The sequence below is a fragment of the Haemaphysalis longicornis genome, unplaced genomic scaffold (assembly GCF_048455015.1).
Source record: "Haemaphysalis longicornis isolate Haplotype H1 unplaced genomic scaffold, Haemaphysalis longicornis Haplotype H1 scaffold_2, whole genome shotgun sequence".
In the NCBI taxonomy this organism is placed as follows: Eukaryota; Metazoa; Arthropoda; class Arachnida; order Ixodida; family Ixodidae; genus Haemaphysalis; species Haemaphysalis longicornis.
The window spans coordinates 102,886,614-102,958,702 of NW_027526295.1; the positions used below are offsets into that span (position 1 = coordinate 102,886,614).

Sequence of the window (72,089 nt, forward strand, 5' to 3'; positions counted from 1 at the left end):
TACTCAAACGTTTACCGTTTAGATTCGGGTGCTGTTGTCGATTTTGGTTGCACGTTATTTTTGGGTGTCTAAAAAAACATTTAAAGAATTGAGGCGAATAGCTCTTGTTACTCCCAGTGCTGCAGATACTCATGTCAGGGTCCACAAGCGAACTAAAGAAAAGTTAAATCAAGTCTATGCGTTCTGCTGATGACTTTGCATGCACTTGGCTTCCGAATGCGCCATGTAAATAACTTTTTCCAAAAAATATGTCCACCTACGTTAGCGAATGTTTGCTTGACTCTAAACATGGTATGTTGGGTGTCTCGAACAATTACCCACAGGACACGCACCGAATTGTGAAAAGAAGCTTGTAACAAACCCGAGAAACTATGCTATGATTTCGTGTTTCAGGCTGCAATGGTTTCTGGCAGTTAAACCAATGACGGTGCATCTAGCTCAGTCATTCGTGCTTATACATACATGCGTGCCCGACACGTAAATTAAAATTGTTTGCCGTGCGTGCCTTGACTGTATATCGTATGTTATGTTATTTATTTGTTTTATTACGCAATAAATATTTCATCTGCACATATTCGTGTCATTGTATCTTCAATCGGCTGCCCTTGCCTGAAGCCCGTTCTACAGGTGCGATTTACCTGCGAAGTCACAGCTGCGGCGCCGCTCATGCGGAAAAACTACCTATTTTCGTAGTTTCGACCGCATCGAAAATATATCGAATTTTGCCGCACGAGCGGCACCGCAACACTGAAATTCGCAAAGGGTTGAACGGGTTTTAGGCGCAACAGATAAACCGCTTAACAACCCCGCGAGCATGGCGCTCAAATAAAGTGACTGGGACCCTCGTATTCGTGATATCGGTGAAGAGCACTATTGAAGCCTAAGTTGCAGGAATGTTCGAGGTAACGTCTAAGTGAGTCTTTTAGTGGTTCTAGACACGGAAGGTTTACCCGATTTGTCCTTTTCAGATGTCGATGCGAGTTATCAGTGTTGTATACTGTCTGTGATGATGAAGAAGAGAAAAAGCTGGAAAATTTTTATTGGAGCACTTGCTTCTACCGCTAGCGTAGAGCTTTGGGGTACTCTCAACGCACGGGAAATGTTTAGGGCAATAGCAGTAACACGTATTTGCCTGCTGTTCACCAACGTCCCTTTTTCGCTGCCTGCAGCCTCTTGCAGCGAGGGCAGGACAACAACAGTGGCAGTGCAGTTAACACTTGTAGAGAGAGAGAGAGAGAGAGAGAGAGAGAGAGAGAGAGAGAGAGAGAGAGAGAGAGAGAGAGAGAGAGAGAGAGAGAGAGAGAGAGAGAGAGAGAGAGAGAGGAATAAACTTTAATTAATCCAGAAAATGCTTGAGAGAGGCGTCCTCATTCCAGGATGCCTTGAGCTCGGGCCGCGTCGACAGCCCTTTCGATCAGGCGCAGCTGATCTTCGAGGCCGGAGCTTCCTGATAAGGAAAGCGTACAAGCAAGCCATGGCTCTCCCGGCAAGCACCTCAACCGAACGACTACTCCGACTTGGCATCCACAACTCGGCCGAGGAGTTAATAGAGGCGCACCTGTCTAGCCAAAGATTGAGGTTAGGAGCAACCGAAACGGGGAGGTTCATCCTCTCACGCCTGGCGCTGTCGGCCCCACTCAGCCACCCACCTCTCCTTACTGGAAACGTACCCCGCTCCGTTAGAAAACACCTCATAGTGCCCGTCTTACCACGCAATATGCACCCTGTGCATCGCGAGGATCGCAGAGAAGCCCGAGCCCGGGCAATATTTAGGTTATACGGAGATGCACCATCTACCGCCTACACAGACGCAGCCTGTTACCCCGGAAGAGAAGCCATGGCAGTCACCGTCGTTTTAATTAACACTTGTAGAGTATGTGTTGCAAGGGCAACTATTACAGCGTATTTTAAGCGGTACAGCTTTGCGCCGGTCCTCACTGTCCTGCGCGCGTAACCTTGCGAACGGAAATTAAACTTGCCAGTCTGATATCTCGGAGTACAGATGAGCTGAATGAATTCTACCAAGTGAAAGTGCGTAGAAACACGATTGCGTCTAACTTTCCAATACAAACATGCCTGCTTACTGCACAGACTGAAAATTTATTCAATTTTAGTCAATTAAGCCAGCGACATCAATAGTTACCACCTCATTTTATGTCCCCTGGGCGCATAACCTTACTGTAGAGGCTGTCTTCACGTACAGGCGGGGACTTAATATTGCAGACCACGCGAGCGCGTGGCAAAAGCAACCGATGCGCACTCTGGAGGCCTGGCGCCTGTTGTCGAGACCGGCGCGGCGCGCATGCGCGTCCTGTTTTACTCGCAGGCACGCTGATTTTTTGCTTCCTGCAGCGGTGCTGCGATGGTCACTGAAGCACCGCAGAGCGACACCTTTGTAGCATTCCGGTCATTCCGATGGCACATTTGGGGCCTAATGTGCCAATGCTTGCGCCGGCTTTGGCGCAAGCGCTCTTCGCGTCCTGGGGCCGAATTCTCTAAAAAACAGGCGTCGCTTTGAAACGACGCGGTAGCGCCATGCAAAAGCATGTGTTCTGGGGTTGGGGCCGTCGCTTTGGGGCGGCGGGCTGGGGCAATCAGCGCAGAAAAGCGCCGTGGCAAGGGCGCGAAGCGACAAGTGAAGCGACGGGGGGGCAGTGGGTGTCACTTCGCGCCCTTGCCACGGCGCTTTTCTGCGCTGATTGCCCCAGCCCGCCGCCCCAAAGCGACGGCCCCAACCCCAGAACACATGCTTTTGCATGGCGCTACCGCGTCGTTTCAAAGCGACGCCCCGTCGTTTTGGAGAATTCGGCCCCTGATAAACACTTGCCGGGAATGTTTTGTTTGATTGTTTTGTGCTTTATCGGTTAAAGCGACAATACTAGCGGCTTAAGAACGGCGTCACCGAATGGAGCGCGTAGGAAGCACCGCCACAGGGTGCCGCGCTAGGGAGACCGAAACGCCACTGATATGAATCGCGAACCTTCGTCATCTTGTTTATGTTGTAAACTATTTGGCCACTGGTCTTATCTTTCAGCTCGCTATCCGCTGCCGGTAAGTAGGCGATTTGCATGTTCTATGAAAGAAATCATTTCGGTTTTAAATGCAGAGCATTTCTTTAACTCACATGTAGCGTCCGCCGTCTGTCCGCAACAGCTCAGCGCGCAGGTGCACCCTCTCCCCCACTCCTCCTCTCCCGCATCACGCTACCCTCCTCGCTCTCAACAACAGGTCCGCACCCCTCCCCCTACACTATATAAACAAAAAATAATAGTTATCGGCGCCTGGTTTCGATCCCACGACCCTGTGGGCGGAACGCGAGGTACATGGTGCTCTTCCCACTGCGCCACAAAAGCGACACAGAATCAAAGGGTACGAACGCGCCTTATATCCTTGGCTCATTCAAACTACGTCAAGAAGCTGCTGATACACGGCAGCAGTTGCATCGATCTCGTCTTCGCCAGTTGCTGCAACGCACGACCACTGCTTAAAGGAGCCATGAAGCGAAAACAAAAGTTTGTTTTATTCGAAAGATTAGGTGTTTCATAGTACCCCAAGCGCTTTCCTGGAAGCAAATGATGCTTTATTCACTGAGAAATAAGGCAATTTAAGTCAAAATTTTAAATCTCCCGCTAAAATTGCACATTTGGTGACGTGAACAATGGCGTCATACGAGCCGGTTCATGAAACAGATACTTAGTATGTCGACTCCATATAGCACCCACACGCGGGAGTCAGACAGGAACCGAAACTCGTGCCGAAACCGGGACGGCGGCCATTTTAAAAATACTAGTAAAACCTAGTGCACCCGTAGCCCGAGTCATGGAATCGCCTGATCCAGAGAACAAAACTGTCGCCGAGGAGCTAGGGCTTGCATTTAACAACCTCACACCACTTGAACGCTCAATGCTTCTAAGTGCACGAGCGGCAGGAGTCGTGGGATACGCGGTGGACGGGAAAGCGACCATTCCGCGATAGCCGCAACAGACGAACGCCCTGCCGTCGGCACCGCTGCCTCGTCAGCTCCGTCGCGACGGACGAATACAGACTGGTACCTATGTGCCGTATTTTTATTACGGTTAATAATAGATCAATTTCAGTAGCAGTATCGCTTATGCCAGTTGGCCGGTGTCGTGTATGGAAAGCCGTTCGCGCGAGCTCTCTGCTCCGACCAGAAAGATACGAGCGGCAATGCGCGGTGTGTACGGCATTTTTTTCCACCAAGGTCAGAGCGCTTTGACGGCGATTTGACGAAGTCCGCGACGAGCGCCAGCATGTCCCAGGAGTGAGCTAACGTAAGGGTCCCTGCCGTAATCACTTCGTCGGAAATGAAGCGAGCACACTCGTAGTTCCTTTAGCTCCCTTTCTCCTCCGTTTGCAAAGTTCACAAAACGTAGCCACTTGCTTCGCCGCGGTTCGTCGTTTGGCAGCACATGAAAGGAGATCTCTTCACCGGCGGGGATGTCGCACTCCCTCGACGATTTCCCCGTACTACATGGGCATTTCAAAACGCAGCAACGAAATTTCATTGTAAAGTACTCGAACAAACTGAAGTTTTCAGTGGTTGTAAACTAGAAACGAGCTCGCAACGACGGCAGCAAGCCAACACCATTCGAAACTTATGCGACGACTGGCACTATCTCATCGCTTCTTGCTGTTCCTTACTCCCCTCGTTTCTATTTTTACCTTTGCTGGTTGGCTATGTGACGGCCAACCTCCTGTCAAGGGATTAAGATACCAAGCAAGGTCGCGGCTGTACGTGCTGGAACGGTTCGTTGGCCCCTAAGAGCCTCGAACCCGAAAATTCGTCTGCGCGACGGCGAGATGTCGAGCTCGGCCGGCGGTAGTTTCGTATGCATTGGCGCACACGCTTGCGTGTTCGTTCGGAGCTTCAACCGTTTACTCCACCGTTCTTTGTCATAAAAAGAATGTGCAGTATGTTTCACGGGCATATAGCTCGCTATGCAAACTGTAAGCCCTGCCTAACATGCGTTTGCTTTTGCCGGCCTCCGCCAATCGCAGAGCATTCTTGAGTGACATCATAGGTTCTGTTGCGGTATATGAGCTGGTGGGTCGCATGGTCATTTCCTTTTTTCCTAATTATGTAGCTTATTTGAGCGAAGTTTGCGTTATAAGTGGTGTCGTTATGGTTCTAACGAGGCAACCTTTCGAATGAACCAAACTTGTGTTTTCTCTTCATGGCTCCTTTAAAGACCCCTTAACAGTACACTTTAGCGACCACGAAACCGTCGTTCTCAGCGTCCAATACAACGACAACAGCAACAAATAAATATATAACGACTTAGAACAACCTACTCCTTGCCTTCACTTTTTGCGTCACAAAAAAAAAAAAAAGAAAAATTGGGCCCATCTCTCCACGAGGGGGGACTCGAGTCGCAAAATCACGAAAGTAATAATATAATAAAGAAATAATATTAATTAATAGTAATAAGCAATAATAGTTAACACATTCACTACCACCCCACCACCACCCCCCAAACACTAAAATTAACGCAATACACCCACCCCCTACGCGACGCATTTACTCGAGTCCCCCCTCGTGGGGAGATGGGCCGAATTTTTTTTGTCTACTTCTTGACTTTAAAATGATAGGAACGCGGACTATACCCATGTTAATTGTCTGTTCGTTCTGCCGGTCGGAATTCGTAAAAATGGCCCTGCGGGTTCCCATTGAAGAATGCCGTAAGATTATTTGCTAGTCTTTAGAATCCATTCCTCAAAGGGACATTTACCGGCTTACCAATAGGCCAAGAGGTGCTGTTAGCCAAGCAGTTAATGCGTACAGGTATAAAGAACATCGGCTTGCATTGATTGATTATGATGTTTTAACGCGCGGACGCTACACCGACGATGAGGCGCGCCGTAGTGGAAAGCGCACGATTAATTTTGGCCACCTGGGAATGTTTAACATGCGCCGAAATCTCGAACACACTTGGGCGTTTTCTCTTTTCGCATCCTCAGAAAAGGGCCGGCTTGCGGATGCCCGGGGAAGCGGAAGGACAAGGTGAACAACGACAGACGACAAGCTGATTGTTCTGCCGTGGTTGAACACCCGTTCCTTTGTGACACAAAACTTCGGAAGGCCCTGAGTAACGATTAATATTACGTCTAAAAGTAGCAAATATTGTTACGGCGTTCTTCAATGGGAACCCGAGGGGCCATGTTCACGAATGCCGACAGGCAGAACGAACAGACAGTTAACATGGATATGGTGCGTGTTTCTATCATTTTTAGGTTAGGAAGTAGACATTAAAAAAAAACCTAAAGGATTTCTTTCATAGAACTTGCAAATCGCCTACTTATCGGCAGTGGATAGCGAGCTGAACGATAAGACCAGTGGCCAAATAGTTTACAACATAAACAAGATGACGAAGGTTCGTGATTCATATCAGTGGCGTTTCGGTCTCCCTAGCGCGGCACCCTGGGATGGTGCTTCCTACGCGCTCCATTCGGTGACGCCGTTCGTAAGCCGCTAGTATCGTCGTCGTTAACCGATAAAGCACAAATAAATCAAACAAAACATTCTGCGCAAGTCTTTATCAGGACGCGAAGAGCGCTTGCGCCAAAGCCGGCGCAAGCATTGGCACATTAGGCCCCAAATGTGCCATCGGAATGACCGGAATGCTACAAAGGCGTCGCTCTGCGGTGCTTCAGTGACCATCGCAGCACCGCTACAGGAAGCAAGAAAATCAGCGTGCCTGCGATTAAAACAGGACGCGCATGCGCGCCGTGCCGGTCTCCACAACAGGCACCGGGCGACCGGGCCTCCAGAGTGCGTATCGGTTGCTTTTGCCACGCGCTCGCGTGGTCTGCAATATTAAGTCCCCGCCTGTACATCTAAGCGCCTAATTAAAAAAACAACTTGTCGACGTTTGATAACCTTGTATAATTACTCAACGCAAATCAAAACAGCGCTAAGCAAACAGGACAAGAAAACAACACACGCGCTGTGTGTTGCCTTTCCTTGTTCCGTTTGTTAGCGCTGTTTTGATTTTGGTTGGATATGCACCAGCTAGCCCAAATCACCGTCTTAAGTTAGTTTATATATTTATCATCCAAGAGCAGGCGTTGCAGCTATGAAAAAGGAATTCTGTGCCCTTCCAAATCGTGAAGGATGACCATGAAGCTGGGCGCAGATCAAGGAGTGCACGAAAAACAAGTAAATTTGTTTGTACTTTATGATTGAGCATAGGTTCTAGCAAATTAACTGTATGAAACTTGGAAGGACTTGAGCTTTATTCTAGCGAACGAACATGGGGCCGTCTGTTTCTATTCCGCGTCGTAGGCATCTTAATCTCTGCGTAACACACCAACCCAAACAATTCCCCCACGGAGGACAGCAGACAGGCCCAGCGACGTTTTGCACCGGGAAGAAAAATTACCATTTCTAGGTTCCAAGATTCCATATTTTTAGCGTTTTCCCCCGCAGGTTTCTCAATAATTTCCTGCAAATTTCCCTGCATGCTCTTTTTGCAGCTGATAGATCTTCACGTGGATTTCTGTTCGGGTTTGGGAGTTAGTCGCGCCGCCTATGTCTACTTTCCGTAGCCTTCCGGACGCAGGCGCCTTCCAGAGAATCAGAGCTTCAGAGTGAACTAAATTTCACTTTATGCTGATGAGCAGCGTTTGACTAACCATTTCACATTTTATACCAAACAGCATGCTTACGTTCCATGCTAATGCTCTTAGTTAAAACTGGCCATGTGAAAAGGAAGAAGACATTGTTGAGTAATTGAGGTTATTTTAGCTCATTTTAGGGACTGCTGGGGCCATCTCTTGTTGGCAGCACGAGGTCTAAGGCGCACCGAAATACGTTGTGTATTACGCAGGAATACATGCGAACAGGCCTAGCCCTTCAGCCGCCGCTGCTTCACGCTTTACTAGCTCTTTCTCATGGAGTGTTCTTTCCTTTATGCTCCCTCTTGTTTTATGAACAGGATTGGAAGTGATCTTGGATGCTTCTGGCAAAATAACAAATGATGAGAGATCCACCTTTTTTCTTTTTACTCCACAGCTCCTAAAATTCGCTGCATCTATTAAAGATTGCTCTTTCCATATTGACCAAAATTGCAGCCGAAAATTCCCCCAAAAAGAGAAAATTCCCCACGCGGAACATCACTAGACCGTTCGCATTGAGCCGTGAGGCATCCACGTTCAAATTTTCCACCAGCACAAATGGCACGCCATAGGTGAGGGCAGGATACGCGTGCATCATGCCCCAACCTATGGCATGCCATTTGTGAGATGAGAGCTTGGGATGTGAAGGAGTTTCTTCTTGTAGGCCTGTGATGTCCTAGATGTCACTGCTTTGTTTGGAATTCGATGGCCGTGTGACATCCCGAGGAAAGTACGTGTATTCGGCAACTGCCCGGAGTAAGAGGCCTCGCTTAGCGCTGTTCAATCCATGCAATGAACCAACTGCCCCGGCTAGAAACCCTCCTGCGGCGTCGGACACTCCGTTACCCTCTATGGACTCGTGCCCCGGGGTCACCAGGATGTACACTTCTAGTAGGTTTTAGCGTGCTTGAAATCCTCGGTTATTATCTGAAGCGCCATTTTGGAAATTAGCTTGTAAGTCCACGAGAACTGTGACATGTTCCGTGTCTTCTGCAGTTGTGGTGATGGCGAGCGCAACTACTGCCTCCTCCACTGAGCCCGTGTCTCCAGTCTTGACAGCTACCGAGGCCGAACATAATTGGAAACCCCTATGAGTGGGATATGATAATTCTGTGTGCTTATTTATTCGCTGATTTAAATATTCAATTGTGTCAACACGTCACGAGCTGTCATCTTTGCTATAGAGTCGGTGGAATGCTTTGGCTATGGCTTCTCGTCGCCCCTTGTGGGTTCATGTTTTTTTGGGTGGTAACTATTTCAAGGCTTGCCCTTAAAGCAATGGGGATGCGTTGTTTTTTTAATTTAGGTTTCAATTAACCCCTCCTTGTTGTGGCTGTGCGGGGTACGGGGGCCCAATCATGTAAGTTGGAGCCGTTCCAGTTGGCTTGACCTGTGCGCTTCTGCTAGCTCATCCCACGTATCACGTACTCTCGGTTAAAAAGGTCTTTCGGTTGAGGTCTTAGCTTGTAGCCGAAATGCTATCTTGTAGGTTTGCTGATCATAATGTTTTGTTTCTTTTCTTTTTTGGCTGTTTTTGGTCGTAGGTTAGTACCTAAAACATTCGGCTCATGAAGTTGCGGGCACAGGGGCTTCTCTCAAAAGGCTGACTGTGGATCATCAAAGCTGTCGTTGGCAGTGGCACGGTGGCTGCTATTACAAATGCTGGGAACATCCGCGCCCACCTTGCTACGAGACCATTTTCTTCTGGCTTAAGGCTTTCGCGAAAAAATGACCAGTGCACTTGCATCCCAGTGATAAAACTGAGGTGCGCATAAAAGCTATTGATGGTGATGTTAAAAATGCTCCTTGCTGGAATCTATCTGAGAAAAAAACGCTACCTTGCCTGAGTAAGCTATTTACCCTTGGCATCCTTTCTGGCGACTGAGTTAGATCAAACTATGTTGACAAGGTGGGACTCGGATTGTAATCACCAATCCAAAAGAGGATAAAGCAATGCATTACAAAAGGCGCCACGAACATCTCGGCAACCTCCACACAGCAAGAATGGTACTTCCTTCCACATATAAATTCATGTAACAAACACACGCTACATATGTTAAACAGGCGCAGAATTGTCCCTCCCCTGTGATCTGTTCCTACACTACATACAGAATTAACCAGGCCGTCCGCCCTGACAGGTGTGCGGTGGCTATCCGGACAATGAACATATGTATTGGCGCTGTGTACGGGCGACCTCGTCTTCCACATTCCTTGCGACCAACCTCTCCCCCCCCTGACACTCCCTACTCGTGGTATAGCTGGGCCGCTCCCCCCGAAAACCTACGGGCAGCACTGTGGTCCATCTTGGCTGCCCAAATTGAAAGTCTGTGCACCTCCGCCAAGCCCACCACCGTCGGAGGACCGTGGAACACCCCCTCCCTCCGAGGATTCATAACTCCGCGGCTCGGACTTAAGCTGCAGAATAAAGTTTGACATGTCTCTCTCTTACTGATATGACATAAAATCAATTGTGCCAGTTGGAAAGTCCATCTTCTGTAAAAAACGCAGCTTCGAGTAAGTGGACGCTCCACCATTCCTGACTGGATGTGCCCAACGCCCCCATCTAGGTGTGTTAAGCTGTCTCGGGTTGCGTTAAGCTGTCCCCATGTAACGAACGTCTCCTCCAGTGGCGAGCACTTGCTCATGCGGATCCCTGCTCTCTGTCTGAGAAATTAGGGGAGATTAATTTGGAAAAATATATATTAAGGCGAAAGCCTTAGATGTGTCATCAAACGCAAAAAGCGACCCCTCGTCATCGTCGTCCGTCAACACGACCGGTAACAAAATGGCCGCCCTGCAAACAGATAACAAATAAAAGAACACCTTTGAGTTCTTCTGGGAGTTGAACCTCTGTCATGAGAGCACGACCCAACTTTCTTGCCGCTGTGTTTTCGACGTTTTCCGGTGTCCGCGCTGTTCGGGAGGACTCGCTGTCTTTCTGCCCTTTGACAGGCCAACCGGTCATTCCTACAGAGATGATGGCCACTTCGATATGTTGTGAAGGCGTAAGACTGCAGAACCTACCGCCATGACATCTGCGTACCCGTAGCCATTAACAGAGGTTGAAAAAGCTGGAGAGAGAGAAAGAAAGAGCTCTTCAGAGCTGGGTGCAAAGAAAGCCTAACCTGCACGGCTGGAAAACAAAATGGGGTGCAATATGCACCACACGTGTTGTTGCTCTGGCCGACTTGGTGGTGTTGCTTCCTTACTGCTACTTACTGCCCCTTTTCGCCAAGAAAATTAAGCATGGATACCAAGGCCTTTTCAGTCTTAAACAGCATCTTCCTTCCCCTTTCGCCTCATACTGCAAGGGCCGAGCCTATCGTCATTGGCGCCGGAGCCCGCAATGTACACAATCGTGAATTTTATTTCCTTAAAATTTGTATGCGAACGAATCCGCCGTTTTCTGGCATTTCTTGCTGCTTCGCTACTAACCACTTTCTTTGCGCTTTGTTATGGCTTTTGACACCAATGGAATGACGAGTACGCTTGCGTGAGCTGCTCGCTACTTTGTTTTTAATAACTTACCCCGAATTGGTTTTCTTTACCTGTGTTATTGGGATTTCAATTTGCGTTTTGGTGCGTTTATTAGAAATATGTATAAACACAACATTCATTTAGTGGTGAAGACAGTCTATATGATCGCCTCACTTGCTGTGCCCATGTTTGTGTAATGGATCGAGATAATGATGATGATAATCACGGATTTTAATGGTGCAATTCCACCTAATAATTAAGAGCGCCGAAAGAATTCAGGGAGAGAACTGCCCCTGCAGCTTGCCCACACGTTGTCTTATATACGAGAGGAAAAAAAATGGCCGCGTATGTGCTCACTTCGTTGCAAATGTCGACGAAAGACGACAGTCATCCGGCGCTCCTGCCAAGTAAATGCCTTCCTTCTCTTTCCCACTCACCTCTCATGCTGTTCCTCTTCCGTCTCGCTCCTCCCAAGATAAACCAGCTAGCGGGTTGCTCAAGTCAGTTTAAATTTACCGCGTTCCACGGCTCCACGCCGTATGCCTCGATGCCAGTGCTGCCGTTCGGCGGAGACGCACATAAATTGAGGCACCCTAGTTCACGTGCGTTCCAAGCGGGACATGAAAACTATCTACTAGAATCTTTAATTACTGGTGAACAACTTGGCATGCCGCCAGGAGCTATAGTGGCGCGGGCGACACCAGGCGACCGTGTGATACAGCGGATGTAGTATTTCATTTGCTATCGCAAAAATTGAGCATCCATCTATATTAAATAAAGGACACTGCAAATATTACTATTATGTGCCGCAGATCTGCGTAATATTTTGTTTTGGCTCAAGAATGTTGACAAGTATGAACATGGCCACTGGACGTGGCGGTTTCGATTTGGCAGTGGGTGTATAAACCGATTGTGCAGCATGTGTTTCACTTTGGCCAACCGGGTGAATCGAGGGACCTACATCGAGGGACCTACAGGCAGGCAGACCGAAATTTTCGCATTCAAGTAGCCAAAGAAAGACTATCGTATTTAAAAACAAACACAAGGAGGAGAAAGAGAAAGGGTAGAACCATGTTCATTGAACAGTACGTGCAATTACAAGATCACCACACCCATCATAAAGGTCATAACGGGAAGCAATTGGTTTGAGTACAAAACGTTTATTGCTGCATTACTCGCGGGCAATAAATAACGACACACCTATTTACAAGGACACACAATACAACACAAAAAACAATGAAGGAAAAAATAAACAAGGCGACCGCATGCATAGCAGCGGACGGTGGGATTAAGACAGTATTTGTGACGTCACTGAGGACAGGAAATGCTTGAAAGGTTCCAGCACAGCTGGTTCTGAGCGCAAGAAAAAGAAAACAGGTAAAAGTGGCCGCGATTTCGATGGGAACACAGTGATCGTTTGCCTACGTTTCAAATACGAACAGGAAGTTCAGGCATTGTTCCCTCTACTTGTATATGGAGTGTAAATCACGGGAATATGCTGAAGATCAATGGAGTGGCGCTACAAAGCAATGTCGGAAATCGAGCTGCTGAATTCCTGCGCAAAAGGTCAACTTTTACGGTAGCAGAGAAATTTGAACTATGCTAATTGTTCTTTCACCACACTCACCTCAAAAGGTTTTTAATAATCGTTGTGAGGGCAACGTATGCGGCGAATTCTTTCATTTACGGTGAGTGAAGGCGATATATTAAAATGTACGCACCCAGTGACGCAAACAGACCAGAAGCCGAACGCAATTTCAAAAGTGAGACCACATGGGCACGCAATCTATTTTGTCACGTGCCTGCTTTGGAACTAATAAGTTAAAACCTTTGCGGCGACACACGGCGGCAAGCGGAAAAAGTTCTAATCGCGACCAGGCTGTCTACACAATTCTTTTGTAAAACCAGGTACCAGCTGGCCAGGTTCATTAACCTCTTCCGTCTTTTTTTCCTGAGATAATACTTGGGCGAACACTATGAACGCATAAGAACAGGCTGAAGCGGGTGAACAAGCGCCATAAATAGAGCTACGTGGTTTGCAAACTTTGTCGATGCTCTGCTCCTACAGCGGCCAGCGGTTCGGAAACGTCACAACCACCATGTTAACCACAAACGTCTGGCATTGTGAATTGACAGCATACTTTCGAGCACTGATCCCTCCTACATGTCGCCTTTCAGTTGCGATGCGTGAAAGCTACATAGAGAAATGGGTACAGGCCCTTCAGCCCTGAAGACGAGCACATTTCACGCTTGATGCAAAGTTTAGCCTTGATCTCTTGTTCTTTTTGAACTGTGACAGCACCATGACAAAAACTATGCGCAGAAAAAGAAAACAGACAATATGCGCCCTATACTGTCTTCCATTCCTCTTGTTTTTGTCGGGTCCCTACCACCTCTACCGTACGTTGCCCGAAGGCTCCCCCACTCCCACTGAAGCTATAGCACTGCTAGTCAACACAAATGAATCACGCCATAACATGCACTCCTTTTCGCCCACGGATATTCGCCGAGGTGGCGTGACGTAAAAATGCCCTGTGTTCTTCCTGCAAGCATGCTTTTTGACATTCGTCTTTCTCGCTGGTGAATCCACGCCGCCTGCGCGTGGAACCCTTATGAATTCAATTGAAACGCTACTTTCGGGAGGATCGCCCGGTCTCTCGGAATCCCCCAGGGCCGCACCAGGCTCAGCCCTGCTGGCTCAGGGGTTTGGGAGCGGTGGGGGACGAGGCGGCAGCGGCGGCCTTGTAGATCTGCTGCTGGTGGTACAGGGGGTACCTCTGGTTGGTGGTCGTGTGGTACGCGTGGTGCTGCGGCTGTTGTTGCTACAAGAGGGAGGTGACGGGAGAGGAAACGAAAAACAAACGGGGAAGAGTTGAGTAGGGGGTACATCAAGGGCACCTGCTACCCTGCAAAACCAGTCTAACCAAGTTGATTATAGAGACAATAGATTCAGGTCAGCAAAGCACAGAACAGCGAAAAATAGGCAACGACGTTTCTCGCTGTTGGAAGACTTGCCCTTGAAATATAAAACGTAGTAAAAATTGGGTTTGTTGAACACATACTTAAGTGCGTTTGTTGAAAATGAAATTTTATGGTACAAAAACATCGCAAACAGTGATTGCTTGCCAAGTCAAGAAAAGACAAATTTTTGTTTTTGTTTAACTACACTTCCGGATATGTTGGAATAAAAACGGTAGTATCTACACAGTAGCAGTGCAGTAAACATGCGCCGGCATCTCGACAACCATGTCGAGTGAGGATTGAGTAGTTATACATCTGTTAACGAGTCCCCATCCATACAGAGGATGTGGCTACGCCACTTTTGCTGACTGGACAAGGAGGCTTCCGCTATACTCTCCGGCATGCCACACAACCCCATACGCTTCAGTGGACAGCAGCAGAACGGGCGGCGCAGCGTATTGCGCTAGCCGCGACACCCGCCTTACGCTCGTCGTTTCTCCGCGGCGTGCATCCTCTGTGGCGGCGGTTGGCGCGCTGATAGAGCGGAAATCGTCGCTCGGCCGACTTCCGATGCTGAAGCCATTGAACTGGCAGGAAACAGTACGTATTTAAATTTAGCGCGAGATCTCCCCTTTGCGCGGTGCTGCTTCTGCCGCTCCTCATCAACCGTCGCCAGCCTCATAATGTGAATATTCACCTTCATAGGGTACTGCGCATTTACTGAAGTACGTATCTACATATAGAGCAAAATGGCTCCCTTTCCCTAAATCGCAAGCCACGTGAGCCGTTTTGGCAAATTATGTATTTAATTCCACTTGTTACGTAGTGCTTCTTTATTTTTCTCCCACTTAGTGGGCCACCCTCATAGTGTATTGGGCATGCGCGGAACTGTGGAGTTAAATTTAGCGCCTAAAAAGCCCCGTCCCCTCCACAGTGGCTTCTCCCCTCACTAGTCATACTTTTCCCCCTCCTTGTGGAAGTCACCTACGCTTTTTCCGCAGAATTGATTACGCATTCAATTCCATGCCAAATTGTTTGAAGAATTGGCTGATATGTCCTAAATAATACGAACGAAAGTAATAATACTGTTTTCAACATTGATGCTGAAAGTGTGCGCAGCCTCGTTAAGGAAGCAGGACGTGAAAGGAGATAGGGTTTGCTGTTGAGACCAATGCGCTTGAAGTGAAAAGAGTGCGGTAGCTATCAGAATACATACAAGAGTGGAAAGCAGAACATTTCGCCCTGTCCGCAACCTGACAGCAAATCGAGGCAAATCAAACTGATGGCAATGTTTTTTCGTCCCAACAGCAGCTGTGATTGGCGGGTTGCCGCCACCTTAACCTTCTTTTTCCTGGAAGGGATAACTGCCGCGTACTTGTTGTGCGAAGTCACTCACGGTCCAGTTCCTAGCTAGGCAGCCTGGTCACGCGTTCCATCCACACCGACCTTGGAATTGCAGGAAGGCTTCTGCCAGCAGTGATACACCTTCGGCCGCCGTTCAGCGTGGGCGAATACGCTCTGGCGGTCAAGGGGGACGCTGCTCGCTCGCAACAGCGGCCATTAGTTATGGTCGGGCGCATCGCTCTTCCGTCTTTGTTCTTGCAGAGGTATCGAGGCCCCCGAAGTCACGCTCGGTCGCTTTCTCGTAACTCGTTTACGCGAACGTCTAGCATTCAGACAGCACTTGTCTGCGACGACGAAGGGAGAGACGGCTTTAATTCGTGCTATTACGGTGCATCCCGAGTCTTCTACACACCGGTAGTGTCTGCGGGCCCAAAATTCTTCAATCTATGCAAAGTCCGCACTAAGGAACTGGCTTTAACTTGCGTCAGCGTCCGTACAGAAAAGTGGGTGAGGGCAATACCCCCGAATATGATGTAGAGCCTGCAGATAGCCATGTAGTAAAATGAAGAAGAATGGACAGTCGAGCGAGTTGGCGGTCTAAAATGGTGGCGGAACAGCGAGGCTAAACAAATACACAAGTGGGGTGGAAGGAAACATACGGGATGAGCGCTCACTATCCACTCATATTCATCAAAAGAAGACATGTTTTCACAAAAATATGTGAATGCTGCACATGCGTGCACATTATATCGATATTGTCACAAATTCAAACAAAAATATTGGGGCATCTTGCACTAGTGGTGCCAGCTGGAGAAACACCAGAGCTGGCGGCCCCTCTCCCTTCCTCCCACGCGCAAGCCTGGACGCAGCCGAGCCTTTATACCATGTGTTGCGCAGTGACGTCACGGCTTGACGGGCGCCGGTGAGGGTCAGCGGAGCAAGCGCAAAGGTAGGCGCAGCTGCCTCAGGGGTTGCTAGGCAACGCGAGGTGACGTCATCGCTCCGCGAGGTTTTTTGGTGTGACGGAGGGATAACTCTCGGCTTAAACAGCTCTGCTGCTAACAATAGAAAGAAACGAGGTTCGTGCTATACTTTCAATCAAGATAGGCGAACTCTATTTCGTGTAAGCATGCCTGACTGACGCAGTCATTGCCAAGCCTTTTGAAGTTCACGAGCTACACCGAAAGTTGATAGAGGCTGTATGCGGGAGGGACACCCAGCATCTTCGGATAGTAATGAGAAAACTTTACCTAGCCCCCTCTCGAGTGCACTGCAGCCCCTCACACCTCCTCCTGCATCCGTACATTTTCAATACAAAAGTCAGACATGCTGCGCACTCACCACGTCGTACTTGATGTTTGCCCCGTCGAGCATCTGCATGATCTCGAGCACCTCCCGGGGAAGCTCGGTGTAGCCGTGGCGCTTGGCGAAGCCGAACACGTTGGGGATCTGCGAGACCACAGAGGGCACCATGCGCACCAGGCTGACCACTCCTGTGGCCACGAGGAAAGGCACGACCATGTTGGAGATGAGCGGCTCGAATCGGGACAGCATGCCGCCCGTGCGTCCTGAGATCAGCTGGCCGTCATCGCCGCGCTTTTCGATGACCAGGCTGCGCGCCTCGATGCTCAGCAGGAGCGGGATCAGCGACAGCCCGCACAGGCAGAGCAGCGTCTGGGCCTTCATCTCCACACGCACGCACAGCTGCCCAGAGAGAGAGAGAGGGGGGAAAGGAACAGTCACTACGCTGAGCATTGAGATTTTGAACTGGGCAAGTTGATGGTACGTGGTAATTCAAAGGTAAAGAATGAACTAGCGCTTCGCAAAACAGGAGTGGTTATAGGAACATGGGAGAGGCCTTAGTCTTGAGGTGGACGCGAACGGGCTGGTGATGATGATGGGGATTAAGTTGTGGAAGATTCTGTGCGATAATGCACGCGGGCGGGAAGGTTGAAGGAAGAAGCATCTTTCTTTTGCGTCCGCGTACTCGTCATTGTAGTGTCGCGTCGCGACGGCCCCGAGGGGCCCGGCAGAGAGACGTGCTCTCGTTGAAGGGTAAATACCAAAGGGGCTTTATTTAAAACGGCGTCGCCTTTTATAACCTCGTCACTTCCACCTGGTGGTAGGTCACCGAAGCGCTGAGATCCAAAAACCCAAATACTACAGTCATGAACCGCTTTCAAGGATCGGGATATTCTATCAACGCAGACGATAAGGCGATAACAATGACGCTCTTATTAAGAAGCCTACTCGACCATTCGTTATTTTAATGCTTGGGGGTCTCGCGATTTCAAAATATTTCTTAGGCCATCCAGGGGGAGCTCTCACCCACGGGATTGGGCCGAAAATGGCGTCACAAAAAATATTTGGCGGGAACACGCGAAACACAATTGATGGAACAAATGAACAGAGCTAAAATGCGTGATGACCAGAGATAGCTAGAGCCCTGAGAAAAGGAAGTGCGTGAGGAGGAAAAACTTGTTGAAAAATGCACAAGAACAACTCTACGAGAGCAAGTCCTCCAATTAACAAAGAAACGGGTCTTGTGTCCGCCACTCTCAGCTGAGTTCGTAGTAGCCATAATTCCTTAAATTTCTTCGAAGAAAAGCACAGCCAGTGGACCTTGTATGATGTGTGGGAGCCACTGTAATTGCGACGGAAAATTGGTGGTCTTTGATAGTAAAGTTTCGATTTTTATACAGGCTATCGTCGATTGAGCACCGACTTAAACGTTCAAATCAACGTGGAAATGAACACTTTCCTTGAGGTGATTTATGTATGCTATCTCTACAAGATAGGCGCAAGTATATTTGCAGAGTTATGGTAAATCGTCTCCGTATTCGCCGTACCTTCCTGTGGTCATTCCTTGCCATTAGCCGCAAAATAAGTATGGTATTGCGTTTGTACGGCACCATTAGTGTTGCATAACAGTTGAAAAGCAGGGCTACTGCCGCTCGAAGATGGAAAACAAATTGAGGAACATAGAAAAAAACGGTTCTTCAGTATCTGAGAGAGGAGGAGAATAAACATTTATTGAGCTGGGTATAAAGCGCGTTTTGTAATAGCTGTCGTAAAGAAGATGTAGACAAATAAGTTACGGGGAAAAAGTTGATGATGTTCAACACCTGTAAAACTATTTATGACGACCGAAAGGTCTGTTTGGCTACGTTTTGCAAAGACTATGTAGAGAGAGAGAGAGAGAGAGAGAGAGAGAGAGAGAGAGCTCTTTAATCGAAACTGGTGGGATCAGCCCTGCTAGTGACAAGGCTTGCTACGCAAGATGGGGGTTCACTACAGTGATGAGTGTTGAATGTTGGACATTACAAGTACAACAGCGAGAAGGCAAACAGAAAACGTTAAAAATGAGAAACAAGAAAATGATGCTAGCAAAGTTCTGGCATTAGAATAAATTTTAAAAGAAAATCGTTAAGGCAAATTTCTCTGAATAAAAATGCAAAGTAAACGGTGCAAAAAAAGGAAGAACACCAACCCACGAAAAGAAAAATAGGAACCACTGTCTCTCTCTTTGTCTCCCTTTCGTGACACTTGGACTGCTTACGAACATAAGAGATTTGTCCAGTTCAAAGTCTCGTAGGAACCGCAGCTGAGCTTTTGTTCCCAAAGGTACAATCAGCAGTATTGGCCCAGGGCCCAAGAAAAGTTTGAGTCTGGCTCCATAGCGTACACACAGCACTGTGTGTACGCTATGAAAGGTCACACCTGCCACATTTGCGCTCCGGCAGTGGTGAGGCATCCACGGCGAGACTGAGAGACCAAGTGCTGGCGAAGCGGCTGCCATACCCTCGCCCAGTAGCGTGGTACCGCAGCGGCCAGGCTCTCAGCAAACGCAGCTGCGACGCCTCTCTACAGCGAACCTCGTGGCGTGACGTCACACCTGCCACACTTGTGCTCCGGAAGCTCAAGGTCATTGCGACGTTATGATTAGTCTTGCAAAACATGACGCTGTTTTCACTCCTAAACTCTCTGTCTGTTGATACTGACCAATTATAGAGGAGGAGGTTAATTGTGGCGGGTCGCAGAACACGCTAACACCCAGCGGAAGCACCGCGAGCCTTTATTCGTAAAGAAGCTGTGCGCATGTGGAAACAACAGCTGTGCATGACACTAGGCGGCGGACGGCATCCTATCTTTATTACCCATTACGTTGGCAATCGCACAAACCCGCTTTCTTTTTTTATCGTTGGTCCGTTAAGTTGAGAGCGCGTCTGCTGCCAAAGCCCTCCTTATAGGAATGAGCTGTATGATTAAAAATGTTTGCATATTTTGTAACGCGAAACTTGAGTAACGTGAGAAGAGACAATGTATGTTGAGCGATTATAATAGGAAGGTTTATTTATTTACTTATTTATATATTTAAGACACCCTCAAGTCCATAAATGTATTACAGAGAGCAGTGGTTACAAAAACGAAACACAGAAGGTTTACAAAATGCAGCTGTAAGTATTACATCGAGTAGAAGTTCCTAATTTTACATTGTTAGCTAACAGGCTGCATAGCAAATAAAAGCGCGATAATTGTGAAATGGTAATTTGAACGGGAAAAGAAAAAGTGAGAACAAAATAAACGCTGTACAGGAACAATACAAGAACAATGGTTTGGTAAATGTAATTATGCAGTGTTAGCTGGCGCTCTTTTCAAATGTAGGTGATTTTCAATTATTGCTGCCGATGTGAGGAAGCGATTCCAATTTTCATATGTACGCGCACGTTGAAGACTGAGAGAAAATGTGAGTTCTGCAAAAAGCCAACCTAACGTTAAGGGAATGATCCAAGCGAGATGAAATATACCCGGGAGGCGACATAAGACCGTCCCGTTACGACGGCGGATAGAAGAGCTTCTGGAAGAAGTGGGGACAAAACATTTTGCGGCGAGGTGAAAGTGAAGGGAAGTTAAAAGAATACTGACACGAAATTTTCGTGTTACGCTTTTTTCGCTGCTATGCGTGCCTACCAGCCCACTAATCATAGAATGACACATTAGACGGTCGAGCGCATCGTAAACATTCATTTACGGCGTCGTTTATTTGTGTCAGTTTCGGTTTCAACAAAACGAACGCCGAGCGGCCGCCATGACAGGAGGTATCACGTGATGTCACCATTCTTGCCGTGCCGCTGCCGTTCAGGACGCGCGCGCCCAAACCTGCCGAGGTCTTCACCGTCCCCCCGCGCCCGGGCAGCATGACGTCAGTCCCAAAACCATGACGTGTACACAAGCCGGAGCAGCGCGCGCCAACCACAGTCAGCGCGTCGGCTTCGTCACGAAGCCCCGACGTCGGCAGTTTGGGGCAAGTAGCAGATGACGTCATGCTGGCCACCTCTGGGCGTTCTCGTGCGGCCAGAGATTAAAATGAATTTAAAATGTTATACTGAACTGCTCCTGTTGAAGCTTGCTGGGAGATATCTCCTGATAAAAAGGAAGCATTTTACATAGTTATCTCAGCTTTGAAATTTCGTGTCACTATTAATGGCTGGTATGCTTGCTATGTGTCATTAGTCAAGGCGCGTGCGCTGAATCGGCAGCCAATATTAGGTACCTCCTTTTGACCTTTTTACTAGCCACTTGGACCATTGGTTACTCATACCCATGCCCTCAACGTTATTATCACATACCGTACGTTCCTGCTTCCCACATCTTTTGTCCCATATCCGGCATAACTTGTTACACAGAAACACGGCCGCAGTGTCAATGCAAATGCACTGCATTTATAGACCGATGTTAGGATTTCATCGTCAGTTTCAGCAGACAACTAAGAGTGTGTTGGGCTCCCGTCAGGCTTATGTCGTTACATGTATTCCCCTCGCACTGAGAAAAGGGTCATGGCCAAGGAAGCAGTCACGCGCCCATGAGCACCGCTGTTGTCCAGTCAATATTATGTGACAAGACATTTACTTGCTGAATACGGAATCGGATCGGTAGTTTATCCGCTGACAGAGGTGCCGGAACAACATGTGATGCCGGCGACACGCTTCGAAACAGATTCATGGTCTGCATATCAGCACTCTTTCGGTGATTATGATTTTTGACGAGACGTTTTACGGGTAGTTTCGAACGCACTTTTAATGGTACATCCGCATACAAGGAAGAAAGGTGGAATTATGCCGCGGCGGCATAATTCCATAGAGCATCGTGCCGCGACGCACGAAACCTTGGGGTTCAATTCCTAATTTCGGTGGTCGTATATCTAATAGATGCGCAACAAAAAACACCAACGGCAAATTATGCCCCGTACACGTGAAGCGCTCCCTTTCATATCCCTAAAGGGATCCGAGCGACCGGATGTTTTTCTATCTGCCTGCGTCGCTCACCACCAAAAGCTTAACCCGTCATGCGCTCTCTTACAACACCAACAGTAGTAGAATGATGCTATATTACTACCGATAAACCAGCTTATAAACCCTGGCTGTTCCTCCAGCAACTTCCATAGCTAAAACTAACCAATATGCATCGCTAACTTCCACATTCATCAACCTCATCTACACTGTGTTCTTCTTTCCCCCTCATCCAGACGCTTCACCCTCTCCACCTGCCACCCTCCTTATCTCCTCTCCTCTTCACCTGTAATTCAATCAGAAACGAGTCCTCTTCCACCTCACCTGATGACCTCCTCTCAAGGCGTTATTTCTTTTTGGGGGCGGGAGGGGGGAAGGGCTGGGCTGTAAAAAAAACTCATGCTTTACATTTTGTGACCACCAAATCCTAGATAGCTCCGCCAAGAAAACTGCACACTAAAAACTCCCACCTCCCCTCGCGAGAACCCCTGTGTAGATGCGACGCATAGGGGGTTCACGTTGCAGCGTTGGACAGCGGAGGAACGGCGCTGAAACGATGGGATGGAGCGGAGCGGCGCAGGCACCGCGTTTTATAGCGCGCATAACGGTGAGGGGACGCGCCGGCGCCAGTGCGTCTGCCGCGGCTATGACGCAACACAATCCAACACAATCCACTTTAATCCAATCCAAGCCAAGCCAAGCCAATCCATTCGAATACAATCCAATGCCCCTCGCGAGAGAGTGTTCGCTATCGGAGAGGAGAGGGGGTGAGCGGCGGAGAGCGGCGGAGAGCGCAGCTGGCGCGGCGAGGAGAATGGGGAGGGGCGGACGCCGACGAAGCCGGATGCAGGGACAAGGCGAGTGAATGAGATGCAGTCGCATCTAAAAATAAAAGAACGAAGTCTGTATTCATACTAACAACCCTCAGATGGTCATAACCATTCGGCAGCTGCCGACAACGGCACGCCTCATAGCCAGGGCTTGCCGTGTGGCGTTCAAACCTAAATTTACATTTTTGGAGACTGAGCCGTGATACAGAAATAAGAAAATATGACCCTCGAAATGTGTACCATAGATCCAAGGTTAAAATGTGATGTCTTTTGTGTCGGAACGGCATTTGCTTGCGTCCCATGGCAGTATAGCTGCGAACAAAAAGTGCAGCTGATGCAGTTTTCCCTGCTGGTTTCGCCAGCCTGCTAAGTAAAAACGAAGCTTTAGAAATGATTTTGGAGCGAAGCCTTAGTTACTCCAGGTACAAAACCCCAAAACGCCTCGTTCCTCGTATCGTCCACCTGGCCTTCAAGCTCAGCCAAGGTCAAGATAGAGCTTCGAGCAATTGCGCAGTGAACCCATATAATCGCTCGTTCGTTCCAAGGTTGCGGCGTGGAGAAGGGTACGCGGGAAAGAGTAAAAACGCGTGCCATCAGAAGGTCTACAGTGCTTACAGTGCTTACAGCTCCGAAAGCACCAAGAAGAGTCTACGTTTTGTTTTGCGGTGGAATTGGGAGCGCGTTCTCGGGGCAATAACCGAGATTTCGTTCGACAAACATAGTTTAGCCGCGTTCGACCTCGGCGGATTTTCGTTACCGAAGTCCTTGTTTATCGCGGAAAGCGCGCACTGCCCCGCCCAAATCTCTTAAAGGCGCACTCACCCGTTTCACGACCGGTAAGTTATGGGGAAACGGTTTCGCAGCCAAAGGTAAAGCGTTCGCGCCGTCAGGCATGAAGTAGGATAAGCCGTAGCATTCGCTTTTGGCTCTACCTCAGAGCTCACTGCTGCTTCACTAAGCCTTAGAGGCCATCCTCCTGAACTTTGGACCAGGGTTGAAAACAAAAACCGGCAACATTGTTTTTTTTTTTTTGCGCTTGTAAGCCCACTCATTGCGTGAAGAGTTTAGGCTTATATATAGGCATTCGTTGCGCTTCACCAGTGCAAATAAGCGGCCAAAATTTTCCACAGCGGTGCCAAGGGGACGGCTACCTCACAGAAAACACGAACAGCAAAACGCGTTTCTATTTCCTCTTTTTACCTTCTGCTCTACCCCCCTCCCCCCCCCCCCCTACACACACACACAACCTGACTGATTAATTACGAGGTTCAACGCACCGATGCTACACAGGCGATGAGGCGCGTCGTTGTGGAGCGCTCCGGGTTAATTGTGACCACCTGGGGATCTTTAACGTGCGCCGCACCCCTACTTCTGCGACCGCTTCGGTTTGCACTAGTGCTGTAAAATTTCGCAACACAATCATTAGTGCAATTGTGACTAGCATGACTTCTGCAGCAGTAAACCTGCCTTTCCTTCTCTCGTGGGGGCAGTTAATCTAGATTACGGCGTTCAGCGAAGATGCATTCCAATTGAGATACAAGTAACTTTAGCAAAAATGTATGCATTCGAACATCCGCAAATAAAGAGTTTTGTGAGCTCATCTCTTCGAGTTACGTAAACCATCATAGGAACCATCCTATAACAAATTTATTTTCGTGAAATCATTTCAATAGACGCTGTGAATAGAAGACTTCATCGGCATAAAAACAACGTCCATGACAGCTTTACAGCAACAAAGCCGTCCTGGGTTCAGGACGGGCACAATGTTAAATGTAATAAAATAGGCTTGAACGCACTATTACGCAAGTCTTATTAAATAAGCATAGCCATTGCGTAACGACATAAACAGTTATAGAAAGATGGCTTCGTTATTACAGCCTTGAATTTATCTCGCCCACTTGCGGAAAGTGTATCAAAAAATGATTTTTTTTTATGGTGCGCGTTTTTAAAAAGGGGCTGTTAACTTTCGAGTCAGCGAAGATATATTAGGGAGGAGTTAACATTTCGTGACCTATACTGTATTACAAAGCCAACGATGGACGTGAGCGGACGCCTAAGTACCTGAATGCCTGACGTATGACGGGGAATCCTCCTTCTTGGGTGGGGACGTTTATCCTCTTGCGATGCGGCAGCGCAGGCTTCTGATGTCCTCTTTCGGCCGGGGGGTCGTTGGACGTCGTCGCTCGTCAAGAGAGCTAACTGGAGGCTGCTATGTGAGTCGCGCGGATGCCCCGTCGATGCCGAGCGCTCGGTCAGATATGGAGAGCCGTGTAACGGGCGCCGCGAGTTTTTAAGCGGTCACGCTCTCTCCCTCTTCCACTGGTTGCCCCTCGCCCTCTCTCCGTTGCGCGAGCAGCTTCTGTAAGTGGGTGAGAAGACCCGAAAAGGCACGCGCGCACTCGAAGTTGGCCCACAACAAAAAACAAAAGCTCGTCAAATACGATGCAACGAAATGTGCGTGAGTGCGCCCCGGAGCACGCACGCGCATTCTAGGAGCCGCCCGGCTTATATAAGCAAACGGCCTTGAACTTTCAACCTCAAAAATGGGAGGGGTGAGAGGTAGCGGGCGGCGTGCCGGGCGAAACCCAGAAACTAACGGAGCCCGCGGTGAGAGGGGGAGTCTCTCTCCCTCCCTTCTATTTCTCGGTTTCGGACAGGCTTAAGAGAGAGGAAGAGGGTTGTGGAGGTAGAATGTGGCAGCCGCGTCGCCCTGTCGTTTTTCCCCTGTCGTTTATTTCACCGCTCAGCACTTGGGGCGGTTCGGACACTCCGCGATGATACCTTGGGCGAAGCCGCAATGCGGGCGCGGTTTGGAGGTTTTGGGCAGCGGTGCGCGATGCAGGCGACAACGCGAAGCGGGTAATTGACGCGGAAGTTGACAGAAGCACGATGCTGCGGGGTGTTGGGAGTAGTAACCTTTGCACTTGAAGCGCATCGTGCAGCAACACGGGCCGTTGTTTGGCAAGCTGTTAGAGATGTAATCTAAAAAAAGAAAAAGAAAATAAAATGAAACGAGTAGTAAAACCAGAGTAAAACTACTGCGATTATCCATTTCGTCGACAAGCATATTCGGAATTCTGGATTCGGGAATTTCCGTGCGTATTGCTGTCAGGGATACTTGAGAATTATTGTTGGCTGTTGGCGTGTTCATGCCAGCGTCTTTTTTTTTTTTGCTGCTTGTGGACGTCGGCCGCGTGGGGTGACGAAGTTAGCATTGTGAACAAACAAACAAACATACAAACAAACAAACAAACAAACAAACAAACGAAAAAAACTGATTGTTGAGGTCTCCACACAATAGGTGCCCTTCCTGTTTGGTTTGGCTCGGTCAATTACGTTAAGCCAGCAATCACGGAGGTCTTTCTTTCTTGGTCATTCAATCTAACGGATTACTTATAAAGGGCTGCAAACATTACACCCTCAACTCATTGGGCAAAAGCTTCTCCAGCCATAGGGCATGAAGTGAACGGATAGCAAAAAAGAAGTTTATTCCCAAATCTTGATACGAACGTAACAGCCTTTAATCTCATCTGAAATGGTGTCACAACAGTTCACAAAGTATCTTTATTTGAACCCTAAATGATAATAAGTAACATTTTGGTAAATATGTATATCAGCGGTAAATAATATACGTCGCTAATTTCATGAATTAGTCGGTTTATCGTAATTTGGGCCGGCGCAGTCGTGCCTAACTTCATCCTGGTGGATAGAAGGCCGTCCGTAAACAGAACACGCTAAATACTGCTAATTTGTTCTAATCCGTCTTGCAATATGCTACCGCAGTCTCGCACGTCACAGCATCGCATCACTGAAATTCTTGCAACCTCCCTTTGCATCAATTTTATTACATGTTTACAGAGATGTGAGACCCTACTATGAACCGACAAGTCACTTAGAAACCCCCAACTGGGTGTCTACTCGTAATGCTGTCGCGTTAAAATAGGAAGGTACAGTAAACCCTCCTTACTCCATTTAAAGCGACTATGACTTTTTGGGAGTGCAGTGCGTTGGGTACCATGAAACACTCGCTTAAAGCGATATTTCGAATAAACCGACTTCGTTATCACGAGGGTTTACGGTAGTTGCCAGGGTAGAGTAGTGGCAGCTGCAGCCGGCGAAGCGGCGTCATCGCCCGGTCCTCTCCGCGGCACGAAGTCGTATACGGTGCGGCCCGCGCGACGGGAAAGTTCACGTGTCCGCGACCATTGTTCGCGCGTGCTTCTTTCGACCTCGTTTCTGGACCCGCGCGCGTTGTGAACGGGTTCACGGCGACTCTCATCGCGCTGTCTTACGGCTGTCGTGTAAGTTGCGCTTCGTGCGACGCCACGAAAACTGGAGCGGGCTAATTGCGTCCAGGCAGGATTCTGTTTTAGTAATTGAAGCCGGACAGAGGCAGCGGCATTTTGCATTTCAAGGAATTGTGGACTCTAAAATGTATTAACGCAGTTCTGTGTTGAACTGGAAAGCTGTAGAGAGTGATGGGGAGAGTAGAGCGAGTGGGATACCCATAATAGCGAGTAATAGCACAGCGGAGAACCGGTCTGGTGCAGTAGCCAGTAGGCGACCGGTGCCACAGCGCGTGAGCCGAGGCGAAAAAACTGGTTGTGCGCGTGCGCTGGCGTACCGTGTACCATACAGGGACGGTTTTCCGCTCTGCTATAACTCTCTAATGAAATGGTAGACGCAAGGATAGCGGGGATTAGAGGACCGGGCGGATCTTCCGTGGGTTTAATGGTGGGTAGCTTTGTACAATCTTGCACTCAGGTATTCTTCTTAGCCAGGTTAGAAATTATTGCTAGCAGTTGCATTATTCGGGCGTTAGGCTAATGGAAAAACGTACGAAGATTGCAGTGTTCCAAGTTTAAAGCGAAGCTGTGCGTGGCTAGGATTTCATGCAGTTTTTCTGCGTCCTCAAGAAACGCCTCGCGGATACGCCAAATTTATCCACGTGTCTTTGAAGCGCGAAGTGTTCCATTTCACGGTGCATTCGTGTGTGTACGTTTGCTTGTTTGTTTTTGATACACCATGCATATTTTGCGATTGTGAAAGCGCTAGTGTGCAACTATCGAACGCATCTTTTCACTATTGTCACCATGCTGTTCCTTTCACGTATATCTTTTTTCTCTCGGATACTCTGACTGGGCACATGTCCACATTCGCATGCAAACAGGATATTTAGCGTAAACGTACTTTTCTACTCGCTTAATTGTTACTTGTATAATTAATATGCCCAAATTACTCATGTAGGCCTGAGTACATGTCTCTAACACACGTTTCCAAGTCGAAAGCCTCGCCCTTATTAAGCTAACGTCCCCGAGCTGGGGTGGCGTTGAAGAACATTTCCGTGGGATAAAAAGAGGAATTTTCGAGGAAAATTCACCTGTGTGCAGTAACGGTCCCAGAGATTGGTTTTGGGGGGGGGGGGGGGGCGATTTTTTCTTGTGGGGGGGGGGGGGCAGGGGGGATCGAGGCGAATAAAGAATCGCTCCCCTCCTTGCGTTAATTCTGTGGAGGTGGTGATGACCATGGAGGCGTGTGCGCGTATGCGGTGCAACCCGCTGGGATTTAACTTCACGCAAGTAAAATGCTTCAAAAAACTAAAAATAGGAAACTGAGGACCTCTTTGGGGGGGGGGGGGGGCGACCGCCCCCCCCCCCCTCCCCCCCCTTGGGACCGCCACTGCCTGTGTGTAGGGGCAAATAATAAACCATTCAACACCTGCAATGACAAGATCAGAGCAAGTAGGGCACACGGAATCATTCAGACTTCAGGTGATACAGAAAAATTTTGCTTTCTTTCTTGTGAAGCGAAGACAACCCCAAGCAAGCCTGCGGGGTGGCGGACAAATACACAGTAATGTTCTTAAAGGCATCTAACGCATGTTTCTGTGTCTTAATCGCTCCGACGCTCTGTCTCCTGAATGACTGCAATGCTTACGTCCATCCGTTTTAAGGGGCGTAGGAGCTGGTACTGTATTTTCCTGTTACTTAGGTAGCCTGCAATGCTGTGATGCTTGCCACCCTGGAGGAATAGCTCACGTGATAATTTATTCTCCAGATGAAGAACGCTTGCTGGTGGCCGTATGTGAACGAGACTTTTTAGTACTCTTGGAGCCCCTATCCAAAACATCCGTGTCAGGCTTTTTTGTGAGAGTTTCAATTGTTTCTGCAGCGAGTTGGATCAATGTGGATCGGGTGCACACCGTGGCTGCTGCGCAGCCACCCTGTCAGATATAGTGCGCGGCCATGGTATTGTGGATGTCGATGAGAGGAAAGGGAGCGATACGCACTTCCCTCACTTTCGATGCACTGTAATACACGCATTGACCTCACATATATATTTCCGCAGAAGAAACTGCAGGAGTTGCCGCCAATGCACCCTATATTTTTTACTGAACATTGTATGATATGTGTTTACTTCGGTTGATGAAGACCGTGTGGTGTGCTGCCTCAATGAGATATGTGGAGCTTAAACCCTCTGCATTGGCTCATGAAATCCTTTGTAAAAATCTTACAAAGTATTCTTCTTCTGGCAAAATCTGTCAAAGTATTCCTGTCAAAGTATTGACAAAGTATTAAAAAAATCACGCACCCCTCCGTCTAAACGACGGCGATTGTTGAACCCGGAGCTTTCTCGTGATGGATTCTTCGGTTGGTCAGTCCCACACTGCCAGTATGTGCTACTCTGGAGGAACGGAGCACTTTTCTAGAATAACAACATAAACTCTCGGGTGTGCACTCCGTAGGCCTAACGTTTGGGTTTGGGGTGACGGCTGGAATCGGTACCTTTTGCTTGGCGTTCAGTGATCCATTGTTTGGGTGGTTGCCGGTTTGAGGGGTTAAACGCCAAGATGTGACGTTAGGCCCAACGTCCTGAAGCCCAAAATGGGAAGTTAGGCTTAACGTCTTGTGGCTAACAGCCACGCCGTTCTTCTCGTGGCTGGTTCTTTTGATGTCGTCGGACATTTCCAAACCGCTTCGACCATGTCTAAATGGAGCAATCGGATTAACGCCGGCTTCATCACGCCAGGTACCCAGGTTTGATTCCGGCCACGGGAAGCCTTTTTTCTTTCATTTCACCCCGATCGTTCTTCATCATCGTAAGAGAAAGTTGGCTTTCCTGCCGGGAGTATTGACGAATAACAGCACCAGTGAGGGCACTAAAGCTTCGATTTAAAAATCTCACAAACTATTCTTGCAACAGCCATTTTTTTTCTGTTACAAATAGACTCTTTTAAACAGGAAGTAAGGGACTCTGCAGCAGAAGAATGAGCTAGTAGTCGATTTTTTGAACGCTTTCATGGACGTGAATTTTACCGCGCATCGGTGAGATTTCGGGGAGGTGAAATACAAAATGCGGGATAAAGTTAGGAGAAATTGGTATTTTTAAGGAGAACTGCCGCAATACGTTAGCAAAAAATATTATGGCGCTATTCCGGTGAGGTCTGCCGGGAGTTTTTCGATATATTCGGTTCAGTTCCCTTGAACGTTCACAACCGCATATGATCGTAGTATCTTGCGACCAACCTTTCACTCAGGACACACAGTGGTAATTTGAAAATTCTGGATGAACGTAAACTGAGATCTTAGAGAGCTATCGGTCAATGACCCTCTGAAAAGTTGATTGTAAATTGTTTTTAAAATTTCATGTAGCCGCCTTCACCATGTAATTACTAACAGTATTATGTGAAATTATTTCGGCCATTGGACATTGTGCGCACAAGTTAGCCATTTTGTGTGCGGTTGTTTGCCCTAGACGCTAGTTTTTCGACTTACCGAGTTAACCACTGTTTTCGCGTTAATATCACCCGTCCTTCAACTAATGCGCGGGAAAACAGGTCGAACTCGAGGCGCTTGCCGAGCTGTATGTAGACTTAAACATGTCTTAAATGTCCCTGTAGACTCAACGGCGAACTGTGTTTAATTTATTTGGCGCTGGCGGTAAAACTTTCTTTCCATATATACCTGCCTGCAGCATGCTCCGAGGCATGCGCAATTTTGTGTGGGCAGAATCACAGCCGAAAATTTTCTCTTCACCGCGCATGGTCCGACAATGGGCAGAAACTCTGAACGCCGATTGACCCATTTAATGTGTTGCTACACCACTCGATATTACGGGACCACACCACCCCACTGCATTTAGTTCTGTAATCTGATTTTGAAAGCCCGAGGTGAATTCAGTTGTAAGGGTTCCAGGCGCCAGCGACGCTGCAAAGTCGAACGCGTGGGAAGCGGCGGTTCCGAGAAGTGGGAATGAATGACTTTATGGCAGCCAGCTCGTTAAGAGCAAGCGGTCTCTGGGTCATGCCGTTCGCGGAAGGACACATTGTCTGGGGTCGCAGCTGCGCTGTCGCGTCGTTTTGGCCGAAGTGCGTGGTGTAGCCGTGGAAAAACATTGGTAGCCTGGCGACTCAAATGGAACCCCGAGGGCATGGCGGCCGCTGGCTCGGGCCCCACCGCAGTTTCCATTAGCGGGTTGTAAAATCATTTGGTCCGTCGAGCGGCTGGAGACGGGGAGCGTGGAGCTGTCAACTGGGGTTAGACAGCGGCCGATTTACGGCGATAGCTTACCTTTTGTTGGCCAGTGCGCGCTCGGAGCGGAGGCGGGCGAGGGAGCGCGCGTTGCGGCCCGGGATGGGCGCGGCAGAGGCGACGCCTGAGCCGGCCGCCGCGTCCTTTTGTCCCTACGCGCTGTTTCTGGCCCACGGTCCAATTAACGGGGCATCGCCTGTCAACGCCGGAGAATCTTGGGACGCGCCGGGTCGTCAAGGCGGATGTTTATGGGTTTCAGCTGGCTTGAATAGCTGTCCTGTCTCGGACGAGATGCGTGGGAACAGGCATGCAGACCACGTTCGTGGAATCGTGTCCTTGGCGCTTGCACCTGTTTTCGCGGGTTTTTTGAGTGTTTGCTGTGTTTGGTTTGCTTTTGATATTTTCCTTCTTCCTGTTGTGAGAGAGGGTGACCGATGTCTCAGGGTTACGGGGGGCGTTGCCCACCGCGGTTTAAACCCGGATGTGGTAACCCGCCCAATCAGATCGCCAAGGGATGCTGATTGGCCTGTGCATCGGGGGTGGGGCCTAAGTAACCCATTAAAACCACGAGACACGAGGTCTCGGGGTCGAATCCTCAAGGTTTAATGTGCTATGCACGGCCGGCGTATTGCCGGGCTAGCCAGGTTAGGCTAGGGAGGACCGCACCACTTGGGTAGCTTTAAGGTCAGGGTCCGTCGCTGACGGGGGTGCCGCGTGCACAACGTTTTAGCTGACCTATAACCCCATTTTATTTCTTACTCTGTCTATCTTCAGTCTGTAAATATTCTGTATATGTATCTCCGTGTAAATATACAGTTTTGAAAAACCCTCCATCAACCATCGTCGTCGTGTCGTCAAGTGCCGCAACCATCAGGCACCAACGCAGATCATCATCATCTTCAAGGAACAACATCGAACCTCTACAACCTTTACTTCAGTGAAACGTGTTGTTGGGCGAGTTGGTTCATTATTAAGGAAAGAAGACTTAGCGGAGTAGAGACACGGACGGCGAACAGTCAGGATGGGTGCTAACTCGCAAGTTGGATTTCATTTGAAAAATAAAAAAAAGCATGCATACATATTACAGGAACAATCGCAAACGCGCACACAAAATAAGACACGCATCTGATCAAGGCACACATCAAAGAACATAAAATTATCTCAGGAGGTAGACTCTTATTGACAACGTTCACTCATTCACGCAATCCTGTTCCTTTCGTTTGATGTAAAACGCTTTCGCCACTTCTCCTGCCGTGACATCCCAACCCCTGTTCAAAATTTTTGCTTCTTCCAATTCGGGTTCACAGTGCCATTTTTCGCAGGGTGACGGGAAGTGTTATGCAGTCCCGCTTATTATGGAAAGGGCATGTTCTCGTGGCCGGTAATTCCAACATCGACCGGTTTGGCCGATATAAACTTTGCCGCAATGCAACGGTATCTCGGAGACGCACCTTCATTAGAATTTACGAAAGGCTTTGCATGATTCTTATCGCATCTTTTGGGAAGCTTCTTTCCTCAGTCAATTCGCCAGCAAAGTTCGCTATGTTTAAACGGGTAGCATGATTGATACTCGCCCAAAAATGTTGCGCAGTAGTGGTGCAAGAGACGAGCAAATGCAAATGCCTTTCTTTTGAATAAAAGTTTATTGTCTAACGAGAGGTATACGTTGCGCTTAGGCAGAGTCCAAGAAGAACTAAAAAATTACGGACAGAAATACCTGCTGCATTTTTTAAAGCTGAAACACCACCATTTGGTTCAATGAATTCAACAATATTCAGCAGGAGTTCACTGTGCGGTACGGAATGTTAGAACAAATCTCCGACATCTATCGAGAAGGCGTAGCTTATGTGCGTGTTTCCCCGTGTTACATTGGTTACAATAGTAGAATTCGTGGTGTCTTATACGCAACCCGCTAAGCTGCTTCATGATCATCATCATCATCATCACCACCAGCCTATCTACGTCCACTGCAGGGCAAAGGCCTCTCCCATTATTCTCCAATTACCTCGGTCCTGTGCCAACTGTGACCAATTTATTCCCGCAAACTTCTTGATCTCATCTGCCCATCTAACTTTCTGCCGCCCCCTGCAACGCTTGCCTTCTCTAGGGATCCACTCTGTTAGCGTTATTGACCAGCGGTTATCTTGCCTTCGCATTACATGCCCTGCCCACGTCCATTTCTTCTTCTTAATCTCTACTAATATGTCCTTAACACGTGTTTGTTCCCTGACCCACTCCACTCTCTTCTTGTCCCTTAATGTTACACCTATCATTTTCCGCTCCATTGCCCGCTGAGTCGTTCTCAATTTAAGTTGAACCCTCTTAGTGAGCCTCCAAGTTTCTGCCCCGTAGGTGAGTACCGGTAAGATGCAGCTGTCATACACTTTCTTCTTCAGCGACAATGGTAGTCTGCTATTCATTATCTGACAATGTCTGCCATATGCACCCCACCCCATTCTGATCCTTCTAATTATCTCTGCCTCATGGTTGGGATCTGGGGTCACAACTTGGCCTAAGTAGATATATTCGCTTACCACTTCCACTGCCGCGCCACCTATCTCAAACCGCTGTACTGTCCCGAGGTTATTGATCATTACTTTAGTTTTCTGCATATTAATTTTCAGGCCCACGGTTCTACTCTGTTCGCCCAGCTGCTTCAAAAGGTAGCAACTGACGAGTGATGACTAGGAATGTCTCTCGCTTACAATGGTCCTGTAAATCATCCCGAATTAAAGGATGTCGAAAGGGTTGAGGTGACTACACCCCTGCACGATGTGGACGATGCGGCCTGTCAGAATTACAAGGATATGTCATCATAAACAAGCTTTGCGCAGCGCGACCTGAAATTTCATAACGACTTTTCTTGCTGAGACCATACGTCCTGTATACAGCTCATACTTATTACAGGACGATGGCGCTTTTTCTGTGATACGGGCCTCCGGATGATGTATTCTTGTGTGGCATGTGCGGCATCGCAGTGCATGCAAGATAATCATCATCGTTTTCATCGTCCCCGCCATAACCCCCTTTATAGGTGCAATGGACCACCTAGGGGCCCCATTCTTGGCTCCGCGAATACTCTGTGAATTCGTAATTAGGCAGAAGCTTTGTCTGATTGGCTTCCATATTTGTGACTCGCTTCCAGATGACAAAGTAGCTGCGTGTGCTTTCATCATCGTGCTTTCAGCCGCACTGCTAATGTTGGGACTTTTTCTCCGCTAAAGGTGCGTAATTCTTGGCCGACGCTTAAAAGCTAGACGAAGAGCAACAGATACGACAACGTAGGCCTGTTTTTGCTGTTCAACAACAATGTGGCTTGTAGGCCACGCCCTTTGTGTGATTGGATGAGAAGGCGTGAGGTAATATAAACAGTTGGCGGAACGTATACGTTACACGTTGGCAACTACAGCCGGCGTGAGTCCGAGGAGATTGTATAAAAACTTCTTGCGTAAGTCACGTGATTTTACGTAACACTGCAAATGGCGGCGGACATCGCCATGAAATGGGCAAAAACATTCATGGACGTTCGGCGGCGTAAAATCCCCGTGCATTTGAAAAAGGCGCAGTTTCCCACAAGGAGCGGCTTACAAGAGTTTCCTGGCCAGATAAATAAAGTTTGGCTGTTTACAAGTCAGCGATAATGGAGCATAAAAATAACTCCCAGTGTTTTGGTTTTCATTCGACAATAAAACAGCAGGTATTGGTTTGACGTGACAGCAACAGAATAGGGCAGTACAAGCCTCTCCATTACAAAGAACCCTACGCACTGCATTTGTCTACACTCATCCTAGTAATGTGGTTAGTCACACGATCGAATTCAAGAGAAAAATAACAAAGAAAACTGACTGTTTTATTAATTACTGCGCTGATTGAGTTCGAGCTTGACGAGTGAGTGAATCGGTGGCATCAGCACGCTCTGCAATTACCTGACGTAGCGTTCCGCTGTCCTTACCGCGTCATGCAACCGATGGTCATGGTCGTCTTTTTCGGTGGTCAGGCCACAAAACTAGCAACATAGCAACAGATGATAAAGTGGCGACGGTGACGGCTGGCAGAGGTGATAAAGGAACAAACCTTGCAAGTTGCCATGGAAGCAGAGAGCTCAACTGTTATTAAACGCGGTTGAAAGGAATAAATAGATGCGGGAAAAAGACAGTGTGATGTTACTTAGCTAACACACGCTTTTCGCTCGCTTTCGTATGAACGTTACTTCATCGCCTTGTAGTGTTGACGCCAATTTTAACCTTAAGAAATGTGTATTTTTTGCCAGCCTCAACTGTCGTCTTAATTTTTAGAATACGTAGCAAATGTTTCTACCTCTTTTATCCGCAATATCTGAAAGCTTGGCAGTGATGTTTGTGAGGTGAGTTATCGTCAGATTGCGCTGCATTTCGTCCGAGCTATACGTGAACACGTCACTGATTGCTTACGTTTTGCCTACGCAAAAAACATGGAGAATTCATGGAGAATTCACGGAGTCCAGAATAGGGCCCCAAAAGTTTACATACAAGGAATAAAGCCGAGGTCGTTGTCTTCTTTGACGTCGCATCTTCACTTCCGCACGTCTTCTATGACGCAGGGCGATAATATTTTACGATTCGACTCGCGAGAACAGAGGTAGATGCCATACGCAGATTTCCCTGCTATTCTGAAAGATTTTGTCCATGCATGATTCACTTTGGTATCACCACTTTTGTTGCGTCGGCTAGGGAAAGGCTAAATTGTTGCAAAGTTTGCGCAAGCGTCAGGCAATTGATCGAGGTAATGCGACTCCAGTCGGCGAAAAACGAGCCTTCACAAAACTCTGAACTGAGCGAAACGAAAAACAAGAAGAGGCCGCTGCAGTGCGTGCTAGACGTTGAGTTAGCGCATCCTTAAACAAAGACATAAATACTCAGATTACAGCCGACAGCCTACCCAAGCCCGACGGGCAGCAGGCCGGCAAAAGAGGGAAAACTTTCGTACAGATCCTCGACGGGGTGTGGTGCCTGAAGCGTGCACATGCAAGCATAGCGGGAGAATATGAACCGGGACACGGCCGTGCCAATGGACGCTGGAGGAGAAAACTACTGCGCGCGCGGATCGGTGCATCCTCATCTCTACCAGAGCCGTCTTTTGCATGGCGAGACGAAGCAAGAAACAAACAAGCAAAAACAAAAAATGGGCCACTAAGAGGCGGTTACAACCCGTAATGGCGGATGGCGACGGCAAGTGTTACGCGCACTCGTTATCTCTCCGCGTCAAGAAGCCCCGCTTTGCTCAGCTTCGCGCAACTCACCGGGGAACCGACGACGCGTTCGAGGGAGGATAAAAAAAGGCGGGCAAACGAAGAGAGCAAAAAATAAAAGCAGCTACTGGGCTCTGAGGTGAGAAGCGAACGAGGTAAAACGACGGTCCTGTTGCGTCGCCGGTGCATGAAAGAGACCGAGCGCAGGTAGTTTGCTCAAGTGCACGCGTCGTCGCGATTTCGGAGTGCACGCGTCCACCACTCTCTGGGAAACCAAATTTCGGGGGCCAAACAAAAAGCACGAAAGGAGGGAAACCCGCGCATTTCGGGCGCGCGAATGCGTCACGATTGCCGCACGCCTGCGTCCTCCGCAATTGCAAAAAAAAAAAAAAAAAAAAAAACCCAGCGCAAGCAGAGCAGCAGTAGGAGCAGCTGCAGAGAGTGAGTGCCCGGTGTATCGTTCTCGTTTCGCCAACGATCGTTTAGCATCCTGTTGGAGAAGATTTTCACACCAGGCCGACCGACTATGATGCAGCTCGGCGTATACGGCGGCGCGAAGGTAGGTAGGTAGGTAGGTCGCTGGGAAAACACGCGCCTTTCAGGGATTTCTGGCGCGAGGAGGCAGGCTTCCAACCCCTCCACGCCGGCATCGCGCGGCGTGAACAGGATATCTCCGCGGCGCGGCATCGCAGATGGGCGGCCGAGCGGCTTGAATGAAAGCGACCAGGATGGAGTTCGGCGGTAGCCATTGATGCCTGTTGCGCAAGAGGGTGGACGAAGAGAAAAGAGCAAAAAAAGCCGATGCCTTCTCCACGGTAAATCATTTTCTGTCCATAGGCTTGTACATTGTGGCCGGGGGACCATATATAGGACGGGGGTCGGAATATCTATGCAGGTCGAGCCGAAGCGGCTTGGTTTCTTGCTCTTTTCTCTCTTTTTTTTTTCTCTTTTGCCTCCCCTCGATTCTGGGTCCCGGTCAGACTATTAGCGCGGGCGCGAACACGAGCGGATTGGTGTCACAGCAAGTGCTCGATTGCGACCGATCGTGAAAGCCAGGGCGTCCACGTGAAAGCAACGCTGTAAAGACGGATTTGCCGGACCTTGCGCTACCACTTCTCGAGCGGGGCGCGCTGACCCGTTTGAGGGTGATAACGCATCCCTATGATTGACCGGCTGACGATTGTACACACACACACGCACTCACACACACACAAAAAAACCCAAAGTGAAAAGAATATATGTATAGATTCATGAACACAGCACCGGATAATGTTGCCGAATGAACAAACTGAATGCCCCGGTGTTGAAAAGGTAACAAAAGTCAATCTGGTGCTTAGAGGTATGGTTGGGAAATCTATGATAACGCTACTAATTAATGACAACAAAAAATAAAACAGAAAAAGGTGCGGGGATTTCCAGTTTCTTGTACATCGTAACGCCCTATAGTTTCTCCGGTCTTTGGTCCGCCTCCTTTTTCGAGGCAGGCAAGGCATATCCAGAGCACCCGCTATCTGAAGCCACACACACTGAAAAAAAGAAACAAGGGTGACCTTGCAAAGGTAATGGATGAGGCTTCACGTCCGTGCGTATGTGGTAATCCCGAAAAAAAGTTCCATTCGTCAAGTTTAGTAGTGGTACAGTGGCTAGAATTCTAGCCACTGTAGTAGTGGCCACGACCGGCTTTATAGATAGCGACCTGCCCATGCGCGCCCATTGTGCGTGCTGATTTTGTTATTGTTTTTTTTTTAGTTCTTTCCGTTGCCACAGCACCGGATGGCGCTACTTTTAATCCTCATTTCCCCGCTGTATGCGTGTTTGCTGGGCCTGCCATCGTTGTTACTTTGTCGTTTTCTCGGTCCGTTGGGCTCAGCCTTTGCCGATTTCCACTTGGGAACGTGCCACCTTCTCTGGGCTCGACGATGTGCCCAAACAAGTGTTTTTGGCGCGAAATTATTACTTGGCTAGGCTGGAGAAAGCACGCGCACGGCCGGCGTCCGCCGAACGCGCACCCACTAGGATTCGTCCGCAAAAAAAGTTTCCACAGCTGCCATCTATTTGCTCAAGCGTTTCATGTTGTTCCACGCGTTTGATAGCGCACTTACATCTGAAATAATACCCCCCCCCCCCCCCTTCCGCCCCAAATATTCAGCGCGCTTCAACAGAAAAAAAATCAACAGAAAAACTTAACAAGAAGAAGCACTTTGCGCGAACTGTTTCATATAGTGCAACAAAAGAAAGACACGGGAAGAAACACTCAGCGTGAGATCAGTCAATCCCCATTGGCTTCCGACGCATAGCACGAGTATATAAGAAGAAAAAAAAACTGTGTGAGTCAAATTTTTCGCGCAGTCTTGGTTGACCTTCAGCTTATGTGCAGGCAGTGTAGCAGCAGCATAAATAGTGATTTTTTGAAAAAGTAGTTTCAGTGAGTCTGATACCGAGGTTGTAGGTTATAGTCGGCTTAAGCAGGAGCCCGGCCGCTGGATGAGACCGTGAGTGAGCCCTCGATCGAGCGGCCGTGTCAGGAGGCTCGGCGACAAACTTAGCCAAAAATAAAGGTTCCGATCGCTTCGGTACGAAGGCAGTGGCTCAAAGACATATCCCGAAGATAAATGTGTCTTTCACTGCAAGCCTTTGGCGGGGACGGCTGCCATATCCAAGTTTGCCATTTGTTAGGCTTACCCCGACGGAGCTCCTACAAACGCGGCGCTCCGTTATGGTGAAAGCGCCGCTGCCGCTGAAAAGGTTGCCGTCGATTAGTGCTCCATTTACGGGAAAAACACTGTTTTCGGCAAGAATGGATCGTTTACACGCATGGATGGGCCCTTTTGGAGTGTTTATACAAATCCGGTACTTCCCTCTGAACGTCTGGACGTACATAGATGACCTTCACGACAAAATAAAGTTCCTCGACGTAAACCGAAAGTCGACGAAGTTTCCGCGTGCCTACATGAACAGAAATGCCCGAAAATAAAGAATGCCAGTCGCGCAGGCGCAAATGGTAGCCGTGTAGTTTACTTGTATACGTTAACGTTTGCATTGCAAAGAAACAGTTCTGTTAACGTAACCATTAATTCTAGTTGCTGGATGGTATTATAGGGAGTGATCTTTACAACAGGGATTGATTGGTGCGACCGCTACTTTTTATGCGAGGAGTCGCCGGCCGCACTGCGAGCGAGGCGAAGCTGCGAGTTTGGGGAATAAAATTAGCCCCTTCTGACGTATCGCGCCGTCCCTACACGGCAGTCTTTCGGCGCGCCGGCCCCCATTATCTCCGGCGGCGATGGGCAGATCGCTATCTATAAAGCCGGCCGTGGTAGTGGCCTACTGGGCGTTTGCAGAAGGTATTTGCCCATTGCAGGCACGAAATGAGTTTCCGTTCGAAACTTCGTTTAGAAGCTACCTTGCGCATGCTAGACGACTGAAACGTTGCTAAGGATCAACGGAAAGCAGCCTCTTAAACTGCGAAAATGCGTTCTGTACTTGACCCAGAAAACGTTACACTTCGAGGTACGCGTGGTGGACACTCGTTTGTTCAAGAGTCGTCTTCCTGTCTGATTAGCGGTTGCAACTGGGCCTCAAATCGAGGACCAAAAAACGGGCCCAGAAAAATAACTGCACCGAAAGATCCTCTGTGGCGGAAATCCGCAAAGAAGAGAACGAAAAAAAAGTAAAATAAAAAAATGCAACACCAGAAGCTGGAAACGAAAATGGAGCGTATCGGAAAGCAAAAATGAGAAGCTGTACAAGAAAAAAAAAAAACAATGCTCTGGTGAACTGCGAATAGAACTGGGTAAAGGCCGTTCTCATGCTATATTTTTATTTCGTATGTATACGTGTCACTATTTCTTGGTTGCCGCTGTGAGCTCGTAATAGGCGTAGGCCGCGTCCGCAAATGGTGGTCAGTCGCGCTGGTCCAGTGATCTGGCCGGTGGCTCACGCCAAGGCCGCTCGGATGGCCGCACGTCGGCCTCATTGTCTTACAGGAGGCCCCCTCAGTCCGGATATCCAGGAAGGCGTTGCAGACGCACGGAAATGCCTAGTCGTCACACGCATGCGCAAGGTCGCGGCGGCTTTTCAGACGCCTCTCCATCTCCTACAACAACCACCAGGTGTCTGGATTGATTGACTGATTGACGCCTTTTTTGGGAAGCCTCAACGCACCCCCCCCCCCCCCCCCCCCCCCCTTCATTTACTCCTCTTAAACCGGTACTGGAGGACCGTTTAAGACTGGAAGCGTCGGTATACCTTCATCTGCGCATCCTGCTGCAGGAATTCCCATTTATTTTGGTGGCTTAATTCTACCTAATTGAATTGACGGTTATGACGGATGCGGACGACACGCCGGGTTCAACTTCAAGGTGGTCGCTTCCCAAGAGATTAGGCGCCATATAGCCTAGCACTATCATTAAAATGGGCGCCGTTCCTGACAGCTAAAAAGCGCCGCATGCTGTCTCTGCACTGCAGAAAACTGGCAAGCCAGCGATGGTGCTAGAACACCTTAAGTACTGTCAGTCAGTACAAGTTTACAGCTCTTGCAGTTGTCTATGTATTTTATGATAGACGTCAGAAGAAAACCACCCAGAAAAGCTATAACGTCGCACTATACAGCCTTCAGACCAATCCCGAAAAGGTTGAACTCCTCAGATTGGTGGCTCGAGTTGGCGGAACATCAACAATGCCGGATTGGTGCTGCTACCATAAAGGCAGCTGGCGCAGTTGTTTGACTTTGTGGTGATGGAGTGAGGCCTGAATCATGTGCCACAATGTTGAGAGGAAGAAGTCACAGTATGGCGTCTGACGCAGCAGCATGGCAGGATTCAAGAATATCATCTCGGTCACTTGCTACACTGTTGGTAGGCAGATGCGGTAGAGAGGCAGCTACTGACTTATGATCACACACACACACACACACACACACACTCACCAGTGCTCTGTGCGCCATTCCCTGAATTGCCGGGAGGAAGAAACTGCCGGCACCCACATACGGTGTCACAATTACATCTACACATGGCAGCACTGTGCGCGTCCCTTTCTGGGTTGTTTGCAGGTGGGAGTGGTAAAGAGCAAGCTTACTCCCTGTTCTTGAGAGAGCTTGGGCTCAGGAATGCTGGCACTGCTCGTTGCTGCACTGTCGGTGGGAAAATATGTCAGCGAGTGCGCTTCTGGCGGATCAGCTCTTGTAAATTCAGCAGCGTCATGAGGAAGTACATGTGGCTGTGAAATTGCTGCTACAGCATGGTCACTCAACTGAGCACCACGGTCGGGTGTCTACGTCACCAGGATCTAGAGGCAGCGGTTTTACGTGTCCAGATGAGCAAACACGCTCGGTGTGGGCAGATTTTACCGGTTTAAAAGCACAATGCTGTGCTTCTTTGGGGACTTCGGATGTTTTGTAGCGGCTGAAAAAATTGAGAATGCAAACAGAACCCCAATAAAATGTTTGCCGATGCTTTCTTATTAAGAAAACAGCTTAGATTCACATTTTTGCTGTGCAGAATAACAATACTCAGTAAAATGCTTTCACAAGCTTTCTTCAATGATAGGCACGACACAAAGCAGTTTAGAGTCAAGTTGAGGTGCTGAGAGCAAAGAAATAAGAACAAGGTGCCTCACTGCAATTAGGGTAACGCTTTGAGATGCTTTTTTTATGAAGAACACAAGGTATATGACGAATGTCAAAGTGAAATAAATTCTTTCTCTCCCATTTTTCTCAGTTTTATGTAAAGTAGATTTTATATGTGTATTTGCCCCGACAGCAAAGAGAGTTAGGGCAGCATCCAGGCCTCAACTTTTTGAATGCATTTTTTCTGCTCGGCTTACAACTTGCATCTTCAAAATCTGCCTAGAATTAAAAGACCACCATAACAAAAATATCTGAAAACCTAATAAGGCGTTTGCGTTTTTCGTTCCTGAGGGAGGGGGATCAACTTTTTTTTCTTGCTTTTCAACCTTTTTATAACTGCTGATTCGGATACACTTGATGTTATCAAAATGTGGGGACTACATTCATATCTCTGGCCAACTCGTGTCCTAACGTTGAAAAGACAAAGCAGGGCGTTACGTTGTATCGTGTTTGTATGGGCGGGAGCAGAATGCGCCGGGTATGCAGGTCTCCAAAAAGGCTGCACCCTTCGCGAGCGAAATCAAGCAAAATAGTCAAAGAGACGCTAACCGTGAAAGAAGTCGTGAGCCGAGCGATCTTCGCCGGATAGGCCGTGAATGATGATAATTAAGCAAGGCGCGGACGTGGCCTTAATGGATGATGACAGGCTTGGCCACGTCGGTTAGTGTACGCGAGCGATACGAATGTATCGCATTAGTGGGCAACTCCCACTGATTAAATAATTCGCCAAAAAATTGTTGCGAGAGCACAGGTAGAAAGCTGAGAGACAGGCAGTGGAGGGTTAGATGCATGGATCGCGGGAGGCTATAATGTATGCCTGGGCGATCTGGGTTCCCGTGCTCTCCGCCTTATCTGTTGCGTCGGCGCCGAGAAAACGAGCCGCTCCGGTTGGAGAAGCGGTCTTCTTGAAGGGTTCGGCGGCTGCTCGGCTGCAAGGTATCCGAAGCGGAACAGTAGCCTCTGCTACCTGCTCGGGTCGCCGCGCGCGCGCCCTTAGCTGCGACGTTGCTAGAACAAATATTATACAAAAAGAAACAAATTATACCAAGCTTGACCTTGTTGGATCCTCTCTCGAAACCCTTTAAGCGTTGCCACTCGCAGCACCATACACGGGCTTTAAACTTTCCTTTAGCCTGGATGATTAAAACGTATTGAAGGGGCTTTGGTCTGCCGTAGTGTTTTCCGACTGGTTTTTACTAGAGCCTGATAAATAGCAGGACCCGATTTGAAAAAACAAAAATAACCCGGCAGTCTTTGTATACCGAAGAAATTTGGCTACGGAATTACAGTCATTAAGTTTTTTTTTTCGTAGTGCGGAAGAAAAGAAATCTTTCGACGTAATATTCGGTCGTTACATCCCCTCCTAGCGTTACGGAGAAATTGATCAAGATCAAGGTCTCGTAGATCAAGTAGTACATCAAGATCTCGCCGCAGAAAAGAGACCGAGATGTAGATGCAGACGCATGTGCAAATGTAGGTAACTAATCGATTAGTGCTTGTCGCATTACTTTAAAAAAGAGCTTTTAAATAGTTTGTTTGATTGATTTATTAATTGGGTTTAACACGCCGACGCATCGCAGGCGATGAGGCGCACCGTAGTGGAGGGCTGTGAATAAATTTTGGATTTTTAACGTGCGCCGAAATCTCGTACACACGGGCGTTTTTGTTTTCCGCCTCCATCAGAAAAGCGGCCGCAACGGCCGGGAATCGAACCCGCGTCCTTGTGCTCAGCAGAAGAATGGCTTAGTCACTGAGCCACTGTGGCAGGGCTAAATAGTTTTCTCCCTTTCCTTTGTTCCCCCGAATACTTATAAAACGGCTGTCATCAGAAGCGGTAATGTTGGATTGGCTCAGAACGCGGACGCGGCATCCAAATCTTGTAAATGCCAGCTTCGATGCTGTTAGTGCGTTTTTTGACGCGATGATGAAATTCATTTTTTGAAGTGACTGAAAGTAAGCCGGCTATAGCACCGCTATTGTCAGGAATGATACATTGTACCAAAAAGGCAAGAGGCCGTATTTGAAAAGTCTTGTAAGGAGGCGGTTTCATTTGTGGGTTTTGCTGTAAGAGTGATTGAACCGGATATTTCCTGGACACGTAGAGTAACCGCACTAGGTTAAAACTTGTCAAATCTATGTTTAGTAGTTTAACTTTTACGTTCTAAAGCATTCGGTATGTTAAAATATTTTGACAGGGCCCCTTTCAAACACTATTATAGTGCTATTGAATCTGGGAGACCCACACATGTACTCAGGTTTGCTGCATACGTGAACTTGACGTGTGTTAACCTGCAAACCAAAGAATATTTACAATCCCCACTTATGTATACTGTGAGAAACTAGCTGTTCGAAAAATGTCACGAAGCTTTATAAGCCAGTGATCGCTTCACTCGTGGGACCAGACTTTGACATGTAGGTTTCTAGGGATCAGTTATGCGCCCTTTATTTGCACCTATTTGGTTTGTTTGTTTGTTATTCACCCTTGCGGATCCTAGGCCTGAAAATTCAACGAGGCAGCGCGGATAACACCTCCATCGCCTCATTACCGACCAATCCCATAGCCTGAAAGACCAAAGCATGATCTGTGTTGTGCAAACACTCGTCATCAACGGGGTCGCATAAGTCGCCATGGGACGAGGGAAACACGTCACAGATCTATATGAGCAAGACAAAAATTTTCATTCGCACTCCGCACGCAGCCTAAACCTAACAATTTCTCGAGCTTGGTGTTATGACCTCAGCAAACAGATCATCGAGGTGCACAAATCCAGGCAATTCGAGAGATCCCTCCTTACGGCTACCGGCTGTTTCGTCTTACGGTGAGTGAGCTAACCGTTACCCGTCTTGCTTTCACCTCACAACGCACCCCTCCCAACATCTGCACCAAGATAACAAATTTAACTTGTCATCTAGAACTCTGTTGTCTCTTCGAGAGCTATTGTGCGCCTGGGCCAATACATGAAGACAAAACAAGGCCTTCCTTGACAAAGGGAATTCTATCATGCGGCACAGATCTGCGAACAGCGCTCGTTCTGTGTGTCCTCTGCCTTTAGTCCAATCCTTACTGCGATGTTTTTAAATATTCTTCACAGTTAAAGTAGCCAACTAGCCCGCTGTAATATATTGACAAGATACCTGCAATGCGTGTGTGTATTTAGGCCCCTATGGAAGAGTGACAACGCCTATCCAGGTAATATATTGTAGCGCATATAGGTGAACCCATGTACTGCATTATGACGATTTTGTATGGTTTGCATATAGGTTTAAACTCTACTTTATTACATCCTAATGTAGTAAGAAAATGTACATATACACTGTGCATAGATGTATATGTAGGTACATACTTGTTTTTGGAATATTGCTACTTCATGTAAGTGTATACTACATGTGCTATCGGCGTTAAAGGGACACTGAAGTGAATTTGTCAAGCTCCCGTTTTTGCTTGCACTGCGTAGACTGGCTCAAATTAGCACACTTTTCATCGTTTTTAAGATTGACAAATTTGTAATTATTTTACAAAGCGCGAAAGAAGAAAAACTACCATGTGCGGTTTGCGGCGGCCGCACCAACTAAAGCTGTGACGTTAGGAGGAGCGGGCACCGTGATTGGACGATGCCCAAGGTGAGCAACCAAACAAGTTTCGGTTTCGGTTCTGTAAAACACAACTGTTGGCGTTGTTGGATGGGCATTCTCAATAACTCAGTAATCATCGTACCGCGCTTCTGCCATGTTGTCAGCTGTAAAAATTCATAAAGATAAGCCTCCTAGGACGGCTTGGAATCGTAGCATTCACTAGCCGAAACCTACGCAGTGCATGAACGCCCTCCGCGTACCCGCAGACGCCCAAATGTCATGCGTTTTTCCCCCATATTTGGAGCTTGCCTCCCTCATGCCTGTATCGTAAAAAGCGTGTTCGCACCAGGCCAAGGGTCTGTTCATTCTGGCCTGTGCCCACTGCCTGCAAGCAGTCGGTGCTTATGGCAACAGCACGCCAACGAGAACTCGCTAGCGCGCCAGTGCCAGCCTGCGCGCGTTTTGTGAACTAGTTCGTGTAGCCATGAACGTTGCGGCCCAAAAAAAGGTGAACTCAATATAGAAAACATCGGCGGAAAACGAAAAAGTTAACTTGCAGAAAAAAAAAAGCACGTACCGGCGGGGATTCGAACTCCTGACTTGCAAAATACTTGCGGTGGCATATCTAACGCCCCAAAACCACTCGGCCACGGAGCGGGCTCTACTGTTTTTTCTTTCTTTATTGCCGGTCTTCGACAGTGCAACACAACATAAAGGTACTACAGAAAACACACAATCTACAAAAAGGCCGCCATGCCATGATGGACTGGCGTTTTCATTTAAAATTCCCTAAGCATGGCGAGGGGTTCCACCCTTGGCAACCACTCAGGAACCGAAAACTCCGCTCTCTGAATTTCAATGAACTTGGAAACAGTTTCGCGGAAATATTGTCGCGTCGGCCGCGCGTCTACATCACAGTTGAGCCATGCCATGTGCGACCGCCAAATACTGTGCAGGCCCAACAACATGACGAGATCGTACGGCACCCCATCCTCTCTCACTGGCCATGCTAATATAGGGTATATATTGTACAACCAGTTTACACTTTTATTTAGTTTTGGCATTTCAAGCAGCTTAGGTGACTATTTGTTGTATTGCGCTCGTGCAGTAAGCGTCGCCCGAGTTTCCACAATAGCTCACGTCTAGCAATTGCATTTCGTAGACGGAAAAGCGTTCGCAGATGCGTAGTCGTGCTGCTGACCGCTGTGCTTGTTCGCCCAGCGCAAAAAAGTGCTTCCCGCATCCTAGTTTTACGCGGTACGGTAAAAATATCAGTTGATTTCATTTCCTTAGTACCTATATTGACTTCGCTGACTCTTCTCCCGCCTTCAAGAGGCCTTATATTTTTCTACTGGCGTACCAGTCAGCGAAGCGTCGCATGTGCGCTTGTGCAGCGCTTGTGTGAAGCGACCTTGACTTGGAGCTAGATAAAGTGTACAAACTAACCAAGTAAAGAAAGGCAGATTCTACCATTCACAAACGTGTCCTGGCTTCGTTTCAACTGAGCGAACGAATTGCGACGACCCGTCGGCGGCCGGCGGACGAAACGCTGGGCCGACTGACTGTCTGAAGGCAGGGGAGCCGTGCAGTAGCGCAGCCAATTGCGAGCTCGGCTCCTCTCGACGTCACACGAAAACGCCGCAGAAAATGGGCAAGCGTAAAGAGAGGAGGACAGCATTTTCGAATTAATTTTTCTACTAAATAAAATCGCGTAAACGCGCCCAGGGTGGTCGAAACATGGTCTGGGGACTCCGGACTACAATTTGCGCAAGTAATCCCGCAATGTTTACATATCACTTCAGTGTCCCTTTAAATGAAACGCGAACGCGAAAATATGAACCTGAACACGCAAAATTGAAAAATACTCTTTGTATAGTTCATATCATGACACGCTATTGGTATATTTGGAAATCCACTTTTCCCAACTTTGTTTTTCTAACTAAGCCATTTGTCATTTTGGCCTGCGGGGAAAGAAATCGCGCTATTTGTGCGTTCAGGTTCTTATTTTCGTGTTCGCGTTTCATTTGACGCCGATAGTACAAGGTATATTGTACCCTTGGAATTCACAGGTTATTTCAATGCTTGTCATTTTCAGCGTTAATTTTTCCCCCACGATTTTTATCCACTGCCACTGTACAACTTCCATACGACAAACTTTAGACTAGCCAGTTCCTTTATTGGTTTGGGACAATTTCTCCAATAAACTATACTTTCCTTCCTATCTCCCCCATCCCTCGCCATATGCATCCTACTCATAATCAAAGCCGACTACAAGCTCGTGCCACCTACCTGCGGTCCACATACAACTCGCCACCAGACAACACGCGATATATCGACGCTTATTGTTAATCCACCAACCCAGCACACGACCTCTGAGTTGTCGACTTCAAGGGAAGACTTCTAACAGCAATGAAGTGACACACGCTGTGGTCCCAGATCTAGTACACGTAGTCATTGCCGAAGATGGCAAAATACCAGCGCAAGCACCTAAACACTACTTACGGTTCGTTTGTGGCTACACCGACATGTCGGAACACATTTCACACGAGCGCCGAAGCATTGACAACAGCATCGGTGAATAACGAGAACAAAAGCAGCTTCGCTCTAAAGACGCGAGACAAACGTATATCCACCCCCCACGCGTCTGAACCTTAATCTACCTCCCCGCGACCGCCCCCCCCCCCCCCCCCTTCCAATTCCGCATATCTTTACTCCTACTGTCCACTCCCCGAACCATGTACCCTGTTCTGTATGGTGGGAGAGTGCCAAAAAACCGCAGCGCAATTTCTTTCCCATTTCTTTCCCTTCCAAAGATTAGAGGAGGGTCTGCCTGACCAGCTGAAGTTTCCGACGTCCAGTTCACTCGGTGACGTGAGCAAGGACGGCCAATAAAAGCTAAGGCATGCCGAACTGGGGCCGCTTTGGGCCGCCAGGGCCCGTGCCTTGAGGTCTCATGCTTGTTCAGTAATCAATCAATCAATCAATCAATCAATCAATCAATCAATCAATCAATCAATCAATCAATCAATCAATCAATCAATCAATCAATCAATCACCTCAATTACCCTGGAGACATACAGCATCGACGTTGCCGAGGAACTCACAATGATCCTGTCCTCCCAAACCCAACCTGAATACGTCACTATCTTTACCGACGCCCACCATCAGCATGTCGTCACTGCCAAAAGGGCCGCATCTCAGCTGTTGCCCTAAGGATTCTTACCTACACTGTTCTTTGGCATCCACATCGTGTGGACTTCAGGGCACGCATCACTCGTGGCGCGCCGCTCGATCCGACGTGATCTATGTGGATGCAGCAGAATATAGACACCGCGCCGCATTCGCCCTTGCAGTTATAAACGACCCGGACAATACCCCTCTAGACTCTCTAACCTTAAGTACTCCCCATCCCGCCACGGCGGAAGAAGCGGCAAAGGCTGACCCCCTCCCTCTCCCAAATGCCGATCCCCTCGATAATAATCTCCGATTCTAAAGCGGCCATTCAAAATTTTGCCAACGGCCATGTTTCGCCACAGGCATCCAAAATTCTTCGACGCCACCCACCCGACTCCCCGGTATAAATTGTCTGGACTCAGGCGCACGCTGGCCTCGCGGGTAATGAGGCTGCCCACAATACGGCTCGAGGGATCACAATCCGAGCCGGAGCAAGCCTCGAACCCTATCACGGAGCCAGATCCGCCAGAGACAGACATCTTACGTACAAAGAAATAACCGTTCATTACCGCCTTAACCACCGTAGGTACCCCCCGGCTCACGTCAACCTAACTAATTCCGAAGAACACACGTGGCGTCTCCTTCAGACGAACACGTTCCATAATCCCGCTATACTCCACCGAATCCACCCTTCACTATACCCCTCCCCTGAATGCCCTGCATGTGGAGCCCTCGCCACCCTTCCCCACATCTTTTGGGGGTGTCGTAAAGATCCCTTTCCCCTAATTTCCTCTGATGAGCAGTGGGAGGAGGCGCTGGGGAGCTCAGACCTAGAGGTACAAACCTCCTTGGTCACCAGAGCTGCCGATGTCGCCTCCCGGCACAAGCCAGCCGCCACAACCGCCCCTTGAGCCACATAAAGCTCAATAAAGATGTTTTTTCTCTCTCTCTCTCTCTCTCTCTCTCTCTCTCTCTCTCTCTCTCTCTCTCTCTCTCTCTCTCTCTCTCTCTCTCTTTCTGCCTGCGTGCTTATACTCCAGACATCCTTGAAAGCTTTTAACTCGGACGACCATGCGCAGCGCTATGTCTGTACCACGTCGACCAGGGACATTGTGGGTAATTATCGGCATAAACAATTTTTTTAATTGCTATAGTATGCTCGTTGGCATGAATACTATGTTACAAGTATAGGTTAACGCCCGTTTCGCGAAGAAACGCAAGAAGGGAGTGGTGGTGGGGTCCCCATATCCACCGACGAAGGTCAGGTGGTCTGCCAGGTTGGAGACCCGTGCCTCGAAGGTGTCGTGTCCTGGCCGCTTGAAATGAAGGGCACGTCCATAGCAAATGTTGAGTGTCCCCATCTTCGGCTGGAGCAGTGCAAAAGGGGCAGTTCTGGTCGCACGGGGCATGGTAGCGTGGTGGCCACTCCCGGGAAACAGCGGGAGAGAGGGCTACACCAATACGAAGTCTTCGCAGCAAGACCTCCTCCCAGCGAGCGAGTCTGCTAGGGAGGTCCCTTCCACACGGTGGAATTAGAGCTCGTGTGGCGTGACGAAGATCTTTTTTCCTTTGGAAAAACTGTCCTGGGGTATCTAGTGCCCGTAAAGGCAATGGTCGTGGAATAAATGCAGTGTGGTAGGCACCATCCGCCGCAATGTGAGCGGGAAGTGTATTTCGCCGGACCCACGAGAGCCGCAGAGGGCAGTGGTACGTATCCACTATGTCATGAATGTCCCTCGGGATAGCCGAGTTGTTATTCACTCGACGTAAATCACGTATAGCCGCCGTGGAGTCTGTATTAATTTGTAAAGTAGTACCTCCAGGGGCTTGATGAAGAGCGGGAGTTAGTGCTTTTAAGCCGTCCCGGATAGCTGTAAGCTCAGCCAGCATAGGCGGCAGGGTGCGGGGTGTTTCGTAGAAGCACGTTTGACAGGCCTCTGGGTGGGAAGGACATTGTAGTGTTTGGTCACCACGTCGTCCTTGGCCTCAGCGTCCACAAATGCCTGCACAACCTGGAGTCGAGACTCAGCCGCCAGTTCTTGTGCGACCGCGAAAAGCGTATCAGTATGTCCATTGCATCAATTGTGCAGTCGCGTTAGTGGCCTGTTGTCGGTCACCTGGTGGTATAGCCAAGGTGGCCTAGTAACGAAGCAGGCTGGAGATGTGGGTAGTGAACGACCCATGTAGTTTCCTAACGCCGCTGCCTCCACAACAAAGGTGAGTTTATGCATGCGGGCGGACCGATGCTGTTGGACAAGCTCGTTCACGGTGTTAACTATGAACGTTCTGAACAAACCTTGCTTCCTAAACTTGGGACAAATGCGTTTCCCTGCGCAAATCAACTCCCCGCATGCTATATTTCCCAGTTTTCCACAGCCGGCACATTCTGCCTACTCCTCTCCACACTATACCACGTAGTGTGGAAGTTCTTTTAGACACCTGTTTGTCTCCTTTACAGACCCCTTGCCGAGCGCAGTTGGAGGGCCAACTTGAGCTGGTCGCCCGGGTGCGGCCTGCTGCACGTGCGCAGGACATCCTAAACTGAGGACGTTGTCCCCGCAAGGACACCGCTAAAGAATTTCCTGTTTGCCCTTTTAAAATAAACGTTCATCTATTTTGTTCCTCATGTTATCCTTTTTCATACAAGAAACAGGTTTGTTACATAACGTGTATAGGGAACCTGAACGTGCAAGTGCGGTTAAACCAGCGCCGAAGGTAGGCTAGCAATTCTGGAAACAGTTCCTGCATTCTTCAAGCGATAATTCACCCACACAGGAAATACACATGCTGCAAGTACTGTCGACATGCCCTGACCAAACTGCTCTTGTAGTGTGGCCCAACGTTTTCAGCAGCATCGGGCGTTTGAAGCCAATACAACCGCTCCCTTTTTTTTCAATATTGATCAAAAAAGAGGAAACATAATTATCGGGTGTAAATTCAGCATGGCAAATTATTCCTTTCCGCGCCAAATATTGTTTTGTGCGTAGACGTATATCTCCTCCTTCACGCGTGCTTTGAAGTGAATGTTTTGTGACCCGCCATGGTGGCTCAGTGGCTAAGGCGTTGTGCTGCTGAGCACGAGGATGCGGGTTCGATTCCCGGCCGCCGCAGCCGCTTTTCTGATGGAGGCGAAAACCAAAAACGCGCGTGCGTTTGAAATTTCGGCGCACGTTAAAGATCCCTAGGTGAACAAAATAAATCCCGAGCCCTCCACTACGGCGCGCCTAATCGCCTGCGTTGAATCGGTGCGTTAAATCCTGCAATCAAAAATATAAAAAAATGAATGTTTTGCGGCCACATCTGCTGCTGATTTAGGAACAGATTACGTCTCTTCTAGCGACTCTTTCCATTCTCCCCACGTTCCTTGGGGACTGCCCTCACGAACGTAGCGAACGTGCACGCCTAAACCCACACGCAAGAGCGCAACGATACGGCTGCTGCTTTCCCAATACTCTTAACACGTCTTAAGCCGTGCAGCCCAGCTGCAAGCAATATATCACAGGTATTATCTAAGAGCGGAAGCTACGTGTTCAGGATTTCCTGCGGTACCCGAGCCTATCGCGATGCAACACAACAAACCTTCTATATCTGCCGCCCGCTTTAACACACTAGAAAATAAATGGTTGTATTTTTCTTCGCGCGTGGAGTTAGCGAATATGTGAATCGTTCACATCAATTCACGCGTTATCCAGCATGGAACAGCAGACGTTGTGTATTGAACTTTTGCTTGTTCACCACGTTCGTGCAGTCGAACGCGACAGCGCTGAAATGTGCCAGGTGATAGCGGTGGTGCTGGCCTATAAAAATGGCGCATATCGAATTAGCGCGATGCGGCAAAGCAGAATTGGTTTTAGTCATGGAAACCGACTAGATAAGACGCACATACTTGCGGCGATTGTTTTTGTCTTTGTTTTCTTTTTCTTTTTCTCTAGAATTCACGCCCTCACACAGTTTCTGTCGCGCAGTGAAGCTTTGCTGGAGGAAACGACCAGGAAGTAACGTCTGAAAATAGCTGAGGTCATACCTTGTTGGAGCTGCGGCTTCCGCAATGTGACCACCGCAACAATTGACACTAACACCACCCGTGGCACAGGCAAAGCGTGCCATTTCAATTTTGAATCTAGGTTTAAGTAGAGAGAAACTTCCGTTCCCTTTCCTGCAGATGCCCCGCCACAAGATCCCGAGGAATGCTACTTATCAGAGAAGATATTGAAAAATGTGTAGCCATGATGCAACAGATGTATTGCCCTTACACCGACGAGGCATCGCACCTGCGATAACAGAACTCGGACTGTACTCGGGTACACTTAAGAAAGGCAATAGCTCTGCGGTGTATCACTCCACGGAAGCGACGAACCCAGATGTCAATGTGCGCGCCCGTGAGTTAGATCGCCTGCTTTTCCTCCCATAGTTTTTTGTCATCGCTGCAGCAATTTGTGAGGAGATTAAGTAAAAAAAAAAAAAAACTACGAGAACGACTCGTGTCATGTTCAAAATGCCCGCAGTAGAGCACTCTGCGCCGTGCGGAGGGACATCCGGCTGCGGTGATGAGGCGCAGGAGCAACTTCCGTTAGAGAAGCTAGAGAAGTTAGAGAAGCTCAGAGTAAAATATGCTTTGAGATGAGGTTGAGGGCAATGAATCAACGAAGGTGGGCAGCTAAGGTTTTTAGGTACCTATACTTAAAAAGCGTGGACACGCAGTGGTTAAGAAAGACTAGAAGGCTAACGACGAAATACGGAAAGAACCATGGAGAATCCAAAACAGCCAAGGTAACCAAAAAAGAGTCAAGGCAGATTGAAACGAATAAATGGAGAGAAAAAATAGAAGCTAAAACGTCGTTAGAGATGTACAGGGCTGAGAAACTGAACATCAGAAAGGGAAATTTCTACGATAATTCTCAGGGCAGTGCTTTGCTTTTTGAGGCTAGGGCAGGTTGCCTGCGAACTAAGAGTTTTGTGGGGAAGTATTCACAAAGTGTAGGGGTATGCGGGGTCCGCGGAAAAGAAACAGAAACTATGCGGCACACAGTGTTAGAATGTGAGGGTATATATCCAAATCTACATGAAGGGAATATTGGGCTTCCAGAAGCCCTAGGATTTAAGGGTATCACAGAGGAAGTTAACTTCAAGGCTGTCGAGGGGACGAAAAGAAGATTAGAATGCTGGTGGACGAAAAGCAGAGAGGGGAATATTGCCTATGACAGTTACGACCTGTAACAGGGAAAAAAAGTATTTCGTGCCTAATAAGCTTTAGTGCCTGCCCTAAGCAGCGCTAGTATTAAACCAAGAGTGTAAAACATGGTTATATTAGCCCTTTTTGGTAAGATGACATGTCATCACCCCGCTTCAAAGGGGAAACCAATATCAATCAATCAATCAATCAATCAATCAATCAATCAATCAATCAATCAATCAATCAATCAATCAATCAATCAATCAATCAATCAATCAATCAATCAATCAATCAATCAATCAATCAATCAATCAATCAATCAATCAATCAATCAATCAATCAATCAATCAATCAATAAATAAATAAATAAATAAATAAATAAAAAAATCAATCAATCAATCAATCAATCAATCAATCAATTGATCAATCAATCTATCAATCAATCAACCAATCAATCAATCAATCAATCAATCAATAAATAAATAAATAAATAAATAAATAAATAAATAAATAAATAAATAAATAAATAAATAAATAAATAAATAAATAAATAAATAAATAAATAATTCAATCAATCAATCAATCAATCAATCAATCAATCAATCGTTGTCGTTCTCAAGTTGCAGACTAGTAGAGTATGAAGCTTGATTACGAAATGGGTGGCAGTTACTGGGCTGAACGGACTCAATACGCAAGACCCCGATGGCTTTTAGGCAGAGATAAATGAATCAAATTTTAATTCCCTCCTACATTGCGGCGCCTACCTGCCTTAAAGAACTGCCTCTCTCTCAAGCACGGAGCCCATTAAATTTTCTTTCGTTTTCTGCAACAGCTCAAGGTAGGTACGTGCTGTGGGCGCGCACGCATCAGACAGTAAAGGCTGAACGCGCGTCGCATCAGCCGGGTGAGATACTTGGTCTTCCCCTCGCCTAATCGAACGGCCAGCAGCACAAGACACAACCCTTAATCCAGCAGCATACAGCGCCTTTTGCACGACGCACCGGCGTCTTCTTAGATGCACCGTGAGAGCGGAGACGGCGCACACACACGGCACGGGGGAGCTTGATGCACCCAAGGACTACCGAACCGACGAAAGGGGCGGGCTTCTTTGGTGCCGGTCATGCATTACTTCGCCCTACATGCGCTTCCTGCTCCCTTGCTGGACGCGGGCCATCCCCCTATTTGACTTGGTCCGGGCCGTGCCAGACTGCTGTATAAACACCGGGTCCGCTTCAGCTCACCGCGGATACTTGCATATGAGCCCCCGCTGAAACGGTGCTGCAGAAACGAGCCTGGAAGACGAGTCTGGAAAACGGGTGGCTGGAAAAGAGTCCCGTACAGAGGCTTCGGTGTCCCGTGTGCTCAGGTGTTGCTTATAACAGGAGACAGAAGTGCACTGGTTCATTCAACAACATTACTATAATTATGCGTACTGCGAGTCCGTTAGGCGGTCCCGCAAAAGATCGACTAATAGATAATCTAGGCAATGATTTGATTGATTGTGGGGTTTAATGCGCCGACGCAGCGCAGGCGATGAGGCGCGCCGTAGTGGAGGGCTCCGGATTAATTTTGGCCACCTGGGGATCTTTAACGTGCGCCTAAATGTCGTACACACGAGCGTTTTTGCTTTTCGCCTCCATCAGAAAAGCGGCCGCCACGGCCGGGAATCGAACCCGCAACCTCGTGCTCAGCAGCGCAACGCCTTAGAATCTAGGCAATGCAAGAACACCGCACATACAACATCCCAACGCTGAGCGGTGGTAGCCGGAGCTGACCAGTGAGGGCGAGCAGAAACAACGAGCTCGGATACAGCGTGTCAAGCAGGCGACACAAGCAAGCGGTGACCTGGCAAAGGACCCGACCACCAGCAACAGGGTGACACAAGCCCGCCACGACAAATAAAGCAACAAAGAAATATTCAGTTCAATTCAACGGCAAAACACACCACAGGCCACAATTGATGAACGGGCAGCGCTGGCCGGTTTGGTGTTAATGTTGTTTTTCATCCCCCAATAACATGAGTAAAATTTGTGGTCAAATAGATAGAAAATTAGCGCAATGTGATTTTTAAGTAAGAATGAAAAGTAGCGTTAAGCAGTCCCCCTTTGTTAATTGTAAAATCGGAGTTTTTTTTAATAAAATTAATTTTGATTGTCGACACGTGTACATCGGACAAACTTCTCGCTGTATAAATATAAGATTGTTAGAACACAAAAACTAACTCAAACACAAGACATATTCGCTCGTCACCAAGCACTGTTCTGAACACGAGTGCGATCCGATTTTCATGACACCACCACGCATGCTTTCGGTGCACGGCAATCACATCACTAGTGAAATTATTTAGGCATATCATATCAGAAAAAGGCGACAAGTATGTATCAGCGAACCGCCGATAGCACTGCACGAAAAATATTCATGGTTTTTCGACCTGTCCTTGTGTTCAAGATGAGTTTGTTATAATCTGGTGTACGCCATGATGTAAGAGCACGTTGGTTCGGTCGTAGCACTTATGTTTGCGTTTTCTTTTCCATAAAATTAGTTGTGAGTACAGCCTCGTCCCGTCGTATTCTTTAGCTCCTGTCTTTGTATATTACGATGAAGCTCAAGATGCATAACCAGTACCAACTGTCCCAAATGTCGATCCTTTTACAGCTTGTTACAGCTTCGCTGGTTAACTATCTGTACGGGGTTCATGGGCGTATTTCTTGATTAAAACATGGCGTGAGTTCAATCGCACAATGCAGAACCTGGCCACAAACAATGGTTCGACCAATTCGCGCCATAAATAGTCTGTACGATCCGTACTTTCGCTGGCAGAATATCTCGTAATACTAAACAATGGACTATCGCTCCTCCCATCCTCAAGGTGCGGATAAAAGGGTTCATGTAAAAACACGCCCAAGGTGTTGTTATCTAAGCCAAACAAACAAACGTTAACAAATTGGCCTTCTAAAAACAGGATGGTACGTGCATTCCCGAATGGAGGTACTTACATCAGCACAAAGAGAAGATGCATGTTGCGTCTCTGTTCGTTCCGGTTTTCGATACGCTTCCACTTCCCAGTGCGCGCGTGATCTTGGCCCGAAACGTGCGATTGCGTGCACGTGACCTGCGTGCGAGATTTGAGTTTACCGCGCGCGCACGCAGTGGTGGTCAGCGGATGCGGCCAAACGCGCCCCCGGAATGCGACGCTTCCGTATGCGCGCTCGTCGATGGCTGAGGTGGAAGAAGCGCACGTGTAGACGCGTTCATACGCTCTGCCAGCTGCTTGCCTATGCGTGCCACACTCGGACCTACGTAACCCACTTCTTCGGACGCCCCGCACGCGTGGTTACGCACGTCTTCGGGAGTACAGGCACGGCTCTTTCTAAAGGATGACCATCCGAACGCAGCCTCGAGACCCCCCCCCCCCAAATAAGTTAGTTGTGTCTTCCCCTATACGACTTTAATGAACGACTGCTTATTGCGCATGCCCTACTGGGCCCGTTCGCGATCCACTGAGTGGAGCGTTTTGACTCAGAGAGGGCAAGGTCACGCTCATGAGGCTTTTGTGGCCGTAATGTGGTAGGTCTTGGCATAGAGAGAGACTGAGTAGCTTTGTGATCTTCAGCAGGTTGTTACTGCCGTGATGTCGTCTAGGCGAGAGAACAGCTGAAAAAAAAAAAAAAACATAGCTACCTGTAGTCATTCATTATAGTATACGAGCTCTCTTTAACATTTCTTCAACGTTTCGCTGCGCGGATAGAGGGCTACGGTGTGGTTCAAATATATTGGCACTGTGTAACACAGATTGTCGCATCGCTAACACCGCGAGAATACATACGTTTCTCTAGTTCGCCTCCATACAACCGCCACAACCGGAACCTAACAGGCGACGCAGTTTTTGAGCAACAGAACGCCCCGAACACAGGTTTATCAAACGGCGAGGAAAAATTGTGTATGTCCGCGTCCACGGGGAGGCTTGTCTTATCCGCTAGTGTACGTTGCGTGAAAACGTGCTGAAGTTCGAGTGTAGCCAGTATTGCGTTAGGACCACACTGACTCCATTCTGCTTTGCTTCGACTTCCGGTCCAAGCTCTATCGCCGTTCACTATCGGGCAACGTGCAGGAAGTGGAAATTGTGTAGGCGCGCCATGTCCTCGGTCTGTTCGCAGATCACCTTCCAGTAACCTCTCTGTGCTACTGTTGGGGACATACCTATGAAACTTGCCGATAGCCCATTCTAGGCACGCGTGCCGGGAGGGGGGAGACCCGGAGAGCAGCGATAAGGCGTGTACTACGCTGTGCGTGATAGCTGCTACAACGATTGCGTAATGGCTGTTGCTCACGCAAACAGCAGGATCATATGGCTTGTAACGTCTAGGAGTTTGTATGTTGCAGGCAAGCACCATCTGGTTCAGATTAATTCAGTTCGAGCTGAATGAGCTGAAGGCGCTGCGTGGCTGAGCTATTAGAAGCAACTGAAGTGTTTTCATTCATTCATTCATTGCGCCGTAAGATGCGTTCCATGTCATACCCCATAGCCCGGTTTGTTACTTGACATACTCAACAGCATTACCTTTATAGGTACCAAGAAAATAGTTCGGTGTTTCATTGCTTTGACCTTGCCACAGTACATGTGTAGTGAAAAGCATGGAAGCGATAACAGTGCGCTATATAATGATTTGCTATCAATCCTAACGTGAATGTCAAAAGACATTTCTAGGCATTCGACCACTCCAGTGTTTAATTACATGCGTTTAATGTCTGCCTCGGCTATATAGCTTCACCTTTGTTGCTGTTGCGAATACATTTATGTTGTTTATCGAGGGACGGTTTAGTGGACAAACAGAAAATTAGACAAGCAGGGAATGAGACAAACAGAAATGAGGCACAAACAGAAAATGAGACACTGTTACACCCGCCACGGTGGCTCAGTGGCTATGGCGTTGTGCTGCTGTGCAAGATGACGCGGATTCGATTCCCGGCCGCGGCGACCGGTTTTCTGATGGAGGCGAAAAGTAAAAACGCCTGTGTGTACGATATTTCGGCGCACGTTACAAATGCCCAGGTGGTGCAAATTTATCCGGAGCCCACCCCTACTGCACGCCTCATCGCCTGCGTTGCATTTGCTCGTTAAACCCTACAACCAATCAATCAATCTTTAAACTGTTACGACAACAGTTAAATTTCGCCTCTCCATCTTCTTGGCGAATTGATGGAGACGAAATAGTGATGTTCTTTTGATGCACGAGCCGAGAGGACGATCTCGACTCGCTCCGATGACCGACGACCGATGCTTGAAGCGGGTGAGGGATGAGGACTGCCTTCCTTGCTGGATGCTAGGTTTATTTACACTATTTACATTACTCCAAGTTTACATCAGGTCGGAATGACGGTTACATTGCCACTCTGCCAGCAGCAGCCTGTTCGGCCGAGATCTATACTGCTAGATCCCTCTCGACCGACCCCAACCAAAACCCAACACTCCCGTTTTGATGCCAAAAACCACGCCTCCAAATGGGGCGTTCAAGCAAGAGCGAAAAACCCTTTCAAAACAATTAATATGAACCATCGATTGGCCACACGGACCAGCCAATCCCACACACATCCCGACCTGCGGTCACGTGACACAATTGTGTCACGTGACACACTCTCTCTTATGCACTCATAGTGTGTTTCCCACGCACGCCATTGCACCCGACAAGCAAATACAGGACGTCTGCAGCCTAAAGTCACTGACAACGTGGAGTGGACACACCATTATGTTGAGGGGGCGGCCTCTCCTCAAAAGCCAAGCCGAAGGCTTACAGTGGTGTTCACGGGCTAACATCCTCCCGCGACGCCTTGCCCCGTCTGCGCGCGCGTTGGGACAATGAGGGTTGCTAATCCCCTCCCAGACTAAGGGGCGCCGCCGCCCGCCTGAACAGTCCACGGGAAGAGACGCTGCAAGCCCAGGCGACCGTCTTGTTGAATGAGCAGCCGATATTCCTTACATACAACAACAACAACCACAACAAAAACATTAACACCTTCCGGACAATAGTGTCACTTAGACAGCTGCCGTTGTAAAACGGTGCAAACTCCACTCATTTTCCAAGGCACGAAAACGTTCCAAGAAGCGGTCTAGTGGCACTCTGTCCTGAAATTGCTATTGTAGGGCGTCACCAAAATGAGTATATCGAACCTGACGAGGTCTACATAAAGCGCCGGTGGAACACCGCCTGGTTCTAGCTCGGCCTTCCCCGACTACCACCGCGCTGTCTCTCTTACCGCCCTCCCTACAACTGAACATCTGAGCAGGTTTCGTGTCTCTGCAAAAGCAGCAACTATTGCGGCGCCAGTTAAGTGATTTGCGACCCGCAGGAGCCACGCGTGCTCGAGATCTCCTAAAGACAGCTCCCCCTACCACAACCCTACCATAGAGTGCGTGTGGATAAAAAAGAGTGCTTGAGTAATTAATTTCCGGGGAGACGATCTGGTCCGGAAGCGGGCATCTCTCACGACCAGTGGCACCGCAGACAGCCGGCGTGCAGATAACGCACGCGCATTGCTCGTCTAAACGTGGACTCGCACAGCTTGCCGTTTTAACGCAGTTCCACCCCAAGGAGACCCTTATCGCTGCGGCTTCCCCGGCTGGCTCTCGCCACCGTCGACAGGGGTTCCAGTAGCGCCGTGACCGAGTGCACCAGTGATCCGCTGGCCCGCGCTAGCCAGCTCGTACCGCGAGCGTAAACATGTCGACCCGCTTCGTGTTTACCGCGTGGTAGCAGCACGACCTTTGCTGCCCCGCATATCCTTGACCTCTCTCCGCGAATCCGTTAAAAAAAAAGCGAGAACCGAATCGCCCAACGGCTTCTACGTTGCCGCTGGAACTAACGAACTAGCTATTCTACACCCGGCCATGCGCTGAAAAGAATACACATACTTTTTGAGGGGCTAGGTGGTGCAGTGTTGAATTCAAATTTAGCGGGTGCTGCATACTTACACCACTGACAGGGACAATTGAACAGTTTCGCGAATCAACGTATTGTTTGTTCCACTGTCCCTGATCATATAAGCCTGTGCTGTGGAGTTACCACTCCGGAATTGGAACTACTCGAGATGCATTCCACATTTTTGCGACCCCGGGATGGAATGGGAATGGAATGTCGACAATTTGCTCGGAGGAATACAATAGGAATAGAATTAGACACTTTTTGTCAGGAATGGAATGATAATAGAATGGGCTGCATTTTTAGACCAGCTGTGTCGATCGTTAGCTGGGATCCACAGCCAAGCTGGCTCTTTCAAGGGGCCATGAAGACAAAATACAGCTTCGTTCAGTTTGAATGAACTAGTGTAGTTATGTTTCTTGGAGGTGGCGTAAATGGGCAGCCACCAATCGCATAAACAGTATTCTGTGACGTCATAGAGACATTGCCGGAAAGTGTCTTGGGAGTCGCCACTGCTGCGTCTGTTTTCCATGAGATGTCCATTTTTTCATTGAAGTTTGGAATAACATTGGTATCATTGTTATCGGCACAAAGCAGTTATTTACGTAAACCGACTTGTATTTTGTCTTCATGGTCCCCCTAACCTGCATCACTGAAACTAAAGCGTCCAATCGCTGCCTTTATTTCTTGACGGCTGAAGTGTAATCGTGGATGAAAGTAGTGACTCTCCTATTGGGAATCCACCAAAAAAGAAGTTCAAACTGGTAAGATGTTCTTGTCACGTAAGGTGCGCCAAAGTGGCTCCTCCCCTCGAATAGCGTCGAATTCCCAAGCTGCGCAATAGCCGGAAGCTACAACAGCATAGCGCAGCCACTCTTCCCCGCCATGGCGATTCCAACCTGTGTTTCTGTGGATGTCATCTTACTCGGTAAAAAAACATGAGCAATTTTTTTAAAATCGAGCTGTCTGCTTCAGGGGCGGTATTCTCGTGTTTTGTCCGTTTTGTTTCCGTTTCAAAAGTGTCCGTTTTGAGTAGCCCTGATTGGCTAAAAGCGAACACCCGGATGTGACGCCACGCGAGCACGGCAGGGCTATGAGCGATGGCGTCTCGGAGCAGACGATTAGGAGAAGACGATTTTTCGTTGCCTTGTCGTTGGTTCGCTGGCGGAAGAATAAACACTTAAAAGATAATTTAAAATAAGGCTACGTCGTTTAAACTGTGTTTTCAAGAACAGTTTCGCGAAAGTCAATTCAGAGCCCACCTATAACTGGAAGTACGACCCAATAAAACGGACGCAAAACGGACATTTTCAAAACGGACAAACGCGAGAATACCGCCCCAGGTAAAATAACGTAAACAGGCCAAATAATTGGACACATTTTTTATTGGTAACGATTATGAAATGCTTACAGTGTAAACTTGCTGTGCGGTGACGTTATTTCATGAAGTTGACACAGCTGTGCCGGGATTGCATCTTGGTCACACCCCTACCCTCTAACGTTTCACTTGAGGGTTTCGCTTTTCTTAATGCTTACGACTTTCAAATAATGCCCAAAACATGCCCTAGTAGGTGTGCGACCCGGACATAACACTGTTTCGCACTGGCAGGTGGTGTATTGGGTGTGTGTGCGGGGGGAGAGGGGGCAGGGGGAGAGAGGAGGGGCGCTACAGCTATGAAATGACGGCGGTATTATGCTACGCGAAGCGTATAGCAAAGTAACATGGAACAGGATGTTTGAAACGAAGCAAAGAGTCACTAACGTATTCTTACTCTATAGCGGCGCGCCAGGGCTAGCCATTAATTACAATACGGTGATCATGCATAGACTATAATACGGATTAGGAGCAGGGGAGCGGACGTCTATGACTTAGAAGGAGATGTACCCACTCTGTACCAATCCCTCCTCTTTGGCAACGTGTATGCATATTTTTTGCAGTAGTTTTCAAAGGATCTCATAACATCAGTTTTATGTTGCCTTCAAAATTAACTCGACTCAGCCACCAAAAAAGGCAGTTGCTGGGTTGAGGAATTGCAGGAATGGAATTGAACTTCCTGGGCAATTCCAGGAGTGGGAACGGGCAAAATTTTGGAATTGCGGAAAGTTTGAATTCCTCCGAATGAAATTGGAATGGAACGGGTCTGCCCATTCCTCAACACTGCTAAGCATGCAGCGCCCGCTAAATTTGTATTCAACAACACAATACACTTCGTTACTACCGTCACCTAACCGCAGGCGACTGGGCTCTGCGCAAAGTAGTGCAGAAAAAATGTTTGTCGTGCGTTTTGCGCTTTTACAGTTCGAAGAACTTGTTAACGCTGTTCGTAGTTTTGCTTAGATTTGTCTCGGCACATACAGTTTGTATGCAGCCTGAGGACAAAGCGACTACCAGGTTTATATACCTATCAGCCACGGTTGAGCAAGCAACATCGATGTTTAGATACGTATCAGGTACGTTTAAGACCTCATTGTTGCTTGTTCTGCACACACGACCGACTTTTCAGCCATTCGTTACATACATAAATTCCTACATGCATGAATACATACATACGCAATTTGTAGTTGCAAATATAACCAGCTCCAGAATTAACCTTTCTGGCATTATTCATCTTATTTGCCCGTGTACGCGCGTATAATGCACGACGGAGAGTGCGTGAAGTCGCATCCTATTCCAAGGCCAGTTTCCCGATACGGGCCAAGCGTAATGCCGCGCCAAAAACGACGAACGAATGTCTCTCCCCATACGAGCATGCGTGCCTCACTACAAATATTGCTCGCGATCAATTAGAGCGGAATGGCGAAGCAAGACGCACCAGATGCTTACGAATTACCAAGGTAGGATTGCCGCCACCGAAAAAGGTCAACGGAAAGAAAGCGAGAAAAAAAAAAAGAAAAACGGACGAAACAAGACCTGCTGAACATGCCACTCTTCGGCGTTCGTTATTTTTCTCTTCTTTCTTTATTTGCAGTTTTCACCTCCGCGTGTTTGTCGTGCCAGTCATTCCACGCACGCAGACAGGGGCGGAAGCGACGCTCAATCTCCTCTTCCGACGAGGCCACCATTAGTGGTCGTCGCCTCCGTCGCCGTCGGCCGGTCTCCAAGAGGAGGAAGTCCCGGCGATTCCGATCGTTCTGCGTTCGCTCGATCGCACTCGCTTCCAGCGCGGAAGATTCCCCTGGAAACTGCTCGCCTCCGGGGTGACCGTGCCGCATGCCGTGACCTACGTTCGGGCCGCTTCGTCATCGTTTCTGCTTGGCTGCATGAGCAAAGTGCGACAGCCTTGGGCGTATGGGCCGCCCGCATGGACAAGGAGGTTGTGCCAACGTGTGCGGGCAGTATATCGCGTGTTAGTGGGCTTGTGCGCACGCCTCTGATTGTGGGCGTGGGATGGCAAGTGCTAGTCCTTCTACATCCACCCCAATGGCGCAGTGGCTAAGTAGTTCCATTGCTACACGCGATGTCACGATCGTGGAGCCTATATTTAGAATTCTCGTCAAGTACGAACATCGTGTGATAAATATGTTTTGCAAAAAATGACTCAAATAAGCCATATCTTTCGACTCCAAGGCTGTCTTACAAAGCTTAGGCGCAGGCCTGCGCTACGGCCCCCTCCACCAACTGGTAACGCAGGTTAGAGAAAAATTCCATGAGGCCATCACAGAGAGGCCATGGCATAATATTCCAGTGGCTTCCAGGTCACTGCGGAATCATGGACAGCTTCATACTGGCGGATGAAGCTGCTCACAAAGGCCGCGAGAGCGAGCGCACTATCCTGCTTCCGCACTCAAGGACCGATGCCGCGAGGACTCTTAGTTTCTTTGCGCGTATGAATACCATGAAGCAATGGAACACATCGGATTTTTCTAATTCCCATCTCTATGTCCAAGATCCCCTTCTACAGCACCGTCTTCCATGTGGGCTGTCTCATCCCTAGTCGACTTTGTAGACTGTGGTTGAAAGTGGCCTTCACGAAAGCTTGCTCCTTCCTCATCGGGATGGCCAGCAGAGCCCACAGCGACGTCAGTGGGACGGAAGATTCAGTAGAACATGCGTTGTGTCGCCGCCCCAGATACTCGTGGGAAAGACGTCTGCTTGCAACCACGCTCAGCTGATTGGAAAGTCCACCATTTACACTGAAGACTATCTTAGGTCATAGGTCACTACCATCGACTCGCAGAAAGCGAAAAAAGCCTTTCTACGTTTCCTGATCAATACGAATTTACACGGTCGACTGTAGTTCCTAAAATAGGACTAGAGTGCGCACCTTGCCGGTCCTTTTTTTTGTAGCCTAAGCTGCACTAAGCTACCTCAGGCAGTCTTAACGGGGTGACCAGTTTTGCCCTTGAGCGCTAGAGGCTAGACCACAACCCCTTCCGCAAGCGCCCGGCACGGACCACTGGCCCGATAACGGGGAGAGATAGGTGGCAGGGGGGAGATAGGCGAGGAGGGCAAGGTAGACGTGCTTGGGAGACGTGGGCGGGACCCGTGCGCACGACTTGGCGGAGGAAGGTGAGAAGGCCGCCGCCGCAGCGATGAGCGCGCGCCATAAATGAGGGCCACGAGGCCATGTGCAGCGCTAAGCGTTGTGTGATGGAAGAAGGCGAACATCCAGCTGTGGTTGCTCGTACAGCGGCGAGACTTAAACAACGCCGTGAGGCTAAAAACAGGAACACGCTACTGTTGCGTACAGCTTAGCTACCTTCAAGTCTTATGAATTAGTCTGAGCTTCCTTCTTTTGTTTTATCTTCGCCTACCCTTTGTAACACGAAAGTGTTTTATTCCCGTTTACAACCAAGGTTTCGGTGACGTCACATCCGTCATGGAAGTGACGCGTGTACAACGAAGCAAGTGATCTGTAAAGGGTGCACCCCCGCACACAGGGTCTTCTTGTGGAGAAGCAACCTTGAGTACTAAAAAGATTTGTTTGCTTTATTTCCGTTTGCTCTTCACCCCTCTTGTCGACGAAGCTCTGCACAGTCGTTTTTTTGGTAGTGTCTATTATTACGGCAACCTTGAGAATTACCGACAGAAGTCGCCTCTCATTGGCTAAGCATGCTACACGGAGATTCTATGAGATAAATATTCCCTATAAAGCCGTGTTTCCAGGTGCCCCTGTGGCGCTGTGGTACAGTACTTGGTTTTGAACGAAAACGCTCAGGTTCGTACTTGACAATGCTATATTTTTTTACCTTTCAGAATTTTTGGTCATCGTGATTTTGATAATACTTTTTAACACGAAAGTGTTTTATTCCTGGACACACAAAGATTTGAGTGACGTCATATCCATCACGGGAGTGACGCCAGTTCAACAAGCAACCCAAGCAGCAGAAATTGCCAAGCCCAAGCATGGCAAAACATCAGTGGCCAATGTGTCCGAGCTTGGCAATACCTCGGCCGCCAATATTGGCTGGTGTTTGGGAAAGGTGACAAGCCAACAATTGGCCAAGCCCTGGAAGGCCAATATTGGACAACGCTTGGCAAAGTACGTTGCCATGATAATGCCAATGGGTGGACCCCACGCTATTTTCATGCACATTTTTGGCTTTGTGGCCAGTCCTTATGACCAATGCTTATTTTACGAGTTGCCTCGCGGCCCGATTTCTGCTTTATACATGCCAGTATACAGGAAATTATTAAACGAGTGCGCATTATTTATTTAATGCGCACTCGTTAAATAATTTCCTGTACAATGGCATGTATAAAACAGAAATGGGACCGAGAGGCACAATAAGCAAACTGCATCAACTTTGCGAAGCAATTATACATACGTGACTTGCCAAAAACAATTGAGCAACACAACACACCGCGTCTCTCTGTGTAGCTTTTTTATTATGCACATCAAATATAGGAGAAATCTGACTTAACAGTGGCAAGAATACGAACACAAACATGAAAGCAAACACAAATAACAGTCGAGAAAAAATTTTAAAAAGCGCTGCTCATGAAGCGCGAACCGATTATCATTCGTTTAACTGCTTGAGATGCCTACAATACAGAAGCATTCAGGTAAATGAAAACAGGACCCTCATTCCCGGTAATTCGCCGACCTGCCAAGACCGCAATATGTTTTTGAACAGTACTATTGTAGAATAGCCCAGCTTGGAAAGCTTGTCACTGCTGCATCCGCCACTTGTCCACGGGAAACACCTGTGCGTCGTAGCTCCTGTAATAAGTAAAAAAAAAATAGTTCACTATAATGCTAAATTCACGCTGCTTACTAAATACAGCACCTATACAAGCCTTACAACATGTCCGTGTGAAAATACTCAGCCTAAAGTTCTAGCTTGTTAACACTCGCTATGAAACATGAAACGTACTGCACTATTCATTTTTCAATACTGCGTTTTACGGTAGCAGTTACTTTGCTCGTTCTTGAGAAAACAGTCCGGAATTTCGCCGAAAATGGGCTTCACTCTTATTGCAGTAGCGCAAAGTAATATAAAAAGTCCAATAGACAAAGCGACACGCCAGCGGTTCCGTGAAATTATGTTGTGCCTTCGCTCACTTCTGCCCCGTCAGACGCGGAAGACGCGAACGGAACGCATGCTGAACGTCGTGAAACTGCAGTGGGAGTACGGCTGCTTGTTCGGAAAACACAAAGCCGGAAAAAGGATAGCTAGAACTGGCGTCACACAATTGGAAGCACATGTATGGGACCACTTTTTTCTTCGCAAGAACCAACAACATAACACTAAGCAGCACTCGCGAGCGCCAGTTATAAACGACAGCTGAAGGTTTGGCGGGAACTAGCGCGAGCACTCCCGCACCGCGAAAAGAAAAATGAAATGGTGACTTACGTTTTCAGCGGCGGCCGTAGCAGGCAAACGATGTTATTCCACCAGTCAGGTATACTTCACACAGCCACCGACACCAAAGCGCACCTCACAGACACGTACAGGAGTGCTACCGCAGTTTCAATGCCACAAAAGAGACGGAGCCGTCGGTGCAACGCGTCGGTCCACCGGCCCCGCCGCGGGTTCAAAAAACGCGCAAAGGCACAACGCTGAAATAGTTCGACGGTCACCGTTGTGTTAGGTAACACAAATGACCAATTCCTACTGAACGTTTAACACTCTCTCTGACGCTGTTTTGAATAAGCTGCACTTTAGTTTAAGTACGCTTTGTTTCGTGGCACCGTGCTGTGGCTCTTTAGGTAACTACTTTTTGCTGCGCTGCGGCCTGTTCACGGCGCTCTAACCGTCGTTATCCGTTGGGAGACCGCCGCGGGCAACGACCGCAGTGCTGCCCTCGAGTGGTGCTGCTTGCGCGCCGGGTGCGCATGTACACACGCAAAATAACGCACACGAGTGCTCTACAGTGAGACTTCATGCAACAATATGCAACAACAGGCAAGGCTGTCGGCATTTACACCTGCCAATACTTTTTATTTAAATGTGTTACTTGACACAAGCTTAAAAATGATTTGGAACTACTTTTTTTGTTGTGCGCTGCGCGTGAAAACAAATTCAAAAACACGCAAACTTCAGTAATATTTTGAGTGAACTTGAGTGGTCATTCAACTAACAAGAAAATGCCAAGACGTGCGTAAAGACACTCATAAATACCTGCGTCACATATAGGCTACTACTCTTCATAAAATTTTATGATAAAAAATTACGTCTGAATGAGCGCGCTGTCCAGTGTGATTTTTTGCGCACCGGCCAATGCGTGTCCTCAAGGCCGGTCGTATAGCGCTCGTTGTCCACGAATGGCTTTTGCGTACAGGCCGGCGTCTGGCCAAGCTATCGGCTGTCCAATGTGATTTTTTGCGCACCGGCCAATGCTTGTCCTCAAGGCCGGTCGTATAGCGCTCGTTGTCCACGAATGGCTTTTGCGTACAGGCCGGCGTCTGGCCAAGTTATCGGAAGCCAAAGGGAAGCCTAGGGGCGTCCAATGATTGGCTATCGGCCAATGCTGCTTGGGAAGCTGCCTGTAAATGGTGCCCCACTGCACACAGGGTCTTCTTGCGGGGAAGCAACGTTTAGTGCTAAAGAGTACGTTATACTTAGGGTTGTCCGTTTTCTGGTCTTATATTTTAAACGAAAGTGTTTTATGCCGGAATACACCATGATTTTACTGACGTCATATCCATCACGGAAATGACGCCAGTACACATTTGCGAAGTGGCCCGCCAGCAGGACATCGCTCACCAAGCACACCCACAAGACAGGCGCCGACCCGCAAATCATGCTCAGCTGCAGATTTTGCTGCACATTACACTTTCGTGTTGTACCGATTACTACGACAGAGGAATTAACCACAGTTTTTCACCCCTGAACCCACCTCCCCCAGTGCAGCGTAACAGATGGGGCTCTACACCTGGTTAACCCCCCCCCCCCCGGCCTTTCAGTCCTTTTTTCTCCTCCTACTTCCAGTGGCACATGAGTCTGGTTATGAGCTTTGAAGGCTGAAGCCTGGTGATTCTTCATAACTAACTTTTTTATTGCTACATCGTGTTTGGGTTCCTTTCTATGCTTTCGTTTTTCGTCTTTTGGCACTAATTACAAAGGCCGGGTTCTTTTCTGCTACACCGTGTTCAAGCACCTTTGGTTTTGTTTCTTCGTCTTACGGCACGAGTTATGACAGCAAGCAGACTGGCACACGCCACTGCTTCCCTGGAATCAAGGGATATGCGTGGCTGGTGTGCGCCTGTTGTACTGACGGGTCATCACATGCAGGCGGGACGCAGCGAGCACCGGTCTACAAGTTTTACGTTTCTAGTAATTAGTTTGGTAAATTTTGTGAAGCCGGGATATTAGCCCATCAAATCTCCCGATTTCTGACTAATTTGTCAACTACTACAAAAAAGAAACAAAAGCAACAAAAGCAACTTTTGCTCCACCACCATGTAACGTGTGGGAAAAAAAAAAAAAGGTGCCGAAATAGTGCAGTTGGTAGCTCATTCGAGAGGTTTTGTGAAGGTCGCTGTTCAAATCCCATCTGAAGCCACGTGTGTTTTTTTATTTACTGTTTACAGTGGCGGACATTTTAGTTACCGGACAACGACCACGGTTTTTCGAAGAATGAAGCAGTTAAAGCTTCCACCTTAAACCATGGTGTGAATCCGACCAGAGCTCTCTGAAACCTAGGGGCGGCTCAGGAGAGCAGGTGCAGTACTGCCTTTCAAAATACAGTTTAGAGGCCCTTTGAAGTGTTAACGGTGCCTCGCCTCTGTTGTAGTTCTCGGTAATGTGTATGCAATTTGATATTTAAATGACACCAGCCCTGTGACTCATGACAAATTCAGTGTGAATGTTGAAGAGTATCACTATTTATTGTCCCAATTAAAATGAGGTGTAGCTTTAAGGTGTATATGACGCAAGATAAGAATTAAAGTAGGTACACCTGTACGGTATGAGTACACAAAAATTTTGAGATTATTTTTTGGCGCCATTAACAAAAATCCGGCTGAAAGGAAGAACTTTCATTCAAAGTAACATAGTTACATAAAACTTCGTTGAGGATGAGGAACGGCTGTTTATGTTACTATGATGAACCGACTTGCCTAAGCCACCTTTCTGGACAATGTTTTATACAAAAGACGGAGTTGTGCACAGATTCTTGGCAATAATTGCGTTCACGTACTTAGCACCATCTTCGTGATTCATCTATAGTAATTATTGCTATAATTCGTCAAGCAGTGGGCTCAGATGAATAAGAACAAGAAGAAGAGCTACAAGAAGAAGAAGAAGAAGGAGAAGAAGAAGAAGAAGAAGGAGATAATGATGGTAAACTCGCCTATTGCGGGTTTGGGGGCCCCTTCGGGTAGATGACTACATTTCCATTGTTGAAACACCTTCTCATGGTACGTCAACCACTAACGTAACAAAAAGGTTTAAAATATTGAAATGAGAGCTCCAGTTACCCGCGAACTGGACCTTCAAGGAACTGAGATTTATGGCCGTAAAATTGGTGCCACGGGATAACCATTAGTGTGGGCGATTTGAACCCACGTCTCAAAATACACCGCTGAAGTACGGCTGTGCGCATTTTAAAAATATTTGTCGTGTACGGAGTTAGAAGCAGGCACACAGACAAACATACTGAGAGCGAAACGTTCACGTTAAGGTAGGCAGGCGAGAACGTTGTCTTTCATAATCAGCAAAAGTGTCGCAGTGACGTGTCCCAGGGCAGAGATAACGAAATGGTGTCCCGGAAACATTGCTGAAATCATGTGAATCCATGTGTAGCTAGAATTCAGATGGTACTTTCTCCCAGTCGCGGTCGTTCGTGTCTGAAATAAGCTGGTCAAACTTATTAGATTGACTTTTGCCAACCAGTTAATTGAAGAAAATACATAAATGGTTTCAATGATGCTGCCTTACAGACTACGCGATTCATTCGGCTGCCTACCGTAAACATTTTGGTCTGTCTGTCTGTCTGTCTGTCTGTCTGTCTGTCTGTCTGTCTGTCTGTCTGTCTGTCTGTCTGTCTGTCTGTCTGTCTGTCTGTCTGTCTGTCTGTCTGTCTGTCTGTCTGTCTGTCAGTCTGTCTGTCCACCCAATTTCCGGCTGGCCGCCGCTAAGGAAAAGCGCACTGCGTGAGCTTCTTCAATGTGCCCCAACGTTCTCTTTTTTTCCAATTCATTTAAATCCCCTAACGACGCCTGGCTTGCTCTTTTATTATAATAAAACTGCCACCAGTCTCTCCGTCGATGACGCAAACACGTGTCTACCCTTTTTGTTTGAATCCCACTCTCAGTGTTTTAATTACCGTAAATCATTGAAAGCAAGCGGAACTGCACCCTCTAGAAGTGTACCTTGCTGGGCCAGTTGGTTCATGCTGAAGCTTGCAAAAACCAGCGAAAAATAGGACGTATACATAAAAAAAGACAAAAAGTACGCTTCTTGTTGCCCGTGTGTTCTTTTTTTGTTTGCTTTGTATGGATGTTTTATTTGTCGCTGGGTTTTACAAGCAGAACCCTCTAATCCCGCCGTGTAAATCTTTTAGTAGTACATTATTCCCGATGCAATTCTGAACAGAGGCACTTACTCTTCAATATCGACCAGTATACAATGACTTCACGGATTTTTTTAAATGTTTTACTTTTGCAACGAAAATTTACACATTCAGACTGCGTACAAACACTCTGGATTGAACGCAGTGTTCAAATGAATAGATTACGCTGTCAAACTGTGTTCAAACATGATGCGACCGGCACAGTTGCAGTTTGCCTGTAAAACATAGGTGATGTATCGCGACATATTTCCACCATTCTTGGAAACATAACTTGTACACTGTTTGATTTTGGAAATTTCCTGGCACAACAAAGGCACGCGTTAAGTTGCTACGGCATTACAACCGCTTTGTTTATATAACGCTGCCGTTAA

At 48.1% G+C, this 72,089-nt stretch overlaps 2 protein-coding genes across 3 annotated transcripts in view; one reads left to right on the plus strand and one right to left on the minus strand.

Moving 5' to 3' along the window:
- LOC144167277 (uncharacterized) overlaps positions 1 to 543 on the plus strand; it is a 2,667-nt gene extending 2,124 nt beyond the window's left edge. The window contains exon 1 of the mRNA XM_077696600.1: positions 1 to 543. This exon is cut by the window's left edge and continues 2,124 nt beyond it. The gene's annotated coding sequence lies outside the window, so the exon portion shown is untranslated.
- Positions 544 to 12,705: 12,162 nt separating this feature from the next.
- LOC144167278 (uncharacterized) lies at positions 12,706 to 56,942 on the minus strand. Of its 2 annotated transcripts, none has more exons than XM_077696602.1 (3): positions 56,838 to 56,942; positions 16,759 to 17,121; positions 12,706 to 13,934 (listed from the first exon to the last, which is right to left on the minus strand). In XM_077696602.1, exons 2-3 carry the CDS (start codon positions 17,101 to 17,103, stop codon positions 13,797 to 13,799), a joined length of 483 nt encoding a protein of 160 aa, XP_077552728.1. In that variant the 5' UTR covers positions 17,104 to 17,121; positions 56,838 to 56,942; the 3' UTR covers positions 12,706 to 13,796. The 2 variants fall into 2 exon arrangements, with proteins under 2 accessions (XP_077552728.1, XP_077552727.1); XM_077696601.1 differs by lacking the exon at positions 56,838 to 56,942 and adding an exon at positions 24,599 to 24,791.
- Between the last annotated feature and the right edge of the window lie 15,147 nt (positions 56,943 to 72,089).

Coding starts and splice junctions, on each gene's coding strand:
- LOC144167278 (XM_077696602.1), bottom strand. CDS start 17,103: ATGAAGGCCCAGACGCTGCTCTGCCTGTGCGGGCTGTCGCTGATCCCG. Junction 13,935..16,758: donor CAAACATCAAGTACGACGTG/GTGAGTGCGCAG, acceptor TCCCTCTTGTAG/CAACAACAGCCGCAGCACCA.